This window comes from Ascaphus truei, chromosome 2 (assembly GCF_040206685.1).
Source record: "Ascaphus truei isolate aAscTru1 chromosome 2, aAscTru1.hap1, whole genome shotgun sequence".
In the NCBI taxonomy this organism is placed as follows: domain Eukaryota; kingdom Metazoa; phylum Chordata; class Amphibia; order Anura; family Ascaphidae; genus Ascaphus; species Ascaphus truei.
Genome location: NC_134484.1, coordinates 73,123,466 through 73,178,465, shown reverse-complemented (window position 1 = coordinate 73,178,465; position 55,000 = coordinate 73,123,466). Strand labels below are relative to the sequence as shown.

At 44.8% G+C, this 55,000-nt stretch overlaps 1 protein-coding gene across 1 annotated transcript; it reads right to left on the bottom strand.

The window, feature by feature from the left end:
- Positions 1-21,877: 21,877 nt before the first annotated feature.
- Positions 21,878-30,346, bottom strand: LOC142481224 (RNA-binding protein 12B-B-like). Its single transcript, XM_075582751.1, has 3 exons — positions 30,197-30,346; positions 27,676-27,718; positions 21,878-27,176 (listed from the first exon to the last, which is right to left on the bottom strand). Exon 3 carries the CDS (start codon positions 27,143-27,145, stop codon positions 25,112-25,114), a length of 2,034 nt encoding a protein of 677 aa, XP_075438866.1. The 5' UTR covers positions 27,146-27,176; positions 27,676-27,718; positions 30,197-30,346; the 3' UTR covers positions 21,878-25,111.
- Between the last annotated feature and the right edge of the window lie 24,654 nt (positions 30,347-55,000).

Sequence of the window (55,000 nt, the reverse complement as noted above, 5' to 3'; positions counted from 1 at the left end):
TGCTTGCTGGAGGCGACCACAATCTTTAATCTCGTCAGGGGTTAACTCGTTGCGAAATCCCACCGATATATGACAAGGATAGGCACAATATAGTGTAGTATGAAGTGACCTTTATTAAACTAAAAACACTTTTAAATGATAAAAACACTCACATGGTGCAATACTGGACCGTATTGCTCAAACTGCCGTCCGCAGCTTGTATACCCTTCTGCCGCAATGGAGAGGATCCCTGCACACTGACACGCTGTCGACTCGGCGTGTGACGTCAGTGCTGCTGGAAGCTCTCACTGGGGTCAGGCTACGGGTGCTGAGATGGCTCAAAGGACTAAGCTCCTCCTCCCTACGCGTTTCGTGACACGTGGTCACTTCGTCAGGGGATGGTGGAGCTTAGTTCGTGATGCCCTATATACAAACTCAGATGGAGGGAACCTCCTACTGGGGGTGGGACTTAGCTGTGATGTCAAGCCAAGGGAGGATCAGCTGGGATAATGACAGCACGATCGGGGTTGTTCCCTGGGCATTAACATGCGCGCGCCCTCAGGTTGTTTGGGAAAAGGCAAAAGTTAATTAATGACAGTGTTAACAATGAATAAAATTAAAAACAGATAAAATGACACTCCTCACATTTATGGCCAATGATTGCCATAATGCACACACATAAGGAATAATCAACACATCCTGAATGGTGGATTAAAATATCCCATTAACTAAAATGGAATATACTTAAGAGTCCCTTAAAAAAGCTGCAAGGTCGAACTCAATGTTGAGGCCTAGGGGGGTCAAGGTCCTGAGTGTGTATATCCAGTAACTTTCTTTTTTGGAGACTGTATTGAGCCTGTCCCCCCCACGCCAGCTACTTTTTGGATTATCAATCCCTACACATATAAGCCCTTCAGGACTCTGCTGATGATGCTGTCTGAAATGCACCATGTGAGTGTTTTTATCATTTAAAAGTGTTTTTAGTTTAATAAAGGTCACTTCATACTACACTATATTGTGCCTATCCTTGTCATATATCGGTGGGATTTCGCAACGAGTTAACCCCTGACGAGATTAAAGATTGTGGTCGCCTCCAGCAAGCAGTCTCCACGTGGGGTTCGTGAGAAGAGCAGAGGAGAAGGGGAGCAAGCACAGATCCTCTCAACTGTCTGCATTGGCGTCCATTATGTGAGTAGTATTCCTCTCACTCTCAGATAGGGCTCTGATTGCAGAAATACGCTGCGCAATCAAGTGTGTCTTGTATCTGTCATTCCAGACGGTGTATCCATTTACAAGGACATTATTCCATCTGAAGCATCTTTACCAAAAGACCAATTACCATCTTAAAGACCAGAGACTGCCTATAAGATCACGGTATCTTGGACTTTAGCGCTGGGGACTTTATATTGTTTGTTCAGGGATAAGTTCCCTGTTACATACCTCCCCTGTTAGTGGGAAGCTCGGGCTTACCACGGCGAAAGCCCATCCTTTCACTCTCATTCTAGATATCTCTGTGACTTGAATGAGAGTGGATGGAGGAAGAGAACCCTCTGTCCCGCTGGGATTGGAGCCCTTTCTCCAGTTTATTTTTGTCTCCTCCTGAAGATGCTTGAGATCAGCACCCCTCAGTCGCTCGAGGAGGACTTTTACCACGTAAAGTCTTTTTATCGCGTGCGCGGTCTTGAGATTTCTGTTGCGTCGGGCACTCCTCTTTTTGTAGACAAAGTGTATGGCAACAGTGGTAGAGCAGTTAGGACTAGCCCTTAGAGTTTTCTGCTCTTGAAGTAGTCTTTCTGCAGCTTCTCCACACCACGGAGTCGCCAGTTCAGCTTCTTCAGCTAAGGATTCTTCTGGCTTTGATTCTGCACTCCTACCTCTGTTTGTTGCCTGTTGGGCAGCTGTAGGTTTGGCTAGTGCTTTCTTTGGTGGCTCAAACTTCGTAATTTTGTTTTGAAGTTGCGTGGAGTCCCCAACTCTCACTGTACCCTTGTCTTTACGGGCATTAGTTACTGTGGGATACTGGTGCTTGGGCAGAGCCAATACCTTTTTCCGTATTGGAGGAATCTGTATCAGAGTCTCCTTCATATTCTGGAGCTCTGTAATTTTTGTGGTCAAGGTTGCCGCTGCGTCTGTTTTCTCCTTGGTGTACTGACTCAAGGGAATGGAACAGTCTCTCTGTCTCTCCAGCTCTTGCTCCAGTTTCTGAGCCTTCTCACGCTCCCTCTCATACAGAGTCCCCTGGTATCGAAGCTCCGCTTCCAACGATGCTCTGAAGACATCCAGCATGGCCTTTAGCTCCTCATACTGCTCTGTGGGGACGTACTGAGTATTCAGACGTTCCTGCAGCGCTTGTACCTCTTTAGCAGCCTGCAGTTTTTCTTCCTGTAGCGTTTGCTGCTTCTCATCAGCATACTGGAGGTGTGTACGCAGACCTTGCAGTTGGTTCTGCAGTCAGTGCTCTGCGTCAAACTTTTCCTTGACTTCTTCTGTTAACTGAAAATTTTCTTCTTTCAGTTTTAAGTTTTCTCTTTTTAATATTGAACTTTCTCCTTTTTAAGTCTCTGTATTCTTCAGGGCTTCTTTGCAGTCCTCCTTCCATTTACGCACATCTGCTTTGAGAATGACAATCTCCTGGCGTGAGACTTCCTTCTCTAGGTTGAGGGTCTGAAGCTCCTTCTGGGAGACTTTGGGATCTGTATCAAGATTACCAATAGTTTCTTTAGCAATGTCCAGCTCCTCAGTGAGACTGTGTAGTTCCTTTCTGGAAACTTCCAGGTCTGTGCGGCAGCTGTTGGTCTCATGATGTGAGGCATCAAGCTCTATACGAAGAGTGTGAACCTCTTGCTGGAAGACAGTCATCTGCTTCAGTGCCTCCTCATACTTCCGCTTTAGCGTAGCCACCATTTTATCAGATTGGCTCTGCTTTTCATCCATGGCGGAGATAGTAGCCTTTGCAGTATCTAGCTCAGTCTTGAGATCCTCCAATTCGGTCTTGGCTGCAGAATAAATTGCGAGCACAGTCTTCTGTAGCTCAGTATTATTTTTTCTCTCTCTTCCTAATTCTTCACAGAGCAGATCACAGTCATGCCTGGCAATTTTCAGGGCGTCTTCAGGGCTGGTAAAGGGATCGTCACTCACTGGTTCCGGCTCCGCTTCCCTGGGATGACTGGTTGAGGGTTCCTCACTGTTGGCACCGGACAGACACTTCTTTGGGGTACACGACTTCTGCCTTGGGCCCCCTGGATATTCGGTTAACCGTGGGACGAATTCTCCATTTTCTCTAGGCTGCAGGGCAACTCGGTCCCCCTTTTCCTCCACAGGATCTGCGGACGTGTCTGTTCCTTCCACGGTAAGTGAAGAACTGCTTTTCTTTTTCTTTTTCCGCCTTTTTGATTTGGATGACACCGTCCCTTCAGGGATATTGGGGTCTCCATCTTCCTTTGAAATTTTAGCAGCTTCATTATATACGCCAGGCTTTTCTTGCAGTTGCTTTAGCTGACAGAAATATTGGGTGATCTGCTGCTCCCGCTCTGTCTCCTGTTGATCATATTCGTCATCAAAGGGAGCGGTCTTTTCTGTTCGTGCCGAGTTCAGGCACCCCCACCATTCTTGGGGTGTTTTGTGGGTGTGACTCGGTTCGGGTTCCCCGTAAGAGATGTCTTCCTCTTTTTTGGACTGGAAGGGCCACTCTTCTGTGGGGTAGGGTTCATTACAGGAACGCTGCATCTTGTCCTCCATTTTTAGGCTATCAGGTGTAATTTTCTTCCTGGCCTCAGGAGGCGCTATTGCAGCTTTTGCCACTGTATTTGCTAGAACCTCCAATTGTGGTTGTCCTACAGATGGCCATATTTTGCTTGTAGAGGTCGTAGCTCTCACAGGCATCTCTGTAGATTTTTTTTTTCAAAATCAGCAGTACTGTGCATGCATTTTCTTTTATCAGGTATACAAGATGTGCAGTTGCTAGGTAAAAAAAAGTCTATTTGCTTTACACCATTTTCTTGCAGGGTGCAATCTCCCCGCTTCAGCAACAGAATTTGGTTTTCTGCCTGAGTTCAGTAATTTTCAGTCTCATCTTTGGGTATTATGGCCTTCACACTTCACACTTTGGGTGTCTGTTTTTGCTCCCAAGATATATATAGGCAGACTTTTTTACTTGCAGAAAAAAAACATTCTTTGCAGTGGACTATTTCTTTCATTCCCGGCAGTGTGACTCAACATTCAGCAATTGGTTTTGAAAAAACCTTTTACACAGTTCAGAAATCACTTTTTCCCCTTATAGGGCAATTTTACACTCAGCATTGGTTTGCTAAAAAATCCCCTGCTTCAGCACAGTCTTGTATCAATTTTCACACTTTTCTGCATATACTCCATTCCCAGCTGGTAGCCCTATGCGGTGTGGCAACCTTTATTTGCAAAATCAGTACCACTCGTGGGTCACCATCTGTATTCACTGCTTCAGCGAAATTTTTGAAAACAACAAACACCAATCCCTTTTTTTAAGAGCTGACTCACTTCTTGAACCCTGACTATGGCTGGAAGGCAAAACCCCTATTTCAATAACCATATTACGCTTTGTGATAGGCAAATAAAGTTTTAGCTGCTTCAGCAGTCTCTCTCCTCTTCGGATTGGGGCAAAGAGTCCATCTGTGGTTTTGTAAGTTTCAATGCAGTGTAAATTTCAGTGGTGTGTCCCTTTAACTCTGATCTCTGCTGCATGAGGTTTTTTTTTTCTCAGACTCTTTGTAGGCAAAAAGCATTAAAAAAAATTCACATAAAAATCTCCGGTCCTTTTTAACTACAAGGACACCTCTTGTCCCACCTCGGACACCAAATGTAGACGGACGTTCACAGAGGTACACAATTTGGAGACGTTTATAATGTGAAATTATAATAGGCTTTATTGTGCCTTTTCCTTTTCATCAGGAAATTATCCAAATACAGGGGGGGAAACAAAGCTTCCATTCACTTGGGAGTATTTCTAGTGAAATCCTTGCAATTAGTTCACATCTCCATTAGTTAAGCTTCTCCCAGCCCAAACACATAACATGAAAATAAGCAGATATAAGCAGTCTCTTAATAAGGAAAGTCTTATCTGTTTAGTTGCTGTAGAGTAAGCTTCTCTGCTCTCTTGGAACCGCACCCGTGCGTGCACAGAAAAATATCAGCATCCAGGTTTAGAAGTCTTATTTGGTGTCTTGCAATCAGCTCTGCAGTGTGGCTGGCAGAGCTCAAGACTGGTCAGCTTCAGAGATCTGGGTTTCTTTTGGTCAGTCTCTCCTGGGACTCAAGAACCTCTGCTCTGTCTCTCCAAAGGTCAGCTCTCAGTCAGAGCTAAAGAGAGTCCCTTCCTGTCTCAAAGGCAAGCTTTTTGTAAACAATCTAATCAGGCAGGTGGTGTTTAGTAATTAACTACCACACTGCTAGATTAATGGAACATTACTGAACAGGGATAAGTAACCTGTTACAGGATGATTTGTCAAACACTGTATATAGAATCCCTTGCTGCAGTGGAAGTGCTGTGTGCTGGGTGATAATGGGGAAAGGCGGGGTTGTAGACCTGCCTAAGACATGCAGATGAGCATACAGTTGTATTTACATTTGCATATTTGCTTTGCTGCGGAGGGTTTTTGTCACTTTTTTTACTCACCATAACTTAACTCAGTATTATGGTTGGCCCATCCTTTAGCTTCTTTGCATACCCAGTTAATCAATCCCACACTGATGAGACCCATTAAGGTCGAAACAGCTGTCTGTGGGTGGATCGCTTCTCGGCCTTTTGGCTAAGATCAAGGCGATATGAATGCTCCTCTCGGCCTGCACAGCTATGACCGAATGCAGTACCATCCTATCTGGGGCTTCAGTAGGAAAGGTCTGTGCCAAGCATTTGGCCCTCTAGCTCGTTGAGAGGTGGTGTCCAGGCCCCGGACCACAGAACCCCTGAGCCTTCGGGCTAAGGGGGGATGGCATTCGAACAACCAGCCCTTCGGGGCTGGGGTGCACCCGCACAACCCTCGAAAGAGGGGAGATGACGCGAACTCCCTTGCGGGCCTCGGGCCAGAGGGAGGAAGAGACGGATGTCCTGAATCCTAACGGAGGAAGGCATCAATGTCCCTGGAGACCTAGGCTTTCGGGCTGAAATTTCAGGGAACCCGTTCCGAGGGCGGCTCTGACTTCGGTTGGACAGTCCAAGGGCATGCACCCAAACCACTGAAGTGGATTGGGATCTGATGAACGAGAGAGGAGGGTACCCCCCAACCCTCTCGGGAGGGTGAAATTTTTTTTTAAAAAAAAGCTGTCTGTGGATGAGAAGGATGGCAACAGCGGCCCCCCAGACCGGAAGGGAGAGGATGGAGGTCGCCACGGAGCCCGCCGGGACCACCCTGCGCAAGGAGAAGAAGAAGACGAAGAAGGAGAAGCACACGGCACCCCCGGAGACGGTCCCCAGCAGCCAGGAGACGGACGGAGGGGGCCCAGCGGCTACCAGCTCCAGCGGCTCAGGCGACGCTGCCCCCCCCAGCGGCCTCACCCCCACTGCCAGCACCAGCAGCGGCGGTCCCAGCTCCAACCCTGGAGCTGGGAGCAGCAGCAACAGGAGGATCCCCCGCCTGGAACCCTGGATTAGGCAGACGGTGGTGATGCAGCTGAGGGAGGTCGACGGACAGCGCCCTCTATTGGACGCTGAGACCTTCGCCAAGGAGCTGGTGAGCAAAGCAGGTTTTACTCCGGACGAGATCCTGAGCATCCAGGACCTCAGGGGTGGCCTGTTTTTTGTCACCTTCACCACGGCGGGAGCCTGCAGGAGGTACTGGGAGGCTTTCCAGACCCTGAAACAGGAGGTCCCCTTCTCCCAGTTCAACGTGAACTGCCCTATCCAGAGGGACGAGGAGAGGATCACTGTGACGGTGAGGAACCCCCATATCCCTGGAAAGGATATCGCAACCTTTCTGTGGTGCTCTTGCACCATGGTGAAGGAGCCAAGCAGGATCAAGGACAAGTTGAGGTACTGGGTGGGAAAGTGGAGCATGGTCGTTCGCTTGTGGCCAGATCCAGAAGCGACGGACCGGCTGCACCACCTCCCTCCCAGTTTTTCACTCGCGGGCAGCCCAGGGAGGATCTTTTACCCTGACCAGCCCCAGACCTGCGGTAATTGCGGGAACCTGGGGCATCAGTGGAAACAGTGCACCCTGAAAGCCTGCAGAAACTGCAAAAACACCGGACACGAAACAAAGGATTGTCCCCGCCAGAAACCTGCGATCTGTGCGGACAGACAACCCACATGTTCCGGAACTGCCAGCTGAGGGTCAGGAGCTACGCAGATGCCGCGGCGAAAGGCGCGACACCGGGCGCTCCCCTGACAGCAACCCAGAAGGCACCCAAGAAGCCCCCTGCAAACCAACCCGTAAAGGCAAAAGGTGGTAAGTATCAGGAGCAAAGGCAAAAGGAGGCCACCCAAGCAGCGCCCGCTGCGGCTCCTGAGCCCGCTGTCCCTTCAGTAGCAGCCCCCACCCCACCCCTTCCCACCCTCACCCCTGCAGCAACACTCCCTCCCACACCCACTGCTGCTGCAACCCCCACCTCCCCTTCCCCCCCAACCTCCCCCCCACACCCACCACCCCTTGCTCCCTCCTCCCAACCCCCCACTGCAGCCCCCCCACCCTCCATGAGGCTGCAGCCCCTCCCCCTTTAACACCTCTCCCCAGCCCCGAGGCTGTTGCACCCCCTCCCTCTTCCCCCCTTGCTGCAGATACCGCCCCCAGAGCCCAGACTGGAATGGAGAAGCAGGGAATTAAGAGGAGAGCCCCTGAGACGGAAAGCCCACACCAGGGGCTGGAGCAGAAGAGGGCCCAAATGCAAATCGGCTACTCATCCACTTCCAGCGACGGTGACAGCGACCTTGAAAGCGACCTGGAGGAGGAGGAGGGGGAAGCGGAGATGCAGGAGGCAGCCATTGCAGAGGAGCAGGTGGCCATTTTGAACAGCCACCTAGCGAGACACAGGTTACCGTGGAAGAGCTCATAAGAGAGGGGCGAGAGGCAGCAGAGACCCTCCTCATCGATGACAACCTTGGGCAAACCATGGATCTGCTGGCCCAGCTGTGTGAGGAGATCAGCAAGACCACCCACGCCAGCGAGGATGATAACTAGTATCACTGCATGTCTGTCTAACCTTTTATTCCCAAACTAATGGTGTCTTTTAACATTTTCTCCATTAACGTAAGGAGCATAGGAGAGCGGATGAGACGTGCCAGAGTACTAACATTCCTTTCTTTACAGAAATGTGATGTGTATATGCTACAGGAATGTGCCTTACCTTTTTCTCGGTCCTACAGGCACCTGAGCGGGCAGTGGTCTCACGGCCCCTCCTACTGGTCTGGGGGGAACGGGTGCAGGAACGCGAGTGTAGCCATTTTGATCCGGGGGGGATGTTTCACTGTTGATTCTGTCCATGAACTCGTCTGCGGCAGACTACTGGTCGTAGACGGTTCGTGGGCAGGGGAGCCGATTAGGCTCATCAATGTGTACGCCGCCCCCCGGAAAAATGAGCGCTTGGAACTTTTCCAGCACCTTCGCCCTTGGCTCGCAACCTCCAGGGCAGTGGTGATGGGTGGGGACTTCAACTGCATGATTGAGATGGGGGGGCGCGTGCCCCCCAGCAAATCAGCAAAGATAGCTGCGACGTCCAGGCTACTCACGGCGATGATTGGGGAGGCATCCCTGAAGGACGTGGTGGGATCTATGGGAGCAGGCGCCGCAAACAACTCTTGGTGCCACCCAAATGGTTCCGTGCGTTCTCGGATTGACTTCCTGTTCACCACCAAGCAGGTACAGCACAGACAGCACTCCTTGTTCGCAGTACATTTCTCTGACCACAGAGCCATTCATCTCCAGGGGTGCCTGAGAGGAGGTTTCCCCCCAGGGCCAGGATCCTGGAAGCTGAACTGTGCACTGCTGGAAAGGGAGGAGATCATGGAGGAGCTGAGAACAGCATACACAGCATGGAAGGAAGAAAAGGCCTGTTTCCCCAGCACTGCAGAGTGGTGGGAATTCACGAAGATAAGGATCCGCTGCTTCCTGCAGACAAAGGGCAGACGCCTGGCGTGTGAGAGGAAGGGGGAGTTCGAGGGCCTGCAGCGCAAGCTGCAGTCCCTGCATGACCTCAAATGCTGCGGATGGAACGTGGATGACGACCTGGAGGAAACCAAGGAGAGCCTGCAAAAGCACATTGAAGAGGAATCCAGACGAATCATCTTCCGTTCCAAGGTGGAGAACCTTGAGAGGGGGGAGAAATGCAATGCCTTCTTCTTCAAGAAACTCCACTCCACCCACACGCCCCTGAGGGAGCTGCGAGACAAAGATCGCAACGTGCAGCAGGGGAAGGAGGAAGTCATGGGAGTCGTGAAAGATTTCTATGAAGACCTCTACTCCCCAAAAGCATCAGACCGAGACCAGGCTGACAAATTCCTGTCAGGGATTACAAACACCATTGATCCGGCAGGAAAAGCAGCCATGAACGCCCCCCTGATGCTGGAGGAGCTCCACGCTGCAACCAAATCCTTTAAGACGGGTAGGACGCCGGGCGGAGATGGTATCCCAGCTGAGTTATACACGAAGCTGTGGGACCTAATTGGCCCGGACCTGCTCGAGCTTTACATGGAAATGGAAGCAGAAGGTAGGATGCCCCCAACGCTGAGGGAAGGAATGCTGACGCTCTTGTACAAACGGAAGGGGGAGAGGTGCGACCTCAAGAACTGGCGTCCCATCTCGCTCCTGAACGTGGACTACAAGATCCTAGCAAAAGTCCTAGCGTCAGACTGAAGAAGGTCATCAGCCAGATCATCCACCCAGACCAGACGTACGGCATCCCCGGATGCAGGATCGCAGACAGCCTCGCCCTAATCAGAGACGCAGTCCACTACATCAAAGACCGCCATGTACACGCGGCCCTGGTCAACCTTGATCAGGAGAAGGCCTTTGATCGTGTCTCCCATGATTTCATGGGCAGGGTGCTGCGTGAGTATGGGATGGGGGAGATTTTCTGTTCTTATGTTAACCTGATGTACCTTGACATTTGCAGTGTGGCGATCGTGAACGGATGGAAGACTAACCCCTTCCCTGTCCTCTCAGGGGTTAGGCAGGGCTGCCCTCTTTCACCTCTCCTTTTTGTCTGTTGTATAGAGCTCTTCGCCCAGTGCATCAGACGAGACGCAGAGATCAGAGGGATCGTCGTGCCAGGACCCCAGAGACGCGAAGTGAAGTGCTCGCTCTACATGGATGACGTCACCATCTTCTGCGCAGATAGCCGGTCGGTGAAGATGCTGGTCCAGACGTGCGAGGATTTCGGGAAAGCTTCAGGAGCAAAAGTTAACTGCGGGAAATCAGAGACCAAGCTATTTGGGCTTTGGAACCTGGCTGCCGACCCCCTCCCCTTCCCCATCAGAGCAGGCCTCATCCAAATCCTTGGTATCTGGTTTGGTGTGGGGAGCGAGGGCGCTGCCCTGAAGAGCTGGAACAAGAGGCTGAACAAGGTGAAGCGGAAGATCGGATTGTGGTGCCTCAGACCCCTCACCATTGAGGGGAAAAAGCTGGTGCTGCTGAACGAGATCCTTCCTGTCCTGCAGTACGTGGCCCAGGCATACCCGCTTTCGGCCAGAACCTGCAGGGAAATCTCCATGGCAGTGTTCCGCTTTGTCTGGGGGGCCAAGCTTGAGAGGGACAAGCGCGAGGTGATGTACAAGGAGCCGCACAAGGGGGGGCAGAGGAATCCCCGACATCCCCACTATGCTGCGCGCCTTCTTTGTAAGCAACTGCGTGCGGATCACAATGAGAGACTGCGACAAAGACTCCTCTGGCTACTCCATGTCCCGCCTCCTACTCCTGCCGCTCTGGAGAGCACTGGGGTGGGACAAGTGGGACAGCTCCATCCCTTACAGCTGGCGCACGCCCTGGTTCTACAAGGACGTGAAGAAGTTCGTGAGGCTGAACAATCTGGAGGGAGTAAAACCAGACCTGTGGAAGCCCAAGGTCATCTAAAAAATGATCAGGGCTAAAGACATCATGGAATCGGTCCCAGGTCTCCACCCCAACACCTTTGGCATCGAAAAGACTAATGAAAAAACACAAAGACATTGCTTGGCAGGCCATACACGGGGGACTCCCTGTGAATGCGGACAAGTACAAGAGTAAACTCAGCCTCGTGAGGCACTGCCCCAGGTGCAACCCAGTGGAGGAAAGCATCATGCACCTCTTCTGGAACTGCCCCTTTGCGCAGGCCTTGCTGCGCGCGCTGGACACTGACTTAAAGGATTGTATACCGAGGAAGTGCGTCACGTACTACTCGGTGTTCCACAGACTTTTCCCAGGAACACACACAGAGGACGCAATCGAAGCCGGTTGGCGTCTAATGTGCTGTTTCAAAGACGTTTTACTATTCGCCAGGGAACGTTTGACCAAGGGGAAGAAGAGGATGTCGGTACAGGACTGTCGCAGGCTGCTCCACAGCCTGCTCAAGGACTATTCCATCTTTGACGGTCCTGAGGAGGAGGACTAAACACCCCACTCCCCACCCCCTCCTACCCCCCCGCCCCAAAAGTTTTTCTGTGCAATAAAGTTAGAGATAATGTTTGTATGATATGTCATGTCTGTGGTGCGGTGCATATGTATAAATGCACTGCACCGCCGTGTTCGTCAGTTTTTTTACTTTTGGGGAAACCATTAATAAAAATGTATGTGAGATGTGTGGGATATGCACTGCGCCGTTGTTTACGTCGCGTTTTTTTTCCGTTTGGAAAATGATTTATGTACTGTTATAATCTTGTTGTAAAGATTCGCTGCATAATAAAATAATTTTCAATTCAAAAGCTGTCTGTTGGTGGTTTTCTGGGTATGCACCTTAACCCTGGCTGTGCTCAAAGCTGTGACCATGCAGCAAGCTTAAGCCTATAGGGAACCATGTTAAAAATGGTTTTTGAAGCAAAAAGTGGCACTGTGTGCTCATTTGCATGTCATTTCCCAGAATCCCTTGCTGCAGTGGAAGTGCTGTGTGCTGGGTGATAATGGGGAAAGGCGGGGTTGTAGACCTGCCTAAGACATGCAGATGAGCATACAGTTGTATTTACATTTGTATATATATATATATATATATATATATATATATGCGTGTTGGCGCACTGCCAGGACTTTTCTTTTTTGGCGTGCAGCCAGGCTCTATATGAGCTGAACAGTCAAGCCCGCCCTTCCTTTTCTGCAAACAGGTAAGTAGTGTCTCATTCCTTCTCATGCCTCCCCCACCTCCCCCTTGTCTCCCATGCCTCCCCGCCGTGTCTCCCAAAGTCTGTCCCATCTGTGTGTTATTTTATATTCTGCACCTCTGGGGAGTGCAGCGAGTGGTGAGGGCTTCCCGCCCCTCCTCCATCTTGTGGCGGCTGCTCACGCGGTGTCTCCCCTTTTTCCCCCGGTCCCGTAACCTCCCCGATCCAGTCACTCACATGCATCGCTGCCTATCGTACTGCCCTTTGTGTGTGTGGGAGAGTGTGTGTGTGGGAGAGTGTGTATGTGTGTGGGAGTGTGAGAGATTGTGTGTGTGAGGGAGTGTGTGTGGGAGAAAGTGTGTGTGGGAGAGTGTGTGTGTGTGGGAGTGTGAGAGATTGTGTGTCTGAGGGAGTGTGTGTGGGGGGGGGAGAGAGTGTGCGTGCAGGACACCAGAAGTACCCGCCCAGTCAGTCAGTAAGTCAGTCACTCACCCAGTCAGTCAGTCACCCAGGTGAAAAGAGGTGGTCGGCTTTGTCTCGGCCCGGATAACAGCACACTGAGGTTATGCGCTTCACTTCCCTTGGTGAAATGTCGGTTACCCCCGTTCGGAGGTTGTAGATGATCCCATGCCTGTCTTGAGCCGATACCTTGCAACACTCTTCCTGTAGTACTAGGTGGATCTCTAGAGCAGACAGGGGTAGTTCGCCGGCCTCTTGTAAGTAGGTTCTGATCACCGCCCACACCACATCGGCTTTGGTCCCCAATATGATCGGGGAGCTGGGATGTACTCTAGGCTCAGGGCATATTAGAGACTACACATCCATGGTGTGAGACTTGCCGGTGTTAGGCTGTTGAATTTCCAGCCGAACCTTCACCAGGCAAACAATGGAGTAAACCTCATTGCTGAGTCCCCACAGCTTCATCTTGTCTGCCGACTGCAAGGGCACATATTTAAGATGTTGATCATAGAACAGCCGGTACACAATGGTCACCTAAGACCCAGTGTCCAGCAAAGCCGATGCGTATATGCCGTCCATGAGGACACGGATGATGGCAGCCGGTTCTACGTGACTGTAAGCGTCCGATGATGTTTCAGCAGGTTTTGGCACTGGTGCACTCTCTGAGGGCGGGAGGTTGTTTCTGTGGTCTGAACTTTGCAAATCATGGACTTGACATGGAACGTTCTAGTTGGGTTTTTTTTTTCCTGGACAATCCCGCGAGAAGTGTCCCTTCTGGCCACAGATGAATCAGATGATGCCACTTGGGTCCATGCGGGCCCAGTTGGTAGGGGATGCTCTCCCGGACATCCTGGACTTGACTGTAGGAAACTTAAAAGGAGGATCCTCCTCAATGCTGTATTTCTCTTGGCCCTTCAGAGCTGATGACTCCTTGGGCTCTGCCTTGCGAGCCTCTTTGTTCTTCTTGGAAGCATGTAAGCAAGTGTATGATTCACAGTAGTTTTACTACGCCTAATAGCTCCTCAAAGGTCTGGGGAGGTCCTTGCAGTAGGGAGCATCTAATCATGATTACAATGTGATGGGTGGGGATGGCCCCTCTAAAAAATTGTTTGCAATGGTACTCATCCACTGTGGATGCTGGAATTATATTGTGATACCGCAGCTTTCAGAGGACCAACTGGATCCGTTGCATAAAGATGGACAGGTCTTCTCCGTCCTTCTGTCTGAGGCCATAGTATTTGGACGACAGTTCACTTTCATCAGTCTTTTCCATAGATGCGCATCAGCAGATCTACGATCTTGTGAGCCGAGATGTCGGCGTCCTGATCACGATGCATGCTAACCATGGTGGATGCTGGAGATCGGAGGTTCTCCATTATCCACTGTCGCTTCCCTGTCTCAGAGCAAGGCCATTCATACCTTGACGGTGTGTTCCCTCCAGGAATCGATCCCTTCTTCACCCACAGGGGTGAGGGTTGTCCCGGAGGCCTTGAGCTTCCTATAGTTTTGTGCTTGTAAAGACATGGTTAGGCCTCTACTAATTGCGGAAGGTTGACCCCTAGTACGGAGCCACCACCTGATGAGCGACTATCATTTCCAGCCCCATGACTAGGGGCTTGCGTAGAACTTCTCGCCTATTGGCTAGGGGTAGGTGGCTGTGGTGGATTCCCGGCCCAGCTGATGGCCCCTCGCGTGGCACGTGAAGGTTACCCGGGGCAGGGGTATATCTGGCCTCACTGGAGTACTTGTGGCCATAGTTATGGTCCTCCAGTCCCCAGGGATATAAGAGTTGGAGGCCTCAATCAGCAGGGGGACCCCTGAGGAGGGTCCACAAGGGGAGGTAGCCCTGGGGGATGCTAGCCCAGGGTATATGAGCAGGCACCCTTCAGGCAGTCTCTGACAGGTATATAACCTGATGGGCATCTTCTGGGCATATTTCTTGTCCGGTGGCCAGTAACACGACACTCCCCTGGTAAGCGGTGTCATATTTTCTACTGATGATCCTGGCGTCACTCATACCAGATCTTTTCACTTGGTCGCAGACAGTGAACATTGACGTGAGGGCAGGGACCCCTCCCACTGCGACCACGCATCGCGTAGGTTCCCGGAGCTCTAAGGCCAAGTCGTGGACCTGTAGTTGCGAGGGCGTAAACATGGTGTTCTGATTGGTTTACAAATTTAGCAAACGACAGGGGGTGCCCAGTGCTACATCCAAATGACAAAACATACATGGTAATAATTACAAGAAATAATGCTTCAGTACTAATAATGATGCTAATACTAATAATAATAAAATGTTTTTTTAGTTAGATATTTTGGCCAAAGCATCATAAGCCTGCACACCAAATCATATACAGAGGTGTAGGGAACAAATGCAGTGTAGTGTAGCACTTGCACTTATTATGGTTTACCTTGACGATTTGGTGTGCAGGCTTATGATGCTTTGGCCAAAATATTTAACTAAAAAACCATATTTTATTATTATTAGCATTATTATTAGTACTGAAGCATTATTTCTTGTAATTATTACCATGTATGTTTTGTCATTTGGATGTAGCACTGGGCACCCCCTGTCGTTTGCTATATTCATGTGCAACAGCCAAGTGGCACTCTATGTGGCATTACATATAGTCAAGATTAGGTGGGTGTGGGCGTTTGAGCTTGCTGGGTTTGTGTGTTAATTAATTTCTGACTGGAATCAGTTGTATGGAGGTTGTGGCACCTCCCCCAGAGCTCACGTCACCTCCCCATTTTTAATGGTGGATCTCATATTGCTGCAGGTAAGGAATCTATTATGGTTCTTCCCCCTCATACAGAGGTATAGGGAACAAATGCAGTGTACTGTAGGACTTGCACTTATTATGGTTTACCTTGACGATTTGGTGTGCAGGCTTATGATGCTTTGGCCAAAATATCTAACTAAAAAAACATATTTTATTATTATTAGTATTAGCATTATTATTAGTACTGAAGCATTATTTCTTGTAATTATTACCATGTATGTTTTGTTATTTGGATGTAGCACTGGGCACCCCCTGTCATTTGCTATATTTATGTGCCACAGCCCAGTTGCACTCTATGTGGCATTACATATAGTCAAGATTAGGTGGGTGTTGGCATTTGAGCTTGCTGGGTTTGTGTGTTAATTGGTTTACAAATTTGACTGCTTAGTAGGGCACCCAATGTCTGAGATCTCAGCAGTGCTTCCAATTGTAGTGCACTTTCCCCCACCCCCTGGGAGATATGGTGGCTATGGTGTGTGTGGTGAGTTACCTGCGGCTCAGAGGGGGCCTGAGCCTACACTGCTGGAAGCCTGGGGTATATATGATCCGTCTGTTGACAGCGCATCCACCTGCATGGGATCCTACTATGTTGGATAGCCCCATGACAGGACCCAATACAATAATACACACTGAATAAAATAAGTTTACTGTATGCCTAAGAATAACAATATACCGTCCCCACCAATTAGGCCACGCACGACTGTAACCTCAGTGTCCTCCTACTCAATGTCCCCACCTGATGGATTATCCCCCCAAAGTACTGAGGGGCCATTGGGTACCCAACCACCCTGGTGCCAACAAGAAGCAACTCACCCAAATGTGTGAGACAGCGCTGCCCACAACTACCGTGTGCAAAGTTGGTACACTTTTTGATACCTGCCGGGTACTTCAGCACCCGGTAGCACCACAACGGAAGGATGGGATCCACTGATCTAGAGATGGTTGTTGTCAACGACGACGTCCGCCTCCACGTCGGGTGACCTACCATGTGGATGGTATCCCCATTGAAGATAGTTTCTGATCTGTAGAGTATTCTGGTCCCAGACCACCGGATCACCAGTTTGCCGCCGCGTCATGGCTGTGTCCCTCACATTGGTGCTACAGGGGCAGTGTCCCTAACTACCGGGCCTTCCTTGCAGCGACGACAAACTGAGGGGAGTCAGGCCTAGCTGGGGCCTAAGGTGGTCTCTGGCCTAGTGCAGGGGTCACAGACGCCCTGCACCTACCTACACACCCTACCCCTTCCTCGTCCCAGCTCCGTCTTGCGTGCTCCTCGCGTGCGCAATGTATCTATTTGTAGAAGCAGGGAATCCTGGCAGTCCTATTGACTAAGCCTGCTCATGTGCTGCTGCAGCCCCTATGCATGATGGGGCTTGTAATCCCCGCGGAGCCCTTCACCATTATGGCCACCTCGCGCTCCTGCACGGCATCTCTCGCATGTGCGATCTCAGTCAAGATGGCGGCGCCCGGCAAGGGGAGCAGACGGTAACCTCCGGGTCGGCTGCCGCAAATAACCTACACTCCCCCCAGCAGCCAGACGTAAGGGGAAGATGGGGGACCCAGGCTATCTATCTATCTCTATATATATATATGTGTCAATTGGAGTGCTAGTGGGCATGGCTAATGTATACAACATAAAACAAAGAAGCCCAAAGCTACATCCAATATGACAAAAAAAATACAGTGCAATACTTATATATATCTTGAAAAAAGGGTCATTTAGTTAAACCCTTTGGCCAAAGCATATTAAGCCTGCAAGTCACTTCAAGGCATGACAAAATATTGCAGGTCCTAACACTAACTGATTAAAATTCTTATTTACCTCTAGTTAGAGGAAGAATGATCGCATTGGATCTGTCACAACCAGCTGCATGAAAGAGAACTGCCTATTTGGAAAGTGGGGAAGGACGAGCTGAAACCCTGGTTGGGAGGAGCCACTAACCTCCAAAACAGCTGAGACCAGCTGGACAAAGTTAAGAAACACAAATACCTAGCAAGCAAAAAAAAAAAAAAAAATTACCACATAATATATACACTTTCCAAATAGGCAGTTCTCTTTCATGCAGCTGGTTCTCTTTCTTCCTCTAACTATAGAGGTAAATGAGAATTTGAATCAGTTAGTGTTAGGACCTGCAATATTTGGTCATGTCTTCAAGTGGCTTGCAGGCTTAAAATGCTTTGACCAAAGTGTTTAACTAAATGACCCTTTTTTCAAGATATATATAATGTATAGCACTGTATATTTTTGTCCTATTGGATGTAGCTTTGGGCTTCTTTGTTTTTTTCCTGCCCATTTCACACTGAAAGGGTCCTAAATATATATTTTTTATCAAGGTACTTATAACTTGTTAGGGTTGATCTTGCTTTCTATTGCCATCCCTTTTCCCATTTTTTCTAATTCGGATTGCCCTTTTGCAATCTTTGTTACATTCCATAATTCTGATGCCTCCGTCAATTCTGACTTGTAAGAATCTAAATGTCTGCCTTTTCTTTTCCATTTCCTCCCCTACCTGTTTATTTAGCCACATTGGTTTAGACTTGTTTCTTTTATATTACCCATGGGTATACATTAATAAGTGTGCTTTTCTAAAAATGTTTTAAAAACTGCCCATTTATCTTCCACATCTTTCCCTGCAAAAACATTATCCCAATCTATTCATTTTAGATTATTCCTCAGTTTATTAAAATTTAAAGTCTTTATTGAACCCATGTAATATGTTTTTTGATCATTTATTTCAAATTAGACCACTTATGATCACTATTTTCTAAATTTTCCCGGACTACAATATTTGTTATCACTTTTTGATATTACGAAATCCAGTATTGCCCTCTCCTGGTTGGTTCCTCAATAATTTGGGTCATGTAATTGTCTTTTAGCACCTCGAACCCCGTTTCCTTTTGTTGTAATGCTAATCCAATAGCCCCAGTTGATGTCTGGATAATTTAAATCACCCATTATGCAAACATGACCTAGTTTTGATGCCTTCTCCATTTGCAAAAGTATTTTGGCTTCCTCTATCTCAGATATTTGCTGGTTTATAGCACATCTCTAGAAACATTTTCATTGTACAGCTAAACCTCGTTATAGCACGGTCCTCGGGGGCCACCCGATCCAACCGCGCTAGAACCGGGGTCGCGCTAATTTTTTTTTTAAATGGCCGCCGCGCGCCTGATCGGGAGGGAGTGAGGAGGGAAGGAAGGAAGAGGTGGCCGGAAGCCCTAAACGTCCCCTAGCAACGGCGAGTCCAGCCGCAACCTGCTCCTTACCTCACACCACCGGCATCCATTTCTTCCCCCCCAGGCCCCCACACCTACCGGCCCTCCGCGGCATAGCCCACGCGGCTCTCCGAGTCCCAACCTGCTCCTCACTCACCCCCCCCCCCTCCTCCTGATGCCAGCTCCGCTCCGATCTCAGCAGCCGACACCAAAGGTAGGGAGGGGGAGGTGTGGTGTAGTGTAGTGTGCTGTGAGTGCTGTGTACTGTGAGAGCTGTGTACTGTGAGTGTGCTGTGAGTGCTGTGTGCTGTGAAAGCTGTGAGCAGTGTGCAGTGAGAGTGTGTGCTGTCAGCAGTGTGCAGTGAGAGTGTGTGATGTGAGCAGTGTGCAGTGTGTGTGTAGTGAGTGTGTGTGCAGTGAGTGTGTGCAGTGAGTGCTGGGAGTGTGTGCAGTGTGGTGTGTGCAGTGTGCAGTGAGAGTGAGTGCTGGGAGTGTGTGCAGTGAGTGTGTGCGCAGTGTGGCAGTGTGCAAAAAAATTTAAAAAAATGTTTTTGTTGTTTTTTTTAAACGGGAGTCACGTGAAAACCGCGTTATAACCAAATTCGCATCATAACAGGTCGCGTTATAACGGGGTTCAGCTGTACTTTTTGCTCTACTGCTAATTTCTATCCACACGGTCTCTACATTTTCATAATTCCCTTCATAAATCTCTTCACTTATAATAAATTGTAGATTATGTTTAACATAAACATACTCCACTTCCTCTTCCATTTGCTCAAACCTTCCAAAAAAAAGGAATAACCCTCTAAATTATTTGCCCAGTCATGAGTTTCATCCCACCATGTTTTAGTAATGCTGATATACTGCTCCTTTATCGCTATTAATTCAAGCTCCCCCATTTTATCAGTTAGGTTTCTTGCATTTTTCCAGTCTGTACTATATGATCTTATCTGCTCCTGCCTTTCTACACACATTGGATTTAGTTTTTAGAAGTTTTCTAGTATTGGCTATATTTAATTTGGGCGTCACCCTGCTTGCCCCCAATCTACCTCCATGACCCCTTGCTATTTCCCTATACTATTTAGTTCATATCAAGTAATGCAATCATATACAAGTGGAAAATTGTATTAACTATGTCACTATACAATATAGTACTATAATACACTAAATGTGTCAATATAACATCTCACAGAATGCATGATATAAAATATGTCACAGGGGCAGCTCATCTAACAAGCCTTCCAATAGGTTATAGAAAAGTCTAAATCTTCTGAAAATACTTTTTTCCCACACTTACAAACTCAGTATGCCTTCATACATTACCCTTTGAATTACAACTATCATTGAGCATTGCATATATCTTTATATATTCTTATACCTTGTATAGGATGTATGTTAAAACATTATGTCTATGAGAGACACGGATATAAAATAGGACTAGTTTTATATAAACACTGATGAATCTACGAACATCAAAACACATAGGGATGCTTGCTGGCGATGTGCAGGCATTAGGCACATTCTATAGGGAAAAGCATGCAGCACGTGCACGCGCGTTCGCATAGGCACGCACGGCTGCACGCTGTATATAACAGCCCTTACACGTGGTGACGTCGGACGAGCATGAATGCTTGCTGGCAATGCACAAGCATTACACGTGGTGACATCAGGTGAGCATAGAGGTGACCTGCGGGAAGAACCAGGAAGGTTCAAAATGCCCGAAGTTCTCCGAGTGCCGGCTAGAATGGAGACGTAAATGAAGGAAATATCTTCAGTATGGCAATCCGTGCTCCAAAGACAATGTCCGGTCAGCGGTGAATAAACTCAGACCATGCTTAAAATTATGCCTGTCTTGCTGTGTGCATTTATATTAATCTAAGATGAAAGTAAGAATTGGGAGCTACAGTGGCTTTTAAAACATGGACTTTTTTTTGCTACCAAGATTGCGCTTTATTTGATCTCACCTAACCTTCTATAAATTGATTTCTAACAAACATAAATCTTATCCTCCCCTTGGAACAATGTAACATTTACTAAACCAATATTTCTCAACCAGCGTGCGTCGGCGGCACAATGGTGTTCCGTCAAGTGTCCCCCCCCCCCCCCAAATTAATGACAAACCAATTCTCCTCCAACGCTATCCCGCTTCCACATGCTCGGCGCCGGAAGTTGGCTCGAGACGCGCATCGTGACCCGGAACCAGAGGCTTCTCACCCTCAACCGTAGCATTTTTGGCAGAAGAGTACAGGAGTGCGTCAGCCCCCATCTGCCTGCAGGACTACTCTGCTGTCAACGTGATCTACACCCGTGGGAAGTTCAGACAGCGTCTATCAAAATTACCAGGGACTTGCGAAGTCCTGGAAGTGCTGAACGTGTGTGGGTATAATTCTGTGAGGGATAATGGAGTGTGGGGGGGAGGGGGGTGGATAACTGAATGTGGGGGCGGGGATAAATCAGTGTTTGGAGGGGGAGGAGGTGGAATTGAAATATATATATATTTTTTTTAAAGGACTTCCTAGAAAAGGTGACAGACTCCTGGACTAGGAAATACTTAATTATTTGGAGTCAGGAATTAAATCAACTTTCTCCTGAGACATCATTGGTTAATGTGTAACTGAGGGCTTGTTTTTTTTGTTGTCTTCCTCTGGATCAATATACTGTAATTACAAATACAGGATAAGTATCTCGTCTAAATTTTGCATAGGTTGATCTTAAAGGACATGTCTTTTTTCAACTTCATCTACTATGTAAGAACCACTAAAGAAAAAACGTGTTTGTACATGGTGCTGAAGGAAAAGTGAATGCAACAATTGGAATAACTAATGATTACATTTCATAAAACGCAAGCAAAACTATTTTTCTGAAAATTTTACAAATGTATGAATTGCTGTATTTTTTCTTGAAATATAGCAAGGTCTACCGCTCTCCTATTATAGCAACAACCAGTAACGACGAGATGGGAACAATCACTCAACTGATAAGCACCTTATGCGCATATAGATTGTAATTACTGGATAGCTGAGCGATTGGCTATCGAATATTTGATCACAGGGTACGTGTAGAACTAATTGACTCCACCTACCATGATGAAGCGTGGATCTCACACAAAAAGGTTTGTCGGATTTTAGTGACGTCACTCTGGCGTCGGCAGTGGAGTCGCAGTGCGGGGAATAAGACGCTACACACATGGATATCTGGTTGTATAACACTGCTTTATTCATACATGTTCTTGTTGTAATGTGTGCACAGCATACTGGAACAATATCTAAGTGACTCTTCATTTATTATACATGTATACTTTGTTTGGATCCGGTTTGGATACACCTATGGGTACTGCCAAGTATATGTATTAGGGAATAGCTGTAGGATGTAAACACTATTATTACCTGTTACATCTATATCATATTGGCTCTATTCCACTTTTACATTTGTAAGAACTATGGTGTTATGCGTTACTTATTCTGACCGGCATTCAGTATTATAATCCAACTACTTTGGCAAGTCATAATTTGAGACATATACTTTGTTTCCACATTGTCTTTTTTGCAACAGGCTTACGTGTTACTTTGTAACCCTATTAAGAACTACTCCCATAAGACATGGTGTGTGAATTCATAGGGATACACTCCTGATTATCTGTCTCCTTGATGAATCACTTATGCGTTACCTATCTTGACTGGTACCCAGTGTTGTAATTAATCTAACTTTTAAATATATCTTCATGTAGGAGAGCAATTAAAAACTTGCATAAAAAATATAAACCGGCACACATGCATCAAAAGTCCAGATCTAATATTGATGCAGTTCAGGAACAAGAGATGTTGGTCCCAGGGCTGCTTCCAGAGGTGCCACCAGTTTCCGAAACCACGAGATGCTCCCAAACACTACTGTGCTGGTTCTAACGGACTGACGTCACAACGTACTCTCCTAAACAGGGATTTTAAATGTATGTTTTCCCTTTTATTTTATATTTTTAATAAAACTAGTTGAATCTATGATGCAGATACAGCTAATGTGATTGGTCGGTTAATTAATCTATGTTTTAGGCTAAAGACCCGTTGCACGCGTCCGCACGGCTGCCTTGCTTGCCGGCGGCGCATGCAAGTCACTGCACCTCGATCTGCAGTAAACTTTTTTCGGCGCAGGGTGGCCATGGCCAAAACGGGACCGGGCCATCACACAAGCACAGGAAGCGGGTCAGCATCAGGGGCATTGTGGTGGTGGAGAATATCGCTGAGCTGAAGGGGTTTACCCCTGCACTTCACCTTGGTCAATAACAGGAAATGTCTCCACCACCAGGGACTATTACTTTGCCCTGGCTCACACTGTGCGGGACATCACAGACCCCCGGCACTCAGACCTCCCTCCCGACAGCTCCCCTCCACATTGGCTAACTGCCGCACCACGTGACGAGTCAGCGCTGCAAAACACCAGAAGCTGGTAGCTCCGGACGGCTGACGCGTCACAGCACGTAGTGAGCCATGTTGGAAGGAGGCAGCGGGGACGACCAGACTGGAGGTAAGGGGCTGGTGGCGCGCACCGCCGACCGCAGCGGGTCCTCAGCCTCAGATTTCCGGTCTATATCTAGTTGCAATTAAGAACATTCTAATATTGTAGATCTTTATGAACTAAGGTAATGACTTTGAAACAGAGAGAAATGTACCAAAGGTCAATTAAGTTTATTTAGACCAAATAATGGGAGTTCTGCAATTCTGCTGCCAAAAGTACTTCATAAAATATATATTTTACAGCAAAGTAATATGGAGTTCCAAGAAACGTTTATAGGATGCATTTTCCTGCAATAAGGAACACACAAAGGTGATCTTAATTGTGCCAATACCAGAAATCCAAATGAAAAGCAAAGAATAATTATAATTCTCCACAGTTTGAGATACAGGAACAGACCTGCATATTAACCTTACCAAAGCAAACAAGAGCTGTACTACTGCGATCTGAGATTTACGGCAAAGATAAGCAAAATTATTTACTTTCATTGCTTTTTGTCTGGTGCCAAACTGCACTGTAAAATAATGCAGTGTGAAAGACCAAATCTCTGGCCAGCAGAAGGTTCATTTCTGTAAGAGGAAAAGCACAACTTATTTGTCCAAACCAACGCAAACGCTCCACAGACTTACAGAAGCTATAACATTCATTTTTCCATGTTGCTCTCTAACCCCGACAATAGTTTACAGGAGAAGGAAGGATTTGGTTGGGCCATTGATTTTTGAAGTGTGCCAAGAGGGCAATAAGACACTAGAATAATAGTGCTATATATCAACTGCTACATTCAAAATATTTAACAATTTTAAATACATTTTTACTTTACATTTAAAGGACTTAATTTATATCATAACAGTGTACATAATGTACACCTACAAGAAAAAATACCAGCGTTCATAAAAAAGAAAAACTTAGAAAGGGGTCTGACCCGTCAGCCTTAAAGACTAATATTTAAGCCAGGGCCTAAAGGGTATAGAACAATTACTTAAACTAAAGATTTTAAAAAGGAAGGCTGCAGATCCCAAGGAACATATCGTTTCATCTATAACAAATTGTAAAGAAGAGATCAGCGGAAACAATGTACAACAGGCAAAGAAAAGCTGGAAAGTAACCAACTATGGGTGAGAGGGGAGAAGGATCCAGAAGAATGTTACCTAAAAATTGCTTTTCATTTGTTTTTTTGCGCCAACACAAACAAGTACCATATAGGGACATTGCTGATAAACGGGTCCCTCTTGACTTCATGGAAGTGAAGCAGACGTGACAAACCATCAACAGGATTTCCACTTCCAATTCATGCTTCCAAGCATCATCCCAAAACTATTCTGAAATTAGGATACCATATAACCAAAGTCACTCCTTGTCCTCCAGTCATATTACAAAGGCAATTTAATAACTTACAAATTGCAGTTCCTTAATGATGTGATGATTAGAAATCTTAATACACCTCTCAAAACAGAATCAAGTCAACTTATTTTCCTGTTCAAAAACACAAATCTTAAAATCATTCGTAAATTTCCCTTTCCAAATGAAAGCTCTCGTTCTCTATATAAAAACACGCAATCACCAATTTTAATGCATAAATGATAACAGTAGAAATCTAAACATAGATGGTAAGAAATGGTCACAAAAGTTATACTCAGGACTGATTAACAAGGTCATTGGAGACAAAAAGGAATGCACTGAACATATTTTTTATTATATCTTTTTCTTGTTCGACAAGACAATTTGTGGCCAACTGTGCAAAGCCAATACATTAGGCTAAAGTTGCTAACAAATAAAGAGCAAAAAGGTTTTCCTTTTTTCAGAACCATTCACAAAAACTTGAACAAAACATTTAATTATACTTTGACAAGTTTCCAGATTTAACACAAATGTGCTTATTAATAAAACAGCCGTTTGAAATGTTGAATTATGAGCTTTGTTTTTAGCTCATTAAGCTCAAACAAACTTTACGTGACCCAACAGGTCTATCATTCAGTTCATTAACTGCAGCCAACGCCTCCTCATAATTTTCAAGACACACTGTGGCAATACCTGCGGGCAACCCTCCTTCAATAAACTTAATATCAACTGAATCTGGAATTACTCGATAACCATAGAAAAAATCTAAAATTTCTGCAGTAGTGGCAGTGAATGGCAAATTCTTCATATAGATTGCTGTTCCTCCACTAGACCTGCCGACAAAACTTTGGTGGTGAGGTGCCACGTTATTGTACTCTATTATATTTCTGTCTCCCATTTCCAACCTCCCAAAAGGCTCAACTTCTCCACCAAAACCCATACGAGAAGGGTTTATGAACATTTCCGGGGAATTTATGAACTCCCCAGAACCATGTCTAAAGTCATCAGGCAATTCAAAAGAATGCCCAGAGGGACCATGTGAACTTACAGGCTGTGGAAACGCCTCATTATAAGCAGGTGAACGACTTGGATGTTTGCTATTTTGAGCATCAGTGTAAGCACTTAGACCAAATTCTTTCATCTGGTCCTCTGATATGCGCCTCAAGAGGACTTCTGTTCCCAAAAACTGCTGACGGTTCAAACCTTCAGCAGTGATGGCCTGTTGCACAGTTGGAAACTTTACCAGAGCTTCTCCCAGTCCTACTCCTTTATTGTCATAAAGCAGAGAAATATCTTCCTTGTTCACAGGAAATTCAACAAAAAACTTCTGAACTTCACTTTTAAGCACATCAAAAGGAAAATTTCTTACATATAGGCACCTTCTTATGCTAGAACGTGAATCTCGAAAAATTATTTTTGGAAAATCTTCATCTGAATGGTCCATTTTGGGGGGCGTTTGTCTTTCATAGGATTCGATTAACTCCAACATTGATTTTCTAGTAATAGGAAGCAACGCAACTGGACGACCAGTTAAGGGTTGTTTGTGTAAACCAAGACATTTTTGATATTCTCTCTCATTTTTTAACATAACAAAGGCCTCTCTTATTCTGCTGTGATGCTTAAGTATAAATGTAATCTGGGAGTCTTCCATCTCTGGATCCCCCAAAAAAATCTTAATATCCCGTTTATCTACAAGAGGTGATAATTTTTTCAGATGTATGTAAAACTGTTGACTATGAGGCGATCGGGACCTCCCTCTTTGGAGATTTTGAGATTTGGATCGAGTGTGGTTTGACCCATCATAACTGTTACCGAGTTTAGGAGAAAGCTCTCTGCTTTGGTGAATAGGTTTGTGTGTTAACTCAATGTGGCCACCAGCATTGATCCACTCCTCCTCCTTAGTTTTCTTTACAGATATAAATCTATGACCCATGTACTCATTATTACGCTTAAGTGCTGCATTAGCATCCATAGCGGTAGCAAATTTAACAAGCCCATTTCCATCCCTAAGACCATTTGTGCGCAAAAGAAAGATCATATCATCCACACACAGGCCATGAAAAAAGTCTCTGACTTCATCCACTGTTGCACTGTATGGCAGCCCAAATAAAAATACATACACACTCTCATCCATTTTTGATGATCTGATTTCTTTCTTTCCAGGCATATAATTTGGTTTGGATGTATTGGTATCAGCATGCCTCGCTCCACTACTGTCAAATGCAGAATCTGGATTAATTTCATCAAGCTTGTTTTGATGTATCCCTTTCTTAATGACTGCCAACAGCTTGGACATATCCCCAGTTGGTTTTGATGCAGAGTGTTTTGAATCAGATGTAGAATCCCTGCCTCCTTTCTGATTCATTTCCAGAGCATCCTGCATTTCTGCCTTACTGCTGAGAAAAAGTTGCACGTGCGATTTCTTAATAAGTCCTCCTGTACGGCTCACGGCACGCCGCGCATCTTCATCGGTTGTGAATATAATAAAGGCCTCACCATGTTTTCCACCAATAATATGAACACCTCCACCAGGAATATTCAATCCAGAGAAGAAATGACGAATATCAACAGAACCAGCAACAACAGGAAGCCCCTGTAAGCGGATGACTACTGCCATTCTTAGCTCTGTCTCTAACAGAATTAGTCACCTGTAGACAAAAAAGTACACAATGGCAAATTTTAATATACCTTGTATGAAATGCCCAGGTACTAAAATGAAACATCTTAAAAATGATAATTTTTGGGCCACGGTACCAGTAAGTTAAAACTACATAATTCAAGTATGATTCTATAATGCACTGACTTGAAGTCAACATGCAAAACAACATACAGGGGGGAAAAAGTCCCCTTAAAAACTTTGATAGTAAAATAATAAAAATGCAGACACTCCAAATATGTCTGGATGTAATGCAATGGCATCCCCATTCAACCGTTAACTGAAAATGCTTAATTTTAGTACACAACGCAATTGATGCACCACACACCACTGTATATAGCCATTGAGAAAAACACCTCAATCTCACTCACTGAACATGCCGCATAATCAGACTTTGTATGTACAATTATGTACTTTAAAGTATTATCTTTCTTGAAAAATCTGGGATTTTGGCAGATTCTATTGAAATGTGTTCATTTTACACATCTTACCTGTGTATTTTCCTGTAGACCAGATAATCCTGTAACAATTTAACTGTGAAAAAAAAAATTAAAAGAAATATTAAAGACCATAATCAACTGGATTGTTTGCTGAACTTTGCTACGTCACAGGAGACCCGCAGCAGTTGCCAGGTAAAATCACCAACTGTGGCCCTTCTCTCTCTCCTTTGCCTTGCATATAATACACGCCGTGGAGCCGCAAGCAGAGTGACGCGCCCGAGGACATTTCACCCTTTTTTCTACTCAAATCCACACAGAGGTTGGTGAATAACCTCTGAAAGACTCAGGCAGCGAAATCACTTTGTGGAAAGGACTGGAACCACATATTGAACAGTAGGCAAAATTCTTTTATTGGCGCAAACTTTCCCCCTTTTTTCCCTAAAATCACCAAACCATGTGGAAAATACAGCTACAGGAATGTAGTGTGGAGGACTGAAAACCAGTATGTCAAGACCAAAACTGGATTTCACCACTGAAACATCAGAAAACGACACAAATTGGTCACCAACACAAAGCAAATGATAAACAGTCAAGTTATCACTTACAGTAATCTATACTACAATTCCTTAACTCAAATAATCATGGCTGCAGATATCTTTATTAGACAATCTAAAATGAACCAACAAACTACGAAACTATGGGTTTTTTTCTGATGTGTATAGATTTTGCTTGTGCAAAATATATGTAATAGCGATAACGGTGACATATTTGACTAACATTAAAGTCAAATTATTTGGAGGTTTAAACTAAATTACAGGTTTAGGAGCACTTCATTTCTAGGTTTAACAGAAAAAAATAATAATATAATCATCATGTGGTTCCAGTCTGTTAATAAATTGCTTAACAACACTGTTTACTTTGTGAATGATGTTGTAATTCAGTATTCCACAAGATATAGGCAGGACACAAATTGACTTAATCCAACACTAATTTCTTAAATTCTGTATTAGGATGTTTAAAATCCAATAAATTGTGTCAGTAATATAATTCCATGAAAATGCTTCAGGAAAGACAAATGGTACAGTGTCAGAATTAACAGATTTTAGGACCGTAAGAAATGAGGAAGAAAGCACTTCCAAACAAATGAAAGCTAAGCAACTCCCCATAGGCCCAACTAAAAGCACAATGTTGTGTGTACACACACACAAAAAACACATTGCCTGCAACATATTCTCAGTGTCCAAACAAGCATATTGCAATTTAACACAACAAAAAACAACACCATTCTACAGTGCTGTACAGCTGTCTAGATACCTTTCCAAACCTGTGTCAAAGAGCCTCCGCCAAGAGGAGAAAGGACGACAAAGATAACATAATTAATGCATGGATTAATCCGACCGGAGCAAAATATTGTGTGACATCTGGCGATCACGCTAATGCGGCCATGAGCAGCATCTGTATCCCCACATTCAACCAGCACTGTGCCACCTCAATGATCTTCACTAGAACATCACTAGGGAATTCATCAAAACTTTGCGCCAAAGAAATAATATGGGGGCCCAAATTCCTCGCCGTGTGCAACCCCAGAGGCCTTCCCAAGTATGGATGAGAACAGGGCTGGGATTAAACGATCCTTCTCCTCCCCAGATACGCAGGGGAGGGGCTCAATAATCCGAACTGCTTCTCCCAGATATAAAATCAAGGCCTCAACCACAACCATTTCTGCCAGAGCCCTACTAGCAGCCTCAATAACTCACATTAATATGGAGGTAACTCTCAATGTACTCCTTACTGGTAAAACATTTTATAAATAAATTCATTATCCTGCTAGCTTTCCTCACAAACATGCACAATAGTCGTCACACCTGTAATGCATCATGCACTTCAGTGGATTCAGACACAGAACCATTTCCAAATCCTACACATGTATCAAGAAACCTCTTTTCTTCCCATAGATCCAAGAGGCACATTATTTTTATTTATTTTTTATTTTTTTTTAATATATATATATATATATATATATATCCGTGCAGATACCAACAGTCCTCCCCTCAGATACACACAAATGGTTCATCGATCCTCAAGGAGGTGCAGTAATTCCCAAACCACACAGACAATTACAACAGGCTCAGTAATAACAAGTGTAACACGGGGGGGAGGGGGTCGAAATAATCATCGCCTATAGATATGAGGTTCAACAAATTTCAGCACATGGGAAGGAGCTCAATAATCCCCACAGCGCCCCTCATTGAAACACAAAGGGCTTTAATAATCCAATTGGCTCCCTTCACATATAACCTGGGGAGGGGTCACCGGGAACCGCGCACACTCCCCTAGGAAGTCGCTCGCTGTCTCCAGGGCTCCCGCCCGGAGACCCGCCTCGCTGCCAAACCTCAATAGCGCGGATGTGACGGTGTTTCCAACTACCAAGCCCAGCGCCGACCAAACACATCCAAGTCCCACACCGATGAAGGGCCTCACAGATCCTCCGTGCACCTCCCGTTTTACCGCTGCATATGTCTCTAAGGGCTCCTGTAATTACAACTCTCCGAGACAAACGACGCATATTTACCGCAACACAGCGAAGTAAATCGAAAAAGCCCTGAACGCGAGTTGCAGGTCTGCTACGTCTCTGGCCTCCCGCTCAGCAAGCGCAGGACCGAGCGGTTACAAGATGGCGCCGGCGGCTCTGGCTTCCTCCTCTCACCGGTGAAATGCGCGTGCGCGAGACTCAGACCGTTTAGGGACCTGTTCTCTCTGGGTCACCTCGCGGCGCGAGAGCTCGGCTGCTGCAGCTGAGGGAGGAGCTTACACTGTCTGCTTCCTGCAGCTCTGTTCATTCAGTGAGGCACAGTCTGCTAAGGCAATCATATTGCACAGTGTTAGCGATGATCCCTGTATTTCAGATGCGAGCTCTGTACATCTTTTATTGACTTGCCGTGGCTACTTTAAATACTTGTTTTTGTAGGGAGAAAATACATTCAACTTTTTACATAATCATGAGGGATTCTGCCTCGTAATAGAGATAAATTACACCCCCCCACCCAAATAAAAAAATGACTGGTGGTATCAGGATAAAGTTGTTCTAAAGCAGGGCAAACAATTGAACCAGATATATGGGGGACGGGGGAAACTATAGCTTTCAATTGAGTGTTTTTTTCCATGGTGCAATTTGAGCATTCTTTTGCTCCTGAATGACACAACTTTTGCATGAATATATAGACCTCATAACTGATATTTACTATACTCTAAAATTAAAATTAAGCACAATCCAAGCAAGTTCAGAACCCCATAATCCACTACATCATATATATGCAGCCTAGTGCCCCTGGCTATTTCTCTTTTCTTTGGCCCTAACATAAGGCCTCGTTCAGGGTGCTGGCTTCGGAGGGGGGGCGTGCTGCCGTGAGAAACAAAGTATTCAATTTGAATACTGGTTGTCAGGGTAGCAACTGCCCTGTCTCCGAAGCCAGGAGTTGAAGCTGGCTACAGTTTCAATAAAGAAAATTTCGTTTTTTGGAGCTGCAGCAGCGTCACAGGGATCTAGGCAGCCAATGAAATCATTCTTGAGAATGATTTCATGACTGCAACCTCGATACTTAACCTGCCGTGAGTAACCCCGCCCCCTCCTCAACGCTGAAAAGTCTGCTGGGGGATAAACACAGATCGCCCAGCAAACTGCCGCCCTCCCTCCCGCTCTCCCTCCAACTCCTGCAGCTGGCACCCTGAACGAGGCCTAAGGCCTCGTTCAGGGTGCTGGCTTCGGAGGAAGGGCGTGCTGCCGTGCGTGCTGCCGTGCGTGCTGCCGTGAGAAACAAAGTATTCAATTTGAATACTGGTTATCAGGGTAGCAACCGCCCTGTCTCCGAAGCCAGGAGTTGAAGCTGACTACAGTTTCAATAAACGAAAATTTCGTTTTTTGGAGCTGCAGCAGCGTCACAGTGACCCAGGCAGCCAATGAAATCATTCTTCAGAATGATTTCATGACTGCAACTTGGATACTTGCCCTGCCGTGTGTAACCCCGCCCCCTCCCCAACGCTGAAAAGTCTGCTTGGGGATAAACACAGATCGCCCAGCAAACTGCAGCACTGCCTCCCTCACGCCCTCCCTCCCTCCGAGTCCTTCGGAGGGAGGGCGTGCTGACGTGCGAGCTGCCGTGGGACACAATGTATTCAAATTGAATACTGGTTGTCAGGGTAGCAGCTGCCCTGTCCGAAGTACGGAGTTGACGCTGGTTACAGTTTCAATAAACAAAAAAATCGTTTTTTGAAGCTGCAGCAGCGTCACTGGGACCTAGGCAGCCAATGAAATCATTCTTGAGAATGATTTCAAGACTGCAACTTGGATCCCTAACCTCACGTCTGTAGCCCCGCCCCCTCCCTGTCTCCTCAACTCTGAAAAAGTCTGCTGGGGAGGATGAACACACATCGCCCAGCAGACTGCCGCCCGCCCTCCAACTCCTGCCTCTGGCACCCTGAACGAGGCCTAAATCCTGATAGGAACAGGCAGTGTTGGGAATACGTTGGGATAGTGTTTTTGCAGGGAAAAATCTGGAAGATATATGGGCAGTCTAAAATATTGTTAGAAAAGCACAATTATCAGTGTATATATACAATTGGGTAATAAGTATAAAAGAAACAAGTCTAAACCAATGTGGCTAAATAAACAGGTAGAGGAGGAAATGGAAAAGAAGAGGCAGGCAAAGATAAATTCAATTTATTATTTATTTCTTGCTAAACAAATCATGTATTTATCATTTGATCTATGGATGCCACACACAGTATGTTGGACTCGCCACGAAACTATTGAAAATCCGCAATATGGAACACCTGAGATTGATCCAGAAAAAAGATCAATCATCCAGTTTGAAAACATTTTACACCCTGCCCTTCAGGTTCTTTAAATACATTAGCTCTGGAACAGATTCCCCAGCCTATACGTTGAGGTGACAGAGTAAAAACATTATATCAAAGAGAATAAAAGGGTGATGTTCCCAGAACTTAATTTGAATAAATTGAAAAAACACTGGACTATGCCAAAATATATCAATTGTATTGAAATAGAAATTCACAGTATACATTATATAATCTGGAGGATGCTACAACTCTCCTCGGGGAAATTATGCGTACAAAGAGATGCCGAAATGGCGTGATGGGAGGGAATGGATAAAACAAGGGGAAAAAAGGGAAGCTACGGTGTTGACAATAAACTGCCTAACGGCAACAGATGGAGTAGATGTGATGAAGCAAAGGGGGGGCCCTCCTTCTTTTGCCATTAGGCCGTTTATTGTCACCACCTTATCTTCCCTTTTTCCCCCCTTGTTTTATCCCTTCCCTCCCCCACCTCCCTCCACTCCCATCACGTAATTTCAGCATCTGTTTGTACGTATAGATTTTCCTGAAGAGAGTTGTAGCATCCTCCAGATTATATATTCTATAATCAATACAATTTATATATTTTGGCATATTCCAGTGTTTTTTCAATTTATTCACATAGAGTGCTGGGAACATCACCTTTTTTTGCTCTATAGTTGTGGGAGGACAATGGGTCCACCCTGTTGTTCCCATGCACCAGACATTATATACTTTAAACTTTACTTTGGGAGTGCTGTCTGTAACACTACTTTTTTAACTTATTATATCAAAGAGAGGCACATTGGATATTTACTGTTAATACATTGCATCCATATGGCCTCAACACTGAATAGGATTTAAAATGTTTTATTTAGATAGTTTTTCAACATGCATTTCAGTTTTCACATTCGGTTCATAAATATATTTTGGTTTATTCATCATGTTATGATTCATATGAAGCATAGTGAATTATGAATGAATGTCTTTATTTATATAGCGCCATTAATGTACATAGCGCTTCACAGCAGTAATAGTTACAATCATATAAATAATAAGATATAAATAACACAAAGGCAAATTATCTACTTGTTACTGTCTCCATTTAAAGGTCTTGTATACATTGTATAAATTGTCTAGAGTACCCTGCATAATACATGGTTTCAGTTTTGTATTAAGCCCGTTATATAGTGGGCGTGCTTGCTACGCCGTGCGCGGGGCGCATATAATTGGCTGTGGTTAGCCAGCCGTTCTATACTAGGACCGCACGTGTGCACAGGGCAGTGAGCGTGGAGCCGGCCAATCGGGGGGAAGTCTCAGAATGTGTGTGTGTGTGTGTATATATATATTTATCAAAGTTGCACGTTATGTTATTAAGTTATTTATTCTCACAAGATGTCTGTTTTTTTAATTTAAAAAAAAATATTATATAATAAATTATTAACTTTCAAACAATCTATACACACATATATATACACGAACACACACACCTGTGCGCATCATAACCTGTCGCTCACAGCAGGACCCGTACACACAAAAAGTGTGCATCACGTGCATGAGCGTTCGCACACGGGCGCGCCAACTATAAAACAAGCCTTAAGGTACAATTCTGGGTTCATTAAGTGATTGATATTAAAGTATTTGCAGGTACCTATACACTTTATTAAGAACTATTGATATAATTCTATGGAGACTGTTTATCTGCTGTTCGTGCTTTTGCATTATTATTAATTGTTTCCAAAGTGATACAAGCAATCGATAACACTGTCTCCATAACTTGAAATTTATATATATTTTATTAATGTTTAGGTTCGTTAGGCATGCACTATACAGACTGTCCTCGGTTATCCAACAGAATCCGTTCTGGAAGTAGCGTTGGATAGTGAAACCATTGTAAAGTGAGTCCCATGTTAATCAGAGGTGGTGAGCATTGGATAATGAATTCCAGCGTCGAAAAATGGCCCATAGGGTTGTATTGTAAAGCGTTGGATATGCCATTCCTTGTAAAGTGAAACGTTGGATAGCGAGGACTACCTGTATATCTATTTTTATATTGGACACGAGATCCAGGGGGAGAATGGGGAAGAAACAAACAAATCTAAGTGCAGCAGAATGGTAATGGGTTAAATGTAAGTTTCCACAATCTTGGCTCTTTCAAAATGATTACTTACAAGATGTAGGAGTCATAAACAGCAAGGTTGACTACTAGTCAGTGGAGAGTAAGCGCAGTAGTGGTCATCAGGGTGGTTCTGGTACTCAGGAGGTTAAGTTCCACAATGCAAAAGAGAGAACAAGAACTGGCATAGCACAGATCAACCAAGATATAAAAAGTTTATCTAAATATAAGTAATACACTCACAATATGAATGATAAAAACGGGCATGTCACACTTCATAAGTGTAAGTGAGGATATCAGCAGCCAGCTGGGCTCACCATCCCGCAGCTCTCGGTACTCGTCTGTCTCTGCCTCTGCTTCAGTGCGTTGTCGCACGGCTCAGCGTCTGACGTCAGATCCGGCTTCCTCGGTATGGTGGGGGCTGGCCTCCAATGACCTAGAATTAAGAAAAAGAAAAACTTAGATTTTGCATTTATCACAGGTTACAACAAAGAATCGAAAAAGATCACCAGTATCCTAAATAAACATTGGGACATCCTAAAAAATGATCCCATATTAGGTAAAGAAATTCCAGATAAACCCAATGTTCTATTTCGAAAAGCCAAAAATCTGAAAAATCAACTGTTCTCTTTTGCATTGTGGAACTTAACCTCCTGAGTACCAGAACCACCTTGATTACCACTACTGCGCTTACTCTCCACTGACTAGTAGTCAACCTTGCTGTTTATGACTCTTACATCTTGTAAGTAGTCATTTTGAAAGAGCCAAGATTGTGGAAACTTACATTTAACCCATTACCATTCTGCTGCACTTAGATTTGTTTGTTTCTTCCCCATGTTCCCCCTGGATCTCGTGTCTACTATTGTAACCTTTGGGGACGAGTGAAGACTACCCCTCCCAGGGGGTCAGAGCAGGGGGTGGAACTGTATACACGTGAATTTATTTATTCTTGTTTTTCACTTATTTAAGTTTATATTGGTTCACATTTAGTGTTCAACCCTTTTATCTGTTTGCGCCTGTTTTTCACTTTATCACTATATCTATTTTTATATAGCATACATTGCCAATCATTTCAGATTTGATCTAGTTTTATAATGTTTATGTAACACATGTATAAACCCACTCCCTCCTCCCCCCGATCTCATCTAGGGACCTTTGTGGGAGAATTACACATATTATCAGGTGTGGTGCAATATCTGTTAGGCTCACAGGAGGCCTGAGCCTCTGCTGATGGAAACCTGGGGTGTATCCTGGAACGATACTTACAGCGCCACCACCTGTGCAGGATTCTAGAGTGTAGAATAACTCCTGACACAGAACCCTCATACAGTAACCACATACACCAGGTTAAGGATAAACAGTTTACTACTGTATATGCAGAACACAGATAACCATATAACAGTAAGAGTGTCACCCTGTAACACAAGGCCTCGCAGGGCCGTAACCCCACACCTTATTCCCCAACACCTTGTACCCAAGAGTCCCAATCCCACCCGTTTGAGACAGCGCTGCCCACTAGTTTGAGTAGATGGTTGGTGCACGTGTTGTGAGGAAGGTACCTGCCGGGTGTATCCACACCTGGGCACGCAGATGCTGTACTTGAGATCCCTGCCCCAGAAGGGTAATCCCACGACATGATCTGCATCTATAGTGGATGGCTCCCTCATGGAGTGATCCACCTTTGGAATGTCTCTTATCTCTACTAGTTACAGAGAGTGATTCACCTTTGTCACCAGTGGCCAGGATATCCACTCTTCCTGGCTGTAACCCTCACTTAAACTGGCTCTACAGGACCGTGTCCCTATCCTATGGGGCGGTCCCTGCAGCAACCACAAGCTGAGGGGAGTCGGGGCCTAGTTGGGGCCTAAGGGGGGGATCTCTGGCCTAGTGCAGGGGCTACTGGCCTCCCTGCACATGCACACTTTACCCTCTCTGTGTCCGAGCTCCGACTGCCTGTTTTTCCTGAGTGTGCCATATGTATATCTCCTTGCAGAAGATCTGGCCGCGCAATTGGCTCCCTGGTGTCAGGTGGTTAGCAGCCCCAGTGGCTGCTGGGTATTGTAGTCCCTTGCAGAGCCTTTTCTTATTGGCGCCGCGTGTGCTATCTCTACTGCACATGCGCGACTTTGTAATGGCCGCCACAGTTCGCATCTGCGTGACTTTGGGGAAGCCCTGTGCTACGGAGCGCCACCTCGTCGATCCCGGTAATGACCACCGCAACTGTTCTGCGCATAAGTGAGCCTTTCAAACATGGCGGCTTCCTGCAGCTGGAGCTGCCGACCAGCCCGTCGCCACCCAACAAAGCCCCCACCATGCGGTGGTAAGGAAGGGGGAAAACGGAGGACCGGGGAGCAGGGGGGATCTGGCTACATTTACATACTGAGATTTACAATGTTTCTGTTAATGGAGTTTAGATACTTTGTTAAATCTGTGCTAGTCTTTCAGACATGGCCTAAATGAACCCTTAAGATTTTAAACCCAGTGGATATTTTCAATAGGTCCTCTTGATATCTAATCTACGATTATAGTACAATTTATTGTTACAATCAAGACTCTGGTATGGATGTTGTTTATCACTGTCTTTACCCCATTGATTAATCTACATATGATTTAATTCCATTACAATTTATGACTAAATATGTTCTTTTTTGGGGGATTATATATAAGGATACTTTCTATAGGACATGTATAGGTTCATCCTAATTCTGATTTGTATCAACTGAATTTAACAAAATATCCACTTACTAGGGTTTGATCTACAAGGGTCAGGATTGGTTGGTTCATGTTTGACTAATTTTTAATTACAGATTATACACACCTGCAATTTAGCAATCATGAATGTATTTAAATGTCTGTTACTCCTTGTTCTCCACTCCTTGAGAAAGCTCCATTTAGGCATGAAACGCGTAGGTGTCCTATGGAAAACTGCCGATTGTTTTGTCCTAATAAAGGCTTTCTAATTTGACCTACCGGGGGATTGCATTTGATTTACCTCGTCCCCACCTACTATCTTTGGTGCTTAGTACTTACAAGCCTGTTTTGGGTCTGTGACTCTGTATGTGAGATTATTTTATGTGATTTTCTTTATCCCATGTGGTTTGCTTGCATTATACATCCTTTTTGTGCCAGTGTTCAGCACACACACCCCATTAGGAGGTTATTTGGTCATTATATGTGAATATATTTTCATGTGCGGTCAGTTTATTTATAGGGTTTATTTTGCTTTCCACGTTCTGTCATGTGTGTAGTTCATGAGTTTTAGGGTTGTCCTGTTACATGTACATGCCCTTGCTCTCAGTGCATTAGTGAGTTATATTTTTCCTCAGTCTCACTAATTACCATCTACCCCTCTAGGTATTTTTTGGGGACCAGCCGGTCATCACTCTCTGTGGAATCCTTTGTATCCCACTGCGAGTTTTAGGTATTCCTCTCTCCCCCTTTTTTTCACAACCTATGTTGTGTTGTTTATGGATTTAGGGAGTTTTTCTACACATCATGACAGGCATATTAGACTGTTTGATCCCCATTTGTTTTTAACATGTGTGTTATTATTTTATATCTTTGCTTTTCATTGTTGTTTATTCCATGATCAATAAACTTTTTGTGATTATTTTTTGTGATCAGAGTGCTTGTTTTGGGATTTCTCTGTTCTCCTTTTGTGTTACAATATATACATATATACAACAGTCCCATAAGAAAGTCTTTATCTGTTTCTTGTAGTTGTAAGGGAAGGCCTCTCTGCTCTCCTGGGTCCGCACCCTTTTGTGCTATGGCAATGTCTGTGTACAGATATAGAGGTCTTGTCCCCTTTGTCTTGCTCTCAGCCTGCTGTCCCTCTGCAGCTCAAGACATCTGTTGTTCCCCAGGTCAGCCCAGTTGTGGACTAGGGAAGCTCTGCTCAGTCCTTCCTTGTGTCAGCCCCAATTGTAAGCTAAGGAAATCCTCTTCCTGTTTCTCAGAACAGGCTTTTTCTGACAGTTCTAATCAGCCAGGTGGAGTCTGGTTCATTGCTGGTGTGCAATTAACCAGCACACTGCTGGATTAGAGGCAAGTTTTTCCAACAGTGATAAGTCCCTGTTACAATGCCCTTTATTGTGTTTAATGTCTCAAGGTATGCTACATTATAACACACATGGATGTAGCAGTTCAATGCATGTAAGTACACAGAGGTGCATAAATTCATTTGCATGCCAGACATCCATGCTTGATCATGCTCATCTTTTGTGATTGGATGTCACATTGGTATATAAATGTATATCACTTAGTAGTTGAATTAATGTATATCCCCAGGGTTCGTATCCATCATTGATTCCATTGATTTTATTGATTTTATTATCAAATGCATTCGCTGGCAACTATTACAACTATCATAATAATAAATATTAATAATAGCATGTTTTTGTATAGCGCTGCTAGTTATACGTAGCGCTTTACAGAGATATTTTACAGGCACAGGTCCCTGCCCCGTGGAGCTTACAATCTGTTTTTTTTGGTGCATGAGGTACAGGGAGATAAAGTGACCTGCGCAAGGTCACAAGGAGCCGACACCGGGAATTGAACCAGGCTCCCCTGCTTCAAACTCTCAGTGCCAGTCAGTGTCTTTTACTCACTGAGCCACGAGTCATACAGTACAAGGTGCACACATTTTGTGAGCTGCGTCCCACTGCCTGGCAGCCCCAGCGTTCGCGTCCCCCCCTCTGCTATGACCTGGCGTCAAATGACGGCGCGGGTTATGTGACATCACGTGACTCTGCAGCGTCATTTGACGTGCGTTGCCATGGCGACGCGTCATAGAAGAGCTGTAGGAGATGTTACAGAGGCCTCATGCCTCCCCCGTCATTTCATTTAAATGCCTTGTGGAAGAGTGCAGGGCCTCTGTAACCGCCATGCCCCCCCCCTAGAAAATCTTACACCCCCCAGTTTGCCCACCCCTGATACAGTACATCAATATACTGTACATGTTCTTCAAGGTACAGTATTTTAGTTCACTCAGTTGACATGTTACCATTATGCACGACATGTATTTCACACGGTTTTTATTATGTGTCAGATTGTATTGATGTTCTTTTTAAACACATTATATGGTTTCTGAGCACTCTGTACACCTAGGAGTCGCGGTGCCATGGACGGATAGTGTCTTCATTGAATTGTTTACACGGTGTTCCCGGTATATAGCGGACACATTTCTTCGCTGCATCTGGGACACTTCTGGCATCAAGCCACTACAAAAAGGATAGTTTTGAATCAGTGTAGTTACTCTTTGATAAAGCTCAAAAATAAGCGCGAAAGGTGTCAAGAGGACTTTTTTTTTACCTTTAACTGTACATGTTTGCCAAGTGCCGATTAAATACGTTTTTAAATCGCATAGTTTTGTGTCCAGCGCTTTTCAACCCTTCCCCACAGTGCACCGTCATTGTTTCTTCCCTTCTGCTACAAATTCGTCCATTCTGCACAAGCACGTCCAAGAGGAAGGACTTCCGTATAGTGAGTAAAGGAGCTACTTTTATGTCTTCTCTCGCACAAGTTCTGAGTCAGTGTGGTTTTGGACCCGGGTTGATTTGGAGAGTTTTTAGGTCGGGGTCGGTTTATATGGAGGTCAAGACTGGTGGGTGGTGTCCAGTTTCCGTGCCCGTTCCTTCTTTTCTCCCGATATCAGTCGCATCCATTGATTGCCACCCTCACATGGGCTCTGCTTCATTCATTGTACACTGAGTACCTACTACTTAAGGAAAGTTCCTAATTCAATCAAGATGTATTATCAGTCCTTGTAAACAATCATTACTCACCTTAGAAAGTTTTTGATGCACCACGTTTAGGTCATGTTCCTACAATATTGTCCCATCTGGATAAATTTACACTTACTAGAAAGTAGAAGTCTTCCCTCTCAGAAGCAGCACCATCAACCATACAAGACCAACACTATACCTACCCAGCTTATCCATTTATGCATCTTTGGACTTTCTTTGAACACATCTCTGAAATTTGGATCTTTTTTTTAGAATCTATTATTACATACTGTGGATTTTGTGTTTCTATACATTTGTATATGTTTTGACTCTTTTCTCATCGCTACCTATTTTGGTACGGAATATTGGAATAACTGTTTGTGTATCTGTCTCCCACTCTGCTGCATTTGTTTGCTATACGCCATTTGATTCTATATATGTATATATCTGACAGCAACCCCATCCACGTCTATATAGTGCATCACAAATGTTATTGTGTTTATTACCATCGATCACCCTATTTGAGAGCCTACTGAACACTGTGTTTACTAGATTTGGTTATTTCCTCCAAACAGTTGGCTGCACAATAGAAAGAGATATTCCTAATATGGAACATTCAGTATTTGATAGGAGAAAAAAAATAGGTGACGCTCATTAGACCTCTCCGATACCGGATGGGGAATTATTAACTGCAGATATTTATGTTGAACACCCAGAGGTTTTATTTTTTAATTGGATAAAGCTTTAACAGTAGAGATGAAGTCATGGTATGATGTGTTTAACATAATTATCAAGTGAAACCATATCAGGATACCACGAGGTCTGAGAATCATTAAAAAAAAAAACCGGAGTGGGAAAATATCTTAGACAAATGCTCTATGAGTCTTATGAAACTAATCATTAAGTACGGGGAAGGAAAAGTATAGATAATGGAAAAGAGAGATTGAGGACATTAAAACCAAAATAGAGTGGAAGATAGAAATATGACAAAAGCTTTAGATCAAGGGTCTCCAAACTCAGTCCGCAAGAGCCACCTACAGGCCAGGTTTTATGGATATCCCAGCGTCAGCACATGTGGCTCAATCAGTGGCTCAGTCTTCAATTAAGCCACTGATTGAGCCACCTGTGCTGAAGCAAGGATATCCTGAAAAGCTGGCCTGTTAATTATCCTTGAGGACTGAGTTTGGAGACCCCTGCTTTAGATCACAATGAGAGTTAAGATGGATAAAGTGGAAGTTCATTCAAATGAAACAAAGGACATTTATAAGAGACAAAGTGGTCTATGAAAATAATAGGCAGAGAAATTAGTCTAAACTCAAAATGCAATATTTTTATACCAGACAGCAAAGAGTGTGTACAAATCAATATCATAAGAAGTACACTCATCCAGGTTCCTATATCTATACCGGAGGAGCATGCTTACGGAATCTTGTTGGGTTGGGTGCAGCGGGTACATTTATCTGCTCCGGCAGAGATTATTCACATGCCGGGTTGTCCTGCTTTCTGTGCAAGGTGGTCCGGATTGCGTAGATGTATACATTTGTTCCATTCGCATCACTGACATGAGGTTGTGCGGCAGGAGCAGGCCAGTCAGGTTGTTTCGGGTCCCAGCGGGATTGTACCTCAACCCCTCTTCCCCTCCCTACCTTTTTTGTATACTCATACTGTATTTTAATTGTTCTCTCACGAACGCTCTGTGCTAGCACTGTGTACACACAGTATCCATCAGTGGGACACCTTATTTTCGGATATTTAGAAGATCTATCCTGCACCTACACCCACTCAATCAGGACTCTGAATCATTTGCATATATGTAATACCGGGAGATACTTATTCTTTGGAGTTTGCTTCAACTGTGTAGTACTGTACTAGTTAGGGACCCAAGGTTCCACTATTTTTCTATATATTGGGAAGCCAATAAAACAATCCCAACAGTACTATTGAGCACAGTAATCTAAAAATGAATTCTACCTTTTATCCGGTGCAGTCGAAAGGCAACTGTATGAAATGTATGCCTTTTCAGTTAACAAAGAACTGGATCTGTGATCAAAATATTAAGTACAAATTAAATTTGAGCAAAGTGGAGAAGAAAGCTCTGAAAAGAACATAGAATGAGTCTATAACTATAAGACAGGTGAACAAAGGAGGGGGATTGCGATTCAGAATAGAAATTAATATTTAAATTAAAACGAAATCACCTGTACCGATGAGGAGAGGTGAATCAGCGGGCACTACGATGCAGGAAGAAAATGCTGAGGCTGTACTGTGCTGTAAATGGTTTCCTTTATTCAAACATGGATAAAAAGAGGAGGGGAAGCATACAGTACCCCTGCACCTCTAACGCGTTTCACCCGGCGATTGGGCTTTTTCAAAGAGTAACATTACCCGTGCGTGAGACACTGAAATACCGGAAGTAAACCGGACGTGACGTCACTCAGCCAATGAACTGCGAGTATGCCACAGATGGCATGATGGGAACCTGCATTCATGGCTGATGTGCGCTCGCGCGAGATACAAAGGCATCAGTGTCATGCGCAGTAGAGACTGATAAATTAAAAACAAAGAGTATTCAGTTTGCAATCCATTGTAACCATAATTGCAGTTTGTTTTGATAAATCATTAAACTTCAAGTACCAAACATATGGTGACATATATGTGGTAGTATGAACAAAAAATGTTCATTGAATGATTTGTTTTTATAACTGCGGATAGCAAACTTGTGATTACAATGATAAATTAAAAACAAGTAAAGTCAAGGGTTAATAGATATTTCCAATACATTAATATTAAAGTTCTTAATTTCCATATAAACAGTGCATTTTTCAGAAGTTCAATTGAATCATAATTAAATTCTAATAGAAAATATTATTAATGACAATGGCACCAATACAACTCATATTCAATGTTAAAACAATTATTGCAACGATTTCTAAACAATTCTTCGATGAAGACATAATCCATTTATATTCTGGAAAATATTTAGACCATAATAAACAACACCAATATGAATACTAGAGACCTCAATTAGTAATGTGTTCTCATGGGAAAGAATGAAGGGGAAGGGGGGGGGGGTTGGGGAAGGAGGGGGGAGGGGGAAGGGGGAAGAAGAGGGGGGAGGGGGGAGGGGGAAGAAGAGGGGGGAGGGGGAGGAGGGGGGAGAGGGAGGAAGGGGGAGGGGGAGGAAGGGGGAGGGGGAGGAAGGGGAGAGAGGGGGAGGATGGGGAGAGAAGGAGAGGGGGGAGAGGGGGGAAGGGGAAAGGGGTGAGGGGAGAGGGGGGGGAGGAGGAGAAGGAGAAGGGAACACAAATTGCAGATATAATCAAAAGTGCATATACGAAATACAAGATACTCAGTGTTACCATGAAACAAACATGTAGGATCATAAAGTGATTGGTATAATGCAAGTTAAATTATCAAGGTACACAAAGCATTAGAAGTGGTCCAGGGTATCCTATCATATTGAGAAGATAGATATGTTGGAACTAGGGGGTACACAATGATAAAAAATTCTATCATAATATATATAAAGTGATATCATTAGAATTCAACCATTCTTTTTATCATATGTACATATGTGAGACTCATAGTACTCAGGCACATTAATTGTTATTAAGGATGGTGTGTTGTGGACAAGTCACATAGGTGAGCAATATACATAAGAACATATATATATATATATATATATACCAAGGTTCCCAATGTCAAGAATATATGATGTTAAAGTTTTTAAAGAAAATGTTTTATCTCCCAGTCAACGTTGATACCTCGGGGTGTCATGGTATCCAATGTGAAGATCCAGAACATTTCCTTTTGATTAAGGATGTTCTGACGATCTCCACGTCAGACTGGGAGTGGAATGTGTTCTATCCCACTAAAGGTGAGAAGATCTAAATTCCCTTTTGGACATTCCAAAAAATGTCTTGCCACTGGGAACCTCTGATCTTTGTTCTTTATGCTTCTAATATGTTCCATTATTCGAAGCTTTAATGGACGTATTGTTCACCCTATGTAGCTCATGCCACAACCACATGTCAAGATATATACCACATAGTTAGTATTGCATGTGATAAAACTCCTCAATCTGATTTTGTTTTCATTTACCTTTGAGTGTATTACCTTAATAGACTTGGCATAAGTGCAAACTTTACAAAAACCACATTTGAAGAAACCTGTTGGAGGAACAAAACGCCTAGTCTTTGTATGTGGTTTTGTGTACATACTAGGTGAAATATAATTTGACAGGGTTTTGGCTTTTTTAAATACAAATTTTGGTAATTCTTCAATATATGGCTTAAGTTTGTTGTCCAATGACAAGATGTTCCAGTGTCTAGCTACAATAGAGCGGATGGAGTTAGCTTGTCGACTGTGTTGTGTAATAAAGTACAATGGTGTTAACGCTTTTTTACAATCTATTTTTTTTTCTTTTTTCTCAATAAGTTAGTACGTGGAGTTTGAAAAGCATACTCGAAAGCCTTCTGTAAGTCCATTTTGCAGTATCCCCTGTTACAAAATCTCAAGGCAAGTTCTTTTGATTGTTTTACAAATTGGTCTGTAGTTGAACAAATGCGTTTCAACCTTAAAAATTGTGCTTTTGGTATGCCTTTGATTAAGGGGCGTGGATGGCCACTATCTGCTTTAAGGAATGTGTTCCTTGAGTTTAACTTCCTGAAGATATCAGATTGGATAGATTGACATGAATCAATGAATAACAGTAGGTCTAGATATTCAATTTTCTGGTGATGATAAGAAAAGGTAAAATGCAAATTATAATCCTTTTTCTTTAACTGGTCCACAAATTCCGTCAGGGACCTTGTGTCACCTTCCCAAATTAAGAACAGATCATCAATGAATCTCCGATAGAATGTGATATTTTTTCGAAAAGGATTAGTGTGACTAAAGATGTGCATGTGCTCCCAATATCCCATAAACAAATTTGCGTATGAAGGTGCAAATGAAGTGCCCATTGCTGTGCCTCGTGTCTGTAAATAATAAATGGTGTCAAATAAAAAATAATTGTGAGTGAGTAAGTATAAGATGGATTCTAAAATAAATGTGGTTTGTGCTGGTGATAAAGATGAGTTATTGAGAAAGTGTTGTACTGCTGCAATACCTTGTGAGTGATCAATAATTGTGTAAAGTGATGTGACATCTAAGGTAACCCATAAATAATTAGGGGACCAAGTGAAAGTTGAAAGTAAATTGAGTAAGTCAGTGGAATCTTGAAGGTATGACGGAAGTTTGTGGACCAGTGGCTGTAAAAAAATGTCAATGTATCTGGATAATCCATCTCCCAAAGATCCAATACTCGATATAATTGGTCGTCCAGGAGGGTCGACTAGAGATTTATGGATCTTTGGGAGATGGTGAAAAATGGGGATCACTGGGTTCTGGACAGACAGAAAGCTTCTCTCCTTCTCGCTCAATACTTGTAGAATGACACCAAAGTCAAGAATATTATTTAACTGTGCTAAAAAAACATCAGTAGGATCAGATTTTAGGGTTTTGTATGAACTTATATCCTGTAGTTGTCGTAACGCTTCCATCTTATATTTAACATTACTCTGGATTACAATTGCACCCCCCTTATCGGCATTCTTTATGACCAAATGTTTGTTGTTCATCAAACTTTGAATACTAAGTCGATCATGTTTGGACATATTGCTGCCGAGATTGGGGGTGAACTTGTAACCTTTTTCCAACAATAGTAAATCTCTTTCGACCAATTTTTCGAAAGTGGCTATGTGTGGACCTTTTACATAAGAGGGATAGAAATTAGAACGAGTCTTTAGGCCTGAGTCTCTTGAGCCCACCAGAAAGGAGGATGCAGATATTGCCTCCTCCTCTGTGGTTTGCTCATCAAGGAGACTATTCATATCTTGGAGGGTGGATAACTCACTGAATGATGTTAAACCATCATTTTTGTTATTTGTATCTTCAGTGACTGACTCTGAATCCTGAAACATAACAGGGGGGACATTGGTTAAATCATCATTCACATTAACATCATCTTTATGAAAAAACTTTTTTAATACTAGTTTCCTAACGAAACATTGTAGATCGATAATAGTATTAAACAATCTAAAGTTTTCAAAAGGAGCGAAGTTAAGTCCCTTATTGAGTAACGACAGTTCATTCACAGAGAGAGGCACCCCCGAAATATTGATGACATTATCTCTAGGGTTAAGTGTATTTTTTCCTCTTTGAGACTGCGCCCTCGTCCCTTTGAGCGCCTTGTCCTTGATCATTTTTTGATTGGGAAAACAATGATGGTGCATATCTTTGTTCACTTTTAGATCCTTGACCATATTCAGAATCATGGTCACTGCTGTATTCATATTGGTTTGGTGTTTGTTTGGTAGAAAAAGACACTCCATGTGACCGATAATCACTGTCAGAGGCATCTGAGAAGCTTGATTGATCACCTGTTTTCTTTTTAAGTATAGAGGGTCTTGGTGTAGATTTCTCTTTTGGACCTTGTGGATGCTGTTGATTCTTTTGATGGGATTTTTTGGTCTTATTTGGAGTGTTGGGATTCCTTGTAGGGCGTGGTGGTTTTTGCCAGATGTATATTTGACCACGCTCGTAGTCCAAGCGGTCCCTGTCAAACTTTATTTGTTTTTTCTCCATGATTTCCTTATCAAGTTTGCTAATATTTTGATATAAAAGATTATCATTGGTGACAAAATTTGGCATATTTTCAAACTTGTCCAGTTGATCCTGGAGTTTTTTAATGTTGTCTAACAACAGATTTTTTTTCAGCTACTTTAGTTTGTATTATTAGCTTCATTAGATTTATTGAGCATGAGTCTAGTATCTTAGTCCAATTTTCCTCGAACCCTCTATTAACAAAGCCAAATGATGGTGTTTTCTTTATCCTTAAACCTCTTGGAATTCGTTTACTTCGCACATAATTTTCCAGAGATGTTATCTCCCACCATAATTTGATTTTCTGGCTTAGCAATTTCTCTAATGTCACAAAATATAAAGATAAGTTCATTTTATCGTCTCATATGATGTCTTTTGAATCATTAAAAATGTAGGCTGCTTGTTTAGAGGAAGGGGGGAGGGGGAGGAAGGGGAGAGAGGGGGAGGAGGAGGGGGAGGAGGGGGAGAGAAGGAGAGGGGGGGAAGAGGGGGGAAGGGGTGAGGGGAGAGGGGGGAGGAGGAGAAGGAGAAGGGAACACGAATTGCAGATATAATCAAAAGTGCATATACAAAATACAAGATACTCAGTGTTACCATGAAACAAACATGTAGGATCATAAAGTGATTGGTATAATGCAAGTTAAATTATCAAGGTACACAAAGCATTAGAAGTGGTCCAGTGTATCCTATCATATTGAGAAGAGAGATATGTTGGAACTAGGGGGTACACAATGATAAAAAAATTCTATCATAATATATATAAAGTGATATCATTAGAATTCAACCATTCTTTTTATCATATGTACATATGTGAGACTCATAGTACTCAGGCACATTAATTGTTATTAAGGATGGTGTGTTGTGGACAAGTCACATAGGTGAGCAATATACATAAGAACATATATATACCAAGGTTCCCAATGTCAAGAATATATGATGTTAAAGTTTTTAAAGAAAATCTTTGATCTCCCAGTCAACGTTGATACCTCGGGGTGTCATGGTATCCAATGTGAAGATCCAGAACATTTCCTTTTGATTAAGGATGTTCTGACGATCTCCACGTCAGACTGGGAGTGGAATGTGTTCTATCCCACTAAAGGTGAGAAGATCTAAATTCCCTTTGGGACATTCCAAAAAATGTCTTGCCACTGGGAACCTCTGATCTTTGTTCTTTATGCTTCTAATATGTTCCATTATTCGAAGCTTTAATGGACGTATTGTTCACCCTATGTAGCTCATGCCACAACCACGTCAAGATATATACCACATAGTTAGTATTGCATGTGATAAAACTCCTCAATCTGATTTTGTTTTTATTTACCTTTGAGTGTATTACCTTAATAGACTTGGCATAAGTGCAAACTTTACAAAAACCACATTTGAAGAAACCTGTTGGAGGAACAAAACCCCTAGTCTTTGTATGTGGTTTTGTGTACATACTAGGTGAAATATAGGATGTAGACAAAAAGAGAGTATAATGCTCACTGAATTAATAATGTGAATGTAGTATGATGGTGCCTTACACGTCTAGGATGACGGTGGGTGCAACTAATGAGCCAAGATTAACATAAATGAACAACAATTGGGAGGTAAAGGCATGTTTGTTGCCAACGCCTAACAACTAGAAGCCCATTTGAAATTGCACTCCTTGGCAATTAAAACTTAACATTTAATTATAAAATACATAAAATAAGTTCTTAACATATAGTGAATGTGATTTTCAACATATAATGTACTTATGCGGGAAGGAATGGAGAGGTGGTAGATGGTCACGGTGTATAGTAGATTATGCTATGCTTAAATACAACGGCAATAGCAACTGACACCAATTGGCCTTTGTAAGGAGTAAGTTACCCTGCTGTGAGCGCTCAAAAACGCTTTTCCTATATAAGTGTATTGTGCGTCATGTGGCGCAGCATACCAATCAAACCAACCTGTATTGATATTAATAGCCCACAACAGTGTACAGCTAATAGATATAATGTTTAAGCTAATAGATTGTTATTACCACTGTATGTGCAAATCAATGACAGGTTGGTGGTATGTGGATTAATTCTGCGCCCAATGACATACAAAAAACACTATACACAATTAATAAATCAGAAAAGCTAATAATTATAAAAACCAGGAATTAGCTGATACTAAACACTCTGCTTGAATGACTAAAGCAGTAAATTAATACTGTGGTCTAAGGACATGCCGTCCAAGTATAATCAGCACTGTGAGTATATGTCCCCTGCAAGATAGCTGTACACAGAGCACAATTTGTTTAAAATCACCAACCAATTCATGTGTGACTAAGTGAATCTGTATACCAGATACTGACAGGCTGGCTAAGCAGTTGATAAACGTCAGTGAAGGCGCTACTATATGGAACTAAAACAGCTGACAGCCAGAGCATATTGATACAATGAGTCACAGTGCAGAGACAGGCTGAAACCTAAACCACAGAGTGAGCAGAGACTGCTAAGCCTGGATACGATCGCCGTTAAAATTGAGCAACAGCAGAGAACAGGGATACAATGTAGCGATACTACCAGTCTCTCTCAGTTCCCTCGCGCTGACGTCACCACGCCAAAAACGCCCTCCTTGACGGAGATTCTTCAGGGGCGAGTGATGACCAGCTGATTGCGGAAGCGTCTTATATAGCATCAAGGGTTGCCATAGCAACCATCGGACCAATAGAATGCTCACAGAACGCTTATACCGATCAGAAGGGTACTGCATGTTAGAACAGCTGATATTAAAGAAGTACACACTGAATTTAGATATTAGGATAAAGTTGAATGAAGGTTATAAAGTCAACAGCTGACGGGAGTAGCGCTCATGGATAAAGGCTTTCAAGAAGCTGGCAATATTATGCCAAACTGACAGATACTGAGTAGCTGCTCTGTGATATGTGTCAATTACAACCACAACAGGTTAAGACATTTTAACACGTACTAGATGATATGCATAATAAACTGTACTTGTCCCATAATAACAGGCTGTTGTTGCTTACTTGCCAGTGAATGAGGGGTTCAGACAATAATTAACAGATATGAAGTTGGTGATTAGAGACTTGCAATGGATAGTGGGGCATATTAGCAACACCCCTGATGGTCAAATAAATGGGGCATATGTAAAGCCCTCATTTAACCCATAGGGATTTAATGTTTTTAGTTTATATATCCATTCAGCCTCACGTTTTAATAATCTGTTATTTATATCACCACCTCGGATGGTGTTTTTGATATGGTCAATGCCTATAAAAGATAGGCATTTGATATCACCCTGATGGACATTATTTACATGGCGGGCCACTGGTATGTCTAATTTGTTATGGACAGAGTTAATATGTTCCAGTATTCTTTTTTTGAATTCCCTGATAGTTTTACCAACATATCTAAGGCCGCAATCACAACTGATCAAATATATTACATTTACGGTTTTACAGCTGATGTGGTGTCTGATATCAAATGTTACAAAGTCATCATGAGACTTGAAAAACTTAGCAGGATTAATATACTGACATGCTTTGCAGTTCTTACATTTATACATGCCCTTCGGTGGAGGTATTAGCCAAGTTGATGAAATGGGGCGTTTAAAATGGCTGTGTACCAGGCCATCCTGCAAATTTGCAGATCTTCTACTGGTGATGCTTGGAGTGCCTGTTAAGATTTTATTAAGGTCATCATCTGATTGCAAGATATGCCAGTATTTGGAGAAGATCTTTTTAATCTCATACCACCTGTAATTATAAGTTCCAATGCACCGGACTTGCATGTTTGAAGGTTTAATGTTGGGACCCAATAGTTGTGTTCTATCACTATCTTTAGCGCGATGATATGCATTTTTCAATGTAGCCATAGGGTATCCCCTATTTAAAAACCGTTCTTTGAGGTCTCGGGCCTGTAGATAAAATTCTTTGAAAGTTGAGCAGTTACGACTTAGTCGTAAATATTGCCCAATGGGGATACTCTTGACTAAAGATGATGGATGGTGACTCGTCGCTGCCAACAAACTGTTGGTAGCCGTCTTTTTCCTAAAGATTGTAGTCTGCACATTGCCATCAATGTCCTTACTTATTTTCAAGTCCAGAAATGTTATTTCTGTTGCATTGTACTCCAAAGTTAGTTTTAAATTCAAGTCATTAACATTCAATAGAGACACAAATTCGACCAATACTGTAGCCGACCATGCCAAATCAGTAATATGTCGTCTATGAATCGAATCCACAGCTCAATATGTTGAGTATATTGTGCGAGTCTGTCACTGAACACATATTGATCTTCCCACCAGCCCAGGTACAGATTTGCATATGTTGGTGCACATGACGTGCCCATAGCTGTTCCCTGGGTCCCGCATAAGTACATTATATGTTGAAAATCACATTCACTATATGTTAAGAACTTATTTTATGTATTTTATAATTAAATGTTAAGTTTTAATTGCCAAGGAGTGCAATTTCAAATGGGCTTCTAGTTGTTAGGCGTCGGCAACAAACATGCCTTCACCTCCCAATTGTTGTTAATTTAGGTGAAATATAATTTGACAGGGTTTTGGCTTTTTTGAATACAAATTTTGGCAATTCTTCAATATATGGCTTAAGTTTGTTGTCCAATGACAAGATGTTCCAGTGTCTAGCTACAATAGAGCGGATGGAGTTAGCTTGTCGACTGTGTTGTGTAATAAAGTACAATGGTGTTAAAGCTTTTTTACAATCTATTTTTTTTTCTTTTTTCTCAATAAGTTAGTACGTGGAGTTTGAAAAGCATACTCGAAAGCCTTCTGTAAGTCCATTTTGCAGTATCCCGTTACAAAATCTCAAGGCAAGTTCTTTTGATTGTTTTACAAATTGGTCTGTAGTTGAACAAATGCGTTTCAACCTTAAAAATTGTGCTTTTGGGGGGGCTTCCGGTGACGTCACGAGACATGGCCGCGTTCTAGGAGACTCCCGTGGACCCCGGAGCATAACTACAGGAATAGGCACTTTTCCCCTGACCTTTCCGGACCCAGCTCCGGCGCACTGCAGAGCCCCTGACAGCCTGATTCGGGCGATCCGACGGGCAGCTCGGGGAGACCCCCCTGTGAGGCGCGGGCCCGACGGCGAGAAGGGGCGGCGTGGCACTGTGAGCCCCGTGAGGTCTGAAGCCGGGGAATCGGAGGCAGAAGGGGACGGAGCTCCCCCTGCTCCTGCAGTGAAAGGTACGCTCGCAGCAGCCTCCCGCGGCGCGAGCGGTGAAGGAGGAATAAATAAATAAATAAATCCAAGATCGGGGGAGCTGGGAGGGGGGGGAGCGCTGGGAGGAGGTGAGCGCAGGGAGGAGGTGAGCGCAGGTGTAGTGACTGAGAGGGAGAGGCGGCCATCTTAGAGGGACCCCACACGGAGGTACCAACACCCCACAAAGTGCAGTAATAACAAAGTCCCTGCCTAGGGAAGAATTCCCACTGCTACCAGAAGCACTAAGTCTCACACTAATGCAGCTGCCCTGACACAACACCACAGAATAAATAAATAAATAACTTTGCCCCCATAAGGACCCCCAGGTGCCTGCACCGTCCTTACGTCTCGCCCCCCCTGGACCACCACCTTTCCTCTAACGCTTACGGCTCCAAGCAAACATTCCTAGAAGGGGGAACACCGCGACAATGCAGTCGCGTCAGAAAAAAGCCTCAACTCCGGCGGTAACTAAATACTTTCCGCCGACGCAGAGAAGCCCAGGCGCAACGCCTGACAACCAAGACAGCGCTAACGCACGCGGCTCCCCCACCTCTGCAAGCGACCGACACGGCCGTGGAGAGGTAATAACAAAAGAATACCTTGAGGATTTTATGACATCCCTCCACAACAAACTCCATTCCTCACTGCAACAGGATCTCAAGACTGCCGTCACGGAGCTCAAGGGGGAGATATCAGGCCTGACCGAGAGAACCACGAGCTCGAGACAAAACAGGGAGAGACTCTACAGAGGTTAATGGAGGCCGAAGACGAAGTATTTCGGCTGGGGGAAGAAGTGGCGGGCCTAAAAGACGCGATAGAAGACCAGGAGAACAGGGACAGGAGACAGAACCTGCGGATCCGCAACGTCCCTGAGACTGTTCTCCCCGATCTCATCCGGCCGTACCTACTGGAACTCTTCTCCTCCCTGTGTGGAGATGTGGAACCCAGAGACATGGAGATAGATCGGGCCCACCGAGCCCTTGGTCCCAGGTCGGAGGATCCGAATTGAAGAAGAGACCTGATTGTAAAATTCCACAGCTACACCACCAAGGAACGAATCCTGACAGCTTGCCGAGAAAAAGGAGACATTACCTTCCAAGTGGAAAGAATACAAGTCTACAGCGACCTGTCCAAAATCACCGTTAACAGGCGAAAGGAACTCAAACCTTTAACGCTGCTCCTGCGAGAAAGTGGTGTCCGCTACAGGTGGGGATTTTCATTTAGATTAACGGCCAGCAAAAATGGGAAATTCTTAACCCTGAGGCGCCCGGAGGAGATGGCGGCATTCGCAAGAGCACTAGGCCTCACTCCCCCGCCCTCTTGGGGATCAGAGGAGAGTCCAAGCCGAGATGCTGAAGAGGAGGGCGGGCCTAGCCGCCCCTCCCGCAGAACCGCTGCTCCAACCCAAGCGCAGGCAAAAAGAAAGTAAAGGAATACCCAAACTAACCTCCTTATTCCAGTTGGCCGTTGCCGTAGATCTATCCCAGCACTGAGCGGATGCAACCGCCTGCAGTGATCACTGAAGAGGAGACGCAGATACGCCTGCTAGCGGCCGTCTACCACCGTGGAGTTCACCTATGAACGTCGAAATAAAATCCCCAGCAGCACAGTCGGCCCACCTACATCATGGAGTGAGATCACTTGAAAGACAGCACGCCCCTGAGAGCCGAACTCACGCATGAGGACCACTCCGCTGAGTGCACCTCGACGACGCACCCAGTACCCAGATCTCATTGGAGACCCACCTGCACCACCATAAAAGACCTACACGAGCGGTCCAAGGAGCGGAGCCGAAGGGGGGACGCCAGTTGCGGCTTTTGGTGGGGAGGGGGGCGGGGATCCCGGGGGGGGGGGCTTGCTTGAGGCCGAGGGGGCCCCCTCGCTTATGGAGAACTGACGAGAGGAAGCCGTGGCGCTGGCTGCAGAGAGCCGTCCCCGTTCCTGGAAACGGTCTGTGGGGGGGGGCGGGGGGATGGGATCCGGACGGGGCCTGTCTCCATGGTCTACGCAGAAGGACTGTCGACTACTCATATGTTACAGGTGTATCTGGCCCCCCCTGCCTATGGTTGGGTCCCGCCGCCCCCTTTCCCCCCGCCTCCCCTTTCCCCCCCCTCCCCCCCCTCCTGCCCCCCTCCCCCCCCTCCCTCCCCTCACCTCTTCCCCCTCCACTCCCTCCCTCTCCCCTCCCCCTCCCCCCCTCCCCCTCTCCCTCCCTCCCCCTCCTCCTCCCTCACCTCCCCCTTCCTCCCCCTTCCTCCCCTCCCCCCCTTCTCCCCTCCTCCTCCCCACCCCCCTCCCTCCCCCTCCCTCTCCCCTCCTCCTCCCCCCCCCTCCCCCTCTCCTCTCCCCTCCCTCCCCCCTCCTCCCCTCCTTTCCCCCTCCCCCCTCACCCCCCTCCTTCCTTTCCCCCCCTACCCCCTCTCTCCCCCCCCTACCCTCCTCCCCCCCTCCTTCCTTCCCCCCCTCCCCTCTCCCCCCCTACCCCCTCTCCACCCCCTCCCCCTACCCCCTCCCCCTCCTCCTGCCTCTCCCCCTCCCCCTACCCCCCCACCCTTCCTTTCCCCCCCCCTACCCCCTCTCCCCCCCCTACCCCTCTCCCCCCCTACCCCCCCTCCCTACCCCCCCTCTTTCCCTCCCCCTCCCTCCTGCCTCTCCCCCCCCTCCCCCCTCCCCCCTACCCCCCCCACCCCTTCCTTTCCCCCCCCCCCTACCCCCTCTCCCCCCCCCCTACCCCCCTCTCCCCCCTTACCCCCCTCCCCCTCCCCCCTACCCCCCCTCTTTTTCCCTCCCCCCTCTCCTCCCCCCCTCACCCCCCCTCCCCTCCTACCGCAAACA

Excerpts from the sequence above, each read along its gene's own strand:
- LOC142481224 (XM_075582751.1), bottom strand. The coding sequence starts at position 27,145 with ATGGCAGTAGTCATCCGCTTACAGGGGCTTCCTGTTGTTGCTGGTTCT.